Below are 72,089 nucleotides of genomic sequence, written 5' to 3'. Positions count from 1 at the left end.
CTTTCTCTTCCTAAACCTCTTCCTCTACATCTTCCTTTCCCAAATTCTTCTCCTCTCCTCTCCTCTTTCCTCTCCCTAATCCTTCTCTCCTCCTTCCTCTTCCTAACCCTCCTCCTCTACTGCTTTCTTTCCCTTATTCCTCTCCTCTCCTCTTTCCTCTCCCTAATCCTCCTCCTCTCCTCCTTCCTTTCCCTAATTCTTCTCCTTTCCATCTTCCTCTCCCTAATCCTCCTCCTCTCTTCCTTGCTCTCCTTAGTCCTCCTCCTCTCCTTCCTCCTTCTCCTTCCTTCCCTAATATCCTTCTTTACCCTATTTCTTTTCTATTTGATCCCCTCTTTCTCTTCTCCCTTCTCACTTTCTATTTGTTGATGGAAAACTATGTAACGGTTCTTCTGGAAAAAAAATAAAGCATTGTGAAGATGTAATAGCCAACAGCAGCCAATCAAAAGCCAACTCTCCCCAATACTATTTTGTGAACAGATGAAAACTATAATCTCATTGGAACTTGCTGGTTGATGTTAAGTGTCAATCTTTGTATTGCTGTATGAAATAAGCCCCATGGTTTGCCCATTGTGCTTAAAAGAATGAATCATTGAAATACATCACACTGATTTTGTGGAAAGAAAACATTAATTCCCCTCTCCTGTGGGTGCCAGCCAAGCTCTTGGTAACCCCCCCCCCCCAACCCCCACCACCCGTGCAAGCTGTCTGATCCTCATTCTGTATGAGACAGGAATCATACTGAGGACACCTGGCAGCATAAAGGGTAAAGGGGGGTGTAGGTGGGCCACAGAATAATGGGGGTCTGTTGCACGGCCAAGACAAGTCTTTACAGGCAGCCAAGGTCTACAATGAGAAGTGGGAGGGGAGGGTGAGTTGTGGAGTGACAGTTGCACACAGAGTTGCTATAGTGGAGCCTGTTACACTGAATATTCACTACACACTTCTCACTGCCAGCAGATATAATATAGACATATTGCCTGTTCAACTTGTGTGTGTTTATAGGCTTTTGGGAGGGGGTAAATCAGAAAAATTAAGGTATTCTATTCTACTGCTGATCATTGGGCCCCTCTGTAGAGGACCAGACTCTTAAAGGATGATTAAAAAGTGAACCTGTATGTAACTTTACAAGTCTGCATGAAATAATTTCTGACATGTCACAATAAACAGGAACAATATAATTTTTCATGGAGGCACCACCTTTTATCAATAAAAGCCTTCTTTCAAATCCAGTCAGTGACAGTGCCAAGGCTGAGATAATGTAATCAATCTGCTGCAGACAGAAGGAAGCATTTCCTCACTCTCTTTTCCATCAGTGATCAGACAGCAACATTTTGACTTTATAGCAAGCCACAAGATGAGAGGCTGCAGCGGGGGCCGATTTGTTTCAGACATTTAAGAACACAGCCAAGAACTCCACAGAATTTACAGGATTGTGTCATCTTTGAGAAAGCATCTCATTCAAGAAAGTAGATGGTCACTCTTGTTGATGCATGAAAATTGCAAATGCCAATGCGCCGCGTAGTGCACGTATGTGTATGTAAACATAAATTGCACCGTACGTGAGATATCGTCACGGCCATCAGGGTCTAGGGCCATCATTTATGGTGGAAACTAAAAACCTGTAAAGGCTTTTAAATGACTACTGGGAAATATGGATACCATACTTTGCACAAATTCACATGTAGTGGTACCCCCGCAGGAGTCACTTTGATATTGGTTTGCCCAGGCCTCCCACTGAATAATCCACAGCCAGTTGCAGTGTATTTTAACAACCAGGTGCACACACTTCCGTTCATTATCTTCAATGACCAGTCAAGGGGATTTGTTTTTGTATGGGGAATTTAGATAGAAGGGATTTAGTAAAATGCTCCAAATTAACTATTCACAGGTGAGGACAACTCTATCAATAGAACTGTATAGCAGATCCTCTGCAGGACAATACAGCGCCTGTATGGGATAAACAAGTCCCTTTGTAGCTGAAGGAACTCAGTGAACTTTGCCTCTTCAAGACACTAGCCAGTGTCTCCTATAGTTGGCACCCAGTAGATGACTTCTAGCACCCAGAGGGAGATCTAACAGCACGAGTCCCAGGGATCCCCTGTGGGGGGTCTGTATTCACAAGGCTCCTGAAGCACACATGGCAGCCTTCCTCAGTAGTACCAGACAGGATCCGCAGACATCCTCCCTCAGTCAGGTCTCTAAGGAACATGGGTTGCAACTTCAACGTTTCAGGCCCTCAGGTTGGCATGGCAGCCTGTGCTTGGGGAGATGCAGCAGCCCCCTTCCCACCTGGACCTCTCTCTGTAGAGGTTGACTGGACCCCGAGCCCATGTGCTCTTTAGATATAAATACAGGTACCCAGCATGCCTTGGGGCACATCCCCTTCTAATTGGCCAGACATCCATGCTCTCATCTGCCATGAGATGGTTTATTGCTATTGGATCAGTGTGAAACTCTCAAGACAGCATGAGCAGCACCTGAGCACACTGAGCAGACCTCACTAAACAATCAAAGCTCTCTTTGACCCCCAAGAAGACGTCATTTGTGACGAAATGCGTCGGTAGGCGTGCTGACGTCACCACGAGGAACCCGGAAGTCGGGCGGCAGCGTTCTTGGCAATGTTCTGTGTATAAGCGCTTTTGAATCTACATACATGTGAGTGTTTTTAACTTATTTTGGAATAAACTGTTTGTGCATACTACACCATTGTTGCTCCCCTTTCTTGCATACTCGTTGTGAGGATTGGTGTGAGGACGAGATCGAGTTTCATGGTGTTGGCGCACAGTGTCCCTTATGGTGTTGATGTATAGTGCGGCTCCCCACCATGCTATAGAGATTACGGAATTAGCTGAGATGAGGTGCCAGTCTCCCGCGTGGACCCACTGATGTTCATCCTTGCTATTTTGTCTATACTTAATGGAGATTTGGTAAGCCTTGTGTGAGCCCTTTGCATGCGGCACTTGACTTGGATGAAGGCACATTGATTTGGTGGAGGATTCCTTTCTACACCCGACACTTTCTGCCTGCTTTACTACTGCTATTTTGGCACTCATACTGTGTATATACTTACACTGTGTGATATTAACATCTACTATATTGTAGCATATTGTCTGATTTATCTTATTGTATGATTCACCATCAAGCATTTTCAATTTAGCGCAGCTCTCTTATACCTTAATCACAGCTCTCTGTTAAGCAGACAGCACATACATTTGGCTGCCTCCCTGTTAAGCAGAGACACCAAAAACTATATACACACACTCTAGCACCTACCTAGGAGGGCGCTACAAACAGGTGCATTTAGTATCTATTTATTCCACACAAGCCCCATCTTTTATATCTTACCAAAACACTAGGTATAATAATGTATTTGTTTGCACTAAAATTAATTTGAGTGAAAATATTCATTTGATAAATAGCTGTGCAAATATTGTAAATAACAAAATTGTAATAAAAAAAAAAAATTGCAACTGCCACTTTTATTCTCCAGGGTCTCTGCTTTCAGAAAGTATATAATTGTTTTGGGGTTTAAAGTAAGATTTTAACATAATTAATAAGAAAAATTGTAAAAATTGCCTGCCTAGAGAATCGGTTAAAGTATAACTAAAGTATAACTAAAGGCAAACCTTTTTTCTTTCAGCATTGGATAGAGTGTTGATGGCTTAGAACACACATCCGTTTTTTTTTTTGTTTTTTTTTTGCTGTGTGTGTCCCTGTTAGGAAGATTCATCCTCTCTATTCTACTGTTTACCAATATCATTAAAAATGAAAGTAAAATGCATATCTGTTATCTTTATGTGTTCTATCTCACAACGTGTATTGTTGATTGTTGCTTACTGTAACTTTCTGTAAGTTTCTTTTAAAAATTTTCAATAAAAATATATTTAAAAAAAAAAAAAAATGAAAGTAAAAAAAATCCCAAATTTTGGGTTGTTCCCAGAAAAGTAAGAGGGGAAATCTTCCATTGAGGGCACTAGTTCTGGTGACCTGGGGGTCCCCAAGGAATTCCCCTAATTTTTAGGGAATTTGTCTTACTTCCTGTTTGGTTATGGGACAGGAAGTGAAGGGAACTCTCCGCATCGGGACACAGATGGCAAAAAAAATAAAAAAATTGACAGTGGTTAAAAGCCTCCCTTGCTCTTTCCAAAATGAAAAAAAAGTTTTGCATATAGTTCTTTAAGGCAGAGGTGGACACTAAACTTTTATTTTTAGGGTCTCACAGATGACCTTTTGCACCTCTAAAATTGTCAGGACGACAAGGATGGAAAGGAGCTGTAAGTTAAATAAAAGAAACCTATAATATGTATATTGCCATTGTTGATCTCCTTTTAAATATTTTCCTTGCTGTCATGACAATCCTTGGTGTTCAGTACTTTTTGGGTATCTGACCTGGATCAACTACACTGGTTCCTACAGGATAAGAAAGTTGAAAAAGGCTGGCCTAGATTACAGAGCCATTTATTGAAGATCTCTTTGGTGGAAGATATGGACAACATAGCTCTATATAGAAGATATTTGGGAGTAACAAGGTGGAACAAAAGAATGTTCCATCAAAATGCCAAATTGTGGTTTTAACAAATATTTACGTCCCATGACAAATCCATTAACAAATGTTGCTTGCAATGGAAATAGGTAGTTCTGTACAATTCTGAAAACAGTAGATATGTCTTCATTTCATAGTAAGCCCCCTTGTCTAAAAAGGTGCCTGTCAGGACAGGGTTCACTTGCTCTCTATGGTTCGTTGTGAAAAGAGAAAGATTGGCATCCCACATTTGTGATGTGTCTTCTCCCAGCACATCTGCAGAGGCAGCGCTCTCCTCGGCACACATGACCACCACCATATGGGTCTCTCTGAGAAGCTTCAGAAGACACTGCAGAGAGAACGAAGAGCAGAATATCTCCGGGGACATTGGAAATCACCTTCATCCTTCCCACCAGCTGTTCTAAGGTGGCCTCTCCTGCTCCACAATGAAGACCATCATGTGAAATCTCCCTTTGTTTGAGGAAATATTTGGATCTACGACCTAAATTGGAGCACGCATCAGATGCTCCCATTATCTGTCTGAGACAGGAAATCTCCCTTTGTTTGAGGGAATATTTGGATCTACATCCTAGGTTGGAGCAGGCATCAGAGGCCCCCTATTATCTGCCATGGACACATCTGCCTGGTGGAGGATAAAGGGAGTTCTGTTTTGCTCATTGATGGATCTAACTCCTTCTTGACCTCCTTGACAGTTACAATACGTGATAACTATCCCACTTTTCTGCAGAACTCACCCTTTCTTTAATTCAGGTTTCTTCTGCAAAGTGGTGATGAATAAACTGATTCAGGCAAAGAACATTGCCATTCATTATTCTTGCCGGCCACAAGCCTGTAGTCTTTCACAGATCTGTAGTACATCACAGACAGCAAATTTTTATGACATTTGAAATCCTAATTTCATAAAATCATAAAAGTCATAATCAATGCGTTATAACAGACAAAAAAGTTGTACAATTTAATACATCCAGAAATATTCATGCAAAGGGTCTGGGTGAGTGGTTCCATCTGGTAAATGACCAAACCGATTGCAGCACTGGGGTCCTTGGCTTAATTTCCAATCGGCATAGTGCCTGCATAGAGTTTGCCTGTTCTACCTGTGCTATTTAGGCATAGCACCCTCTTAGAATAAGTTGCCATGCACACAAGTTGTGAGGGTCAGGCAGCAACCACAGGGTGCATTGGTTGCGGTCACAGCGAGAGGAGGTCTAGCTCTTAAAGAGGCAGAGGGGCTTTTAATGAATCCAGAAGCTGAGGTCCTCCAGTTCGTCCAGTGAGGAGGAGGAAGGAATCATTGATGTGGGGTCACCCAGTTTTGAGCGCCGAGTCGGATCTCTGGAAGAGGGAATTAGTGCCTGCATAGAGTTTGCCTGTTCTACCTGTGCTATTTAGGCATAGCACCCTCTTAGAATAAGTTGCTGGAGAGATTCATGTAAATTTACCTTTCTTGGGCTCCTCTGTAAACATTGGAGCAGTGCGTGAATATTTTTGGCTGTTCTGTCTTCCCGCTCAACTACTTCTCTCTGCCTTCTAGTGAATTCTAGAACGCAGTGGGCTGAAAGAGGCAAATCTGGACCTGAATAATTATGCTGCTTCATCTAAACCCTGGAAGGCAAGAGTGCTCAGTATGTTGCTGAGAAGGGCATAAATAGTCTAAGGCCTGGAGTAGCAGTGTTATTGTTCAGGAGACGAAGATCCCTGCCTGAAGGGCTGCTGCCCTTCTGGGCAGAATAGCTGCAGCTTGCAGGAGTTCATCGAGGTCCCAGCACAGTGGTAGCTGGAGGGCCTATCTTCTGGAATCAACAAGGTCCCAGCTCAGTGAGAGCTGGGTAGCATATTTTCTGAAAGCAGTTGGTGCTAAGTTAAGGAGCCTCACTGAGGATCTGGCCTGGAGATTCACAGGAGAAGTGTCTGGCCGATATTGGACAGGAGGTACCCAAGTATCCAGGGACACAGTGAGTAGAGGCCTAGAAGTAGGATCCTAGTGACTGTCTTCTGTTTTAACTTCTTGAGTGACTATGAAATGGAATTTTCCTTGCTGGGAGTCCAAAGACCGCTTGTGCTTCTAGTCTCTGCCAAGAGGGGGGGTTTCCCTTAAGAGAGTAGACAGAATAGAGAGCGTCCTCTAATTACTTTGTGCATTTAATTTGGAGTATCCCAAAGCCGAACCTGCACCCCAACCAAGTTCAACAAGCATTAAAGCATAAAAAGACACTCCTTGTCTGGTCTTTAGTGTGGAGTAGTGAGGCTACCTGAGTGGTTGTGTGCCTGACTGCCTGAGCACCCAAACAGAAAGAGAACTCAAGGGGACCCGCAAAGGTTTCCTTCAACACTTCAAAGACAAGCTGAAAGGTTAATTGGTTACTTTATAAAATTGGCCCTAGTATAATATTCTACTGAGTGCGCCCTTGATGACTACCTTACAACAGCATATAACAGAGCTTTAAACCCCAAGGAAGAAAATTGCTATAAAAATATTTATAAAAATTATATTTTGCCATGTACAAATCCACGAGGAGCCTTTGGTTGGTGTTCAGGAGTTTTTTATTGCTACATCGCAGGCAGAGATTCCCAGATCACTAACCAAAGGGAAAGAAGGATTCATGTATAGCTCCCAAGCCCTGCTACAGACTCTGCTTCTCTTTCCAGTCACCAGAGTTGTATAAAGTACTTGAAACCCATACTTGAGTAAAAGTACAAGTGCTCGATCAAAAAGTGACTTGAGTAGAAGTGGAAGTGCTCGATCAAAAAGTGACTTGAGTAGAAGTACTAAAGTATTCAACATTTTTTGTACTTAAAGCGGAGTTCCACCCTGGATTTTTTTTTTTTTTTTTTAATACCCCCGGGACAGTCAGGGCTAGTGCATTCCACAATGGCTAGCCTCTGATCTGTCCCGGGTTGCACTTACCTGTTAGGACAAATACTTACCTTGCAAACGTCTTGTCCAGCGCTGCCATCTCAGATGTGGGCAGCTTGAAGCCAGCGAGATCCCCTTCGGCGTCTTCTTCCGCCTTCTTTGGTCCCACGATGCTCTACGCCGGCCCCGACGTCACTTCCGGGTCGCGCGCGTCATCCCTCTACAGCTTCTGGGCATGCCCAGAAGCTGTTTAGAAGGGGATGACGCGCGCGACCCGGAACTGACGTCGGGGCCGGTGCAGGCGCAATGATTCCTGGGAGCTATGACGTTCAGCTCCCAGGAATCATTGCAGAGCCAGGAAGTGACGACGGGCCGCGGCCGAGGAAGGAGGAAGAAGGAAGTAAGGTAAGTATTTTTTCTTCGCTACGAGGTAAGTAAAAAAAAAAAAAATATGCGATTATCCATTTCTTTTTCAGGTGACCCGGAGCGAGAAGATGGAGGTAAGTATAAAAATAGGGTGGAACTCCACTTTAAGTATTGCAAGTAGTTTTTTTTAAAAATGTTGCTACTCAAGTACTGAAAGTAAAAGTACCAGTAGTTTTGAAAAAAAAATTGCTACTCAAGTACTGAAAGTAAAAGTACAAGTACTGTGTTATGTAGTTATTAAAGAAAGAAGTCAAAAGTTTGAACATCATATTGTTTTTTATTATTTCAAATGCAGCTTTTATTTATACATACAGTAGCATTTATTTTCGTATGCGTATACACATGTTTTGAGCTTCATGAAACCTGCCATCTACTGTTCTGGCAGTGGTAATTTTTATAATTGTAACGAGTAACTATGCAGCACAAAAAAAAAAAAATATCGGAGTAGAAGTATTGAAATCATCGAAAAAATGTAGTGAAGTAAAAGTGGAAGTAGGAGAAAACAATTCTACTCTAGGAAAGTACAGATACCGCCTTTCGGTACTTAAGTACAGTAGTGAAGTAGTTCTACTTAGTTACTATACATCTCTGCCAGTCACTGGTGCTGGACCTGGTATCTCCTGGATACAAACTATTGCAGAACTGCACACTGCTTTATCCAGCCAACTTTTGTGTACAGACATCTAACACTAATTTTGGCTATACATTCGTAAACTGGCCATACACTAGTAGATTTTCAAACAAACTAATGTACATGCAATGACTTGATGAATGTTGTTCAAAAGTACTGCAAAATTTCATTTGGTTTTGGAATGAATAGACTTTCTTGAACAAATCCCTATACACTGTTAGAAATTCATTCATTCAGGAAAAAGATGCCATCCTATTCCTTTGAATTTTCGTCACTACGGTCAAAATTTTAATGTAGATTTGACCTCACTAGAGAATCGAACAAATTGTTCTGTAGCCCCCTCCTAGGTAGGTGCTAGAAGAGAGTATAGTTTTTGGATCTTTTTGCTTACTAGATTGATTGCCAGGTAAATTTAGAGTGCTCTTTACCCGAGAGCAGGGTGGCTTAATATGGTCTGCTCATGGTGCTCAGGTACATCTCAGCTTGTCTGAATGTCTCACACTGGTCCAATAGTGAGGCATATTGGACAGTGGGAGGAAACCTGACAAGAGAGGGCACAGCCATTGTTACAATCCTGGCTAATGGCAGAGGAAAGTGCCTTGTTGCATGCTGGGTCACTATAGAAAAATGCCAGGGGTAAATGTGCTTGGAGACTTCGGCTGAAGAGCGGGGTTCCGGAGGGAGGGGGCGCCTTTCTCTGTAGAAGCCACCATGCGGCCTTGGGTAGTTGACCTGAGGGCCTAAAAGTAAGAGAGAAGCTGAACCCAGAGTATCCCACTATTCCCTTCTCCCATCCACAGTCCCTGGACTGTTTATTGAGTAACGAGCAAACGGTAGTAAGGAGGGATAGGTGAAAAACCCCCAGAACTGTCTGCAGGTAATCAGAGGGAGGCCTAAGAAGTCAACACACAGCAAGCCCTACAGGAACAGTGCTACATTTGGGGGTGCTGTAGATTTACGTCAGTGGTTGCTACCGGCAACGGCCGGATAGATACCCAAGAAACTCCATGTTTTCTTATGTAAAGTGCTGGAGTGTCAGCAAAGAAAGGATGTGTTGTACTGTGAAAGAAAGAAATGTCTGCTTCACAGTGATCAGTGCAAGTGTGCTTTCAAGTTATGGTCAAGGAAGCAGTAACCTGGGTTGCAGGGATTGGTAGGTCAGGGGTTGTGTCAGTACACGTGCTGTAACAGCAGGACAGTTTCCATCAACAGAGAGGGAGTTGGGTTGACATGTGAACGGAAAAGTTTAACCAGAGATCAAGTAAAGGCAGAAGAGGCAGATGTAGGTGTGTCTGTGGCAGGGAACACAATCTGCATCACAGTACCATTCGTGCAGGCTGAGCAGTGTTATGGCAACAGCAAAGGGGTTACTGTACCGCATGGGAGAGAGCGTGCCAAAGAGTCTGCCTTGCAGAAGGAGCCACCACCAGAGAGTCAGCTAGTCTGGGGACGTGGGCGGAGTCGCTGTCCGCGGGCCAAACCTGAATGGAGGAAGGGAGCCAAGACATCACTTCTGCCATCGGGTGTAGCTGAGGAGGAGACACGTGTGTGGAGTAGCAAGATGGGGGATGCCGAAGTGAGCCGGAGCGCAGAGGCTATAACACACGTTGGCGGAGAGCCTGCAGAATAGACTGAGACTCCGATTGATGCCCAAGAGAAGTCTGGCTTTGTGCAGCAGAGGGGACACGGAGCATCTTCGACTGGTATGTGGCAGATGCCTGAATGTATCCGTGTGGCTGCGAGTGTGTGGCAAATGTGGGCACTGCAGTGACATGTTGCTTAGGTTGGCGCAGAGTGATTGTCAGCCCAGAAGACTATATGTAAACTGGGAGAAAGGGATCATTTCTGAACTGCTAACACCAGTAGTGGCTATTCCTTTTGGAAGAGGAAATGGAGTGCTGAGAACACCGCTGGGGTCAGGACCAGTGGTGCAGACCCGCACAACCATCTGACAAACCAGGGAGACCCACATTTCAGAGGTGCAATGCACACAAGTTGTGAGGGTCAGGCAGCAACCACAGGGTGCATTGGTTGCGGTCACAGCGAGAGGAGGTCTAGCTCTTAAAGAGGCAGAGGGGCTTTTAATGAATCCAGAAGCTGAGGTCCTCCAGTTCGTCCAGTGAGGAGGAGGAAGGAATCATTGATGTGGGGTCACCCAGTTTTGAGCGCCGAGTCGCATCTCTGGAAGAGGGAATTGGTGAATGGGGATCAGATGTGGAGACTGAGTGGGACTGGGGAACTAAGGGAAGAAGAAGTCCTCCAAGTTCCAGTTCACTTAGTGAGGAGACAGAGGCAGCGGTCATTCGCATGAGGTGTGCGAGGAATCTCGGGTTCTGTGAGGCCTATGCCACAAGGGTCCCAGACTTATCCCCACCCCGCACCTAAGCTCGGGCCCAAGCACAGAATGACTGTTATTCCAAACTGATCTCTAAAGTGGAGACCCTGTATGCCCACCTGGGGGGAAGATAGGCAGAAACTTCCCAGGTTCTCTATTTTCCAAAGGCTCATTCAGAGACAGGTGGCCATGAAATATGGATGCAATTATCCATATGCTCCACAGCAGATAATGGAGGAGATTGAAAGTGGGAAGCCTGGTTTGAGGAAGCAGTCTGGCACTTCCTCTATGTCCCCAAGCCACACCGGAACCCATCCAGGCCTCAGGTATGAGACACCTTCCATTGAACTGGAGAATTAGAACTGGAATCTGGGGCGGTCCGTACATATTGACCGAGTGGAAGTCAACCGCCCAGATAAGACAGGCCAAGCTTGGGCCCTTAGTATCGTGAGTCCTGAAGGCAAGATCATGCAAATCCCTCATCCAGATCACTACTATTGAGGTATGTCAAGTTCTTGGTCAAGTTCAAAGACTGTTGTTGTCAAGAGACTTGTTAGCCCAAAGATATATCACAATGACATGTTACTATCAGGGTTAAAGGCCCTTTCCCAAATCCTCTTCCCTTCTATCCTTGCAAACAAAGTAGGGGATCACTGAAACTGCTTTTGTTTCATCACCTGGGAGAAAAGAACTTCTGCCACAGAGGACTTCTCCTGTTAAAGCCAGGGGCTGTTACCTGGAGGGGTAAACCCCTAGTTCACAGAGACATTTTGTCAAAGACACTTTGTGAAGATCCTTTGGGCCATGGGCCATTACCGTTGTTATAGCAATACTTCATTAACCACTTAAGCCCCGGAGGATTTGGCTGCTAAACGACCAGAGGGTATTTTGCGATTCGGCACTGCGTGACCTTAACGGACAATTGCGCGGTCGTGCGACGCTGTACCGAAACGAATTTGGCGTCCTTTTTTTCCCACAAACAGAGCTTTCTTTTGGCGGTATTTGATCACCTGTGCGATTTTTTGATCACGCGCTATAAACAAAAAAAGAGCGTAAATTTTGCAAAAATAGCAATATTTTTCCCTTTTTTTTATATGAAATTCCCCCAAAAAAAAATGTAAAAATCAAAATTTTTTAATATTTTTGGCCAATTTGTTTTATGCTACCTATGTTTGGTAAAAAAAATCGCAAAAAGCGTATTTTGATTGGTTTGCGCAAAAGTTATTGCGTTTACTAACAAAGGGAAAGATTTTTGTCATTTTTGTTGTTTTTTTTTTTAACGCGTAATGGCGGCGATCTGCGATTTTTTTTGCGGTACTGCGACATTGCGGCGGACAGATCGGACCCTTGACTGACATTTTTGACACTTTTGGGGTTACCAGTGACATTTCTACAGTAATCAGTGCTATATATATGCACTGTTACTGTAAAAATACACTGGTAGTGAAGGGGTTAACTTTATTTGAGAGGGAGGGGCTGTGTGTGTCCCTAGGGGCGTGATTCTAACTGTGATTGGCTGTGGCTTCAACTGTATGCAGAGTGATCAACGGATCTACATAGTAGATCCATGTGATCATCTCTCATACAGAGAGGAGAATGACAGGCAGCTTGTTTACACAAGCTGCCTGACTTTCTCCCTCTCCCCCGCCGATCGCAGAGTGGCCGGCGGCGATCGGGTCCGCCGGTCACACGCGCGGGGGGGTCCGTGACCACGCGGGAGCGGGAGCGCGCCTCCGGCGGCGCGCGCTCGCTCCCTAGACCCTCACAAGCTAGTGACGTAGCCCTATGTCACTTTGCCTGTGAGGGGCTGACCGCCCACGTAGATAGTCGTGCGGCGGTCGGCAAGTGGTTAAAGACACTTTGCGAAGATATTTAATCTAAGGACACTTTGCGAAGATTGCTTCGGGCCAGTGGGCCAGTGTTATGTTGAAGGAAAATGTGTGCGAGTTGCTACCTTATGAGAAAAAAGTAGTGGCTCATTGTCTCTTCAGAGAAGGGGGTGCCAGAGAGAAAGGGTTTACTTGAAGAGTTGTTACAGACACTCACAAGTAGGCCAGCTATTGCTAAGGCTACAGCAATAACAGCATGCCGCCAGGAGAAGATGTGTTGCCTTGGTGCTGCAGAGGAAAGGACACTGTGAGCATCAATTGGATGGACTACGCACCTCTTCATCCTCACTTGTGGGTTTGGCTAGAATAGGAAAGAGTCAGTACCCTGGTGATTGAAAGGGACTTTGCCTATTGCTAGTCATGTGGTTCCGGAATGGAACAAGTACAGAGTATATTTAAAAAATAAATAAAAATCAATAAATCTGATGAAAAAATGTATAAACACTGCTAAAAATCACAAGATAAAGTCTAAATTAACCGCTTAACAACCGCCCGCCGCAGCTCCTGAACGAACCGCCGTAGGTATACGTCGGTTGTGCGCCTGCATCTAGGGGGCCAGCGCCCCACCACCACGCTCCCGCCCCGCTCGTCAGCGGGGAAGCCGATGCACGGGGCAGGTGGCTCCGATTGCCGCTTGGCACCCGCGATCGTTCCCCGCTGAGAGTGTAGGACGGTCAGCTGTTGTGAACACAGCTGACCGTTCTTCTCCCGTTCTTCTCCCTTGAATGATCATAGCGCTCGTGTGATCCTTCTATATATGATCACAGGTCTCTATGATCATTCCACAAGCCACCTCCCCCCACAGTTAGAAACACGCCCCTAGGTACACATTTAACCCCTTGATCACTTACTGTGTTAACTCCTTCCCTGTCAGTGTCATCATTATTACAGTAAAAGTGCATATCTTTAGCACTGATTACTGTAGTAATGTTTGGGTATGCGATTCCTTAAGGAGTTTATAGTTCAGTTTTAGCCATAATCCCTAAATATCTTTGAAGAAAGAGGTTTGGTGCCTCAAGTCAAGGTTTGTGGGACTTTAAAGGGGCTAATATACACAAAAGTATTCTAAGTATAAATATAGTATTTATTTCAAAATAACATAAAAGAAATTATCATACATTTCTGGTTTAGCAGAACATATGTTACATGTGATGTATGGGCTAAGAACCCATAGGTGAGAGTGAAGAAGAATAGTATGAAAAAAGTGACATGGTGGAAATGTGACATTAGTCTCTCTCTTGTGGTCCAAACGTCTATGGTTGGCGTTGGATCTTTGTTTGAGAGAGTATTTGGATTCCTACGCGTTTCGGCGGGGGGCCTTTGTCAAGGAAAAATGTCAACCATCTCTGCAAGATATGTGAAATGGTAGTAAGGGTATTTAGTTTTTTGACCATCCTGAGACATTTGTTTCATGGTAGGTCATGTGATACATACTTAGATAAAGAATTGCCTGGGCCTGCTTGTGGTCCTCCGGTCCTCATATGAATCAACAGGATATAGCTACTGGGATGTATAAGGTGGCGGTATTAGTATACGTTTGTATGTTTATAGTACATGTGCCAGTGGTATTGGTTATGTACTTACTGGTTAAGTATATTCTCTAGACCAGTTGAGGGAAGAAGGTATTGGATCAACCCGTATTAGGTCAGGTCTGTATATGGAAGGGAGTATTTGGTTAAATATTTAAGAACAATATTTACTTTTATATGTTCCATATTGTTTTAGTACTTACTTTGTGACATAGAATTATATAAGCAATATTTGTTCCAGCATTTGTCCACTAGGTGGCGTGTTGTCCCGACTGGTCTTGTAATGCTATACAGTTCCAGTGGTCTCCACTGTGGGGTGCTGGTCCAACTGTTCCTGTTCTAAATATAGTGAACAGGAAAAGTCTTGTCAAAAGTGTATTCCAGTATAAAGATACCATCAGTGCATCTTTTGCACTATGGTATACTTACAGTTTGTCCTTTGGTTAAGGGGGAAGAAGGGTGGAAGGTCCGAGTAGCGTGGTCCGAGCGTCCTCACCGTCCCTCAGCTCGAGGGAAGTGACGCCCTGTTTGAGATTCCCGGCCTTTTATATCGTTCGCGCATGCGCAATAGGCGCATGCTTGTGTAACAGAAGATCTTTGCCGGATGACGCGTCGCGGGTGCGCGCGCATCCTGTCTTCAATCTGAACGGTACATTTCATGCGGCCGCCGACACAGGAGGCGGAGTTTGGGTCCCAATTCAGGGTCCTATTGGCAGAGGATGATAGAAGGTCTGCTTAACTCCTTGTTCCCCGGTCTTGATCACCGGGGTTACCTGTGCCGGATGAGGTTTATTTGGGGGAGAGAACAAGCAGGCTTTTAAATTTTCAGGCGATGTATAGCAATTAGTGAATTGATTTATTCTAAATAACGTGCCATTTGGAAGCCAGTTTTAGGCTTTTTTGAAAACATCCAAACGGGGGAACGCCATTTAGGTTATATATAATAAAAATAAGTATAGATAAAAATAAAAAAATAAAAAATAGGTTATTTATTTTATTTATTTTGAGCAGCAATTAGTATAGAGCTGTTCATGTGTGATATGGATGAAACATGAAGTTCTTGATTTTGGTCAGGGAATGTTCGATCCCAGCAGGGTGTTTTTAGATGTAATATCGGAAAGTTCCGAAAGGGGATAGTGTTTTTCAAGGTAGGTTGTCCTCCATGTGTGGAGGGGGGTTTTTTTGAAAAATAAATATCTGACGTTAGGTCTTTTGTTACTGTGCCTCAATCTGTTTTCCCAGATACAAAGCCCTCCAAGAAGGGGCGGTAGCTGACATTTTCATTCAGGCCCGGTGGGTGGGCTGCATTTAGTTTCTTTATCCAGCGAAGTTCCATCTGGAGGAGCACTTTATTCCAATCCCCCCCTCTGGGGGGGATATGAATCCTGTCCAGTATGGAGAATTGGACTTTGGGCATATGGTTTTTGTGATGATTGGCCACATGGCGGCCTAATGGTAAATAAAAGTTGCTTATGGACATACTTTGTAAGTGCTGGTTAACTCTTTCGGCATAAGAGTTAGCCCACCCACCGGGCCTGAATGAAAATGTCAGCTACCGCCCCTTCTTGGAGGGCTTTGTATCTGGGAAAACAGATTGAGGCACAGTAACAAAAGACCTAACGTCAGATATTTATTTTTCAAAAAAAACCCCCTCCACACATGGAGGACAACCTACCTTGAAAAACACTATCCCCTTTCGGAACTTTCCGATATTACATCTAAAAACACCCTGCTGGGATCGAACATTCCCTGACCAAAATCAAGAACTTCATGTTTCATCCATATCACACATGAACAGCTCTATACTAATTGCTGCTCAAAATAAATAAAATAAATAACCTATTTTTTATTTTTTTATTTTTATCTATACTTATTTTTATTATATATAACCTAAATGGCGTTCCCCCGTTTGGATGTTTTCAAAAAAGCCTAAAACTGGCTTCCAAATGGCACGTTATTTAGAATAAATCAATTCACTAATTGCTATACATCGCCTGAAAATTTAAAAGCCTGCTTGTTCTCTCCCCCAAATAAACCTCATCCGGCACAGGTAACCCCGGTGATCAAGACCGGGGAACAAGGAGTTAAGCAGACCTTCTATCATCCTCTGCCAATAGGACCCTGAATTGGGACCCAAACTCCGCCTCCTGTGTCGGCGGCCGCATGAAATGTACCGTTCAGATTGAAGACAGGATGCGCGCGCACCCGCGACGCGTCATCCGGCAAAGATCTTCTGTTACACAAGCATGCGCCTATTGCGCATGCGCGAACGATATAAAAGGCCGGGAATCTCAAACAGGGCGTCACTTCCCTCGAGCTGAGGGACGGTGAGGACGCTCGGACCACGCTACTCGGACCTTCCACCCTTCTTCCCCCTTAACCAAAGGACAAACTGTAAGTATACCATAGTGCAAAAGATGCACTGATGGTATCTTTATACTGGAATACACTTTTGACAAGACTTTTCCTGTTCACTATATTTAGAACAGGAACAGTTGGACCAGCACCCCACAGTGGAGACCACTGGAACTGTATAGCATTACAAGACCAGTCGGGACAACACGCCACCTAGTGGACAAATGCTGGAACAAATATTGCTTATATAATTCTATGTCACAAAGTAAGTACTAAAACAATATGGAACATATAAAAGTAAATATTGTTCTTAAATATTTAACCAAATACTCCCTTCCATATACAGACCTGACCTAATACGGGTTGATCCAATACCTTCTTCCCTCAACTGGTCTAGAGAATATACTTAACCAGTAAGTACATAACCAATACCACTGGCACATGTACTATAAACATACAAACGTATACTAATACCGCCACCTTATACATCCCAGTAGCTATATCCTGTTGATTCATATGAGGACCGGAGGACCACAAGCAGGCCCAGGCAATTCTTTATCTAAGTATGTATCACATGACCTACCATGAAACAAATGTCTCAGGATGGTCAAAAAACTAAATACCCTTACTACCATTTCACATATCTTGCAGAGATGGTTGACATTTTTCCTTGACAAAGGCCCCCCGCCGAAACGCGTAGGAATCCAAATACTCTCTCAAACAAAGATCCAACGCCAACCATAGACGTTTGGACCACAAGAGAGAGACTAATGTCACATTTCCACCATGTCACTTTTTTCATACTATTCTTCTTCACTCTCACCTATGGGTTCTTAGCCCATACATCACATGTAACATATGTTCTGCTAAACCAGAAATGTATGATAATTTCTTTTATGTTATTTTGAAATAAATACTATATTTATACTTAGAATACTTTTGTGTATATTAGCCCCTTTAAAGTCCCACAAACCTTGACTTGAGGCACCAAACCTCTTTCTTCAAATTTACTGTAGTAATGTAACTGGTCCCCCCAAAAGTGTCAAAAATGTCAGTCAGGGGTCCGATCTGTCCGCTGCAATGTCACAGCCCTGCAAAAAATCACAGATCGCCGCCATTACTTGTAAAAAAAAAACAAAACATAAAAATGACATAAATCTTTGCCGTAGATAGAAGAAGACGCGATAACTTTTGCGCAAACCAATCAAAATACGCTTATTGCAATTTTTTTTACCAAAAATATGTAGCAGAAAACAAATTGGCCTAAAATGTTAAAAAATTTAGATTTTTACATTTTTTTTGGGAATGTTATATAGCAGAATGTGAAAAATATTGTTTTTTTTCAGAACTGTCGCTCTTCTTTTGTATAAAGCGCAAAAAATAAAAATCGCACAGGTGATCAAATACCACCAAAAGAAAGCTCTAATTGTGGGAAAAAAAGGACATCAATTTTATTTAGGTACAGCATCGCACGACCGCAAAATTGTCTGTTAAAGTAATGCAGTGCCGAATCACAAAATATGGCTTGGTCATTAGGGGGCAAATCCTTCCGGTCCAGAAGTGGTTAATATCACATAAATAAATAAATACATTTTAAAGTCCAGATAATCCCAATGGTACAAAGTGCAAAAAAGGTGCAAAAAAATGTCCATAATTCTCAATCCGTGCAGATAGATGCAATAGTGTAATGGCGCTCCCCCAATAGGACCGCATTCACCGGATGGAAGTACCCCTGCAGGGGTCGAAAGTATACAGCCAAAAACCAAGGTCAGATGTTCCCAACCAGCATGGCACCGATCAACCCAGATGGAAATTCATATAAATAAAGGGTAACTCTTCTCCAGCGATTTTAGGGAGTAATCCTGTGGACAGTCTTTAATGTAATGACCTTTGTTAAAGCAGAGATGGCACAGGTAGTTTGGAGGGGGCTGCTTGCTGAGTTTTCTGTTTTCAGTGGAGGGTCAGATTTCTGAGAAGTGTTCTGTTAAAGAGCTCAGCCCATCCACAATGTTATTCAAGGAGCCAAAAGGAGATACACTCTTGTAAAGGCTGCTACCCAATGCCTGCACTCTTGGATTTCAAAGGTTGCAATACTGGGGGTGTACAGTACCATATTGGTTGGAAACATCTGACCTTGGTTATTGGCTGTATACTTTAGACCCCTGCAGGGGTACATCCATCTGGTGAGTGCGATCCTATTGGGGGAGCACCATTACACTATTGCACCTATCTGCACGGATTAACTTTGAGAATTACAGACAATTATTTGCACATTTTTTGGACTTTGCACATTTGGGGATATCTGGACTTTACAATGTATTTATTTATTTATTTATTTATTTATGTGATAATAATTTAGAATTGATCTTGTGATTTTTAGCACTGTTTATATATTTTTTTCATCAGATTTATTGATTTCTATTTATTTATTTCTATTTATGATTTTCTACACATGATGAATTGACTTTCAGCACTACGGATCATTTTTGTACTTTTGCATTTTTGCACATTGAGACTACATTTATTTATTTGATATTGATCTAATACTGGTTTTGTATCTATTTATTATCATCAGGTTTCAATTAATTGATACTTATTTATTTTTATGATTTTTTGAGGCACATTTGAGCACATTTTTATTTACACACATCACATACAAAATGTATTATTTTTTATTTTTCTGTTCCTTTTGCACATATGTCAAATTGTCTTTAGGCAGCGCCACCATACATTTTTTCTTTTTATATTGGTATACCCCCTAGGGGTATTTGAGGTAGGCAGCAGCCTTTATAGTCCTCACATATCCTAGCATGGAATTCACATAAATTAATTTGATCGCAGAGTATATTTAATCAGTCAGAATGGTAGGTTGTTCGGTTTGTCTATTACAGGAACACAACTGGACAACGTGTTAAGAGTTGCCCTCAGGGGGCTGGTTGCATCAGCTATCTCTACATAAATGCTGGTGGCCAGGTTGCCTCTGCAGAGAGGACAGTCTCACTGTAAGTATATGGAATGTTTATTTGCTATATGCTTGTGTTTTCTTTGCAGGCCTTCAAGGAGTCTTCATACCTCTGTAGAGGTTGTCCATGGCCCATTTTTGTATATGTGTAAAAATGTTATTTGTAGTATAGTTAGTGAGAGTGTTGACCCATTCGGGTGTAGCACCGTCCGAGGTAGGTGCTAGAAAAGAGTATAGTTTTTGGGTCTTTCTGCTTACCAAGAAGATTGCCAATAAATGTTAAAGTGCTCTCTGCCTACCAGAGAGCAGGGTCGATTGATATGGTTTGCTCATGGTGCTCAGGTGCAGCTTAGCTCATCTGAATGTTTCACACTGGTCCAATAGGGAGGCATATTGGACAGTAGGAGGAAACCTGACAAGTGAGGTCACAGGCATTGTTACAGCCATGGCTTTTAGCAGAGGAAAATGCCTAGTTTCATGCTGGATGACTGTATAAATGCCAGGGGCACATTTGCTCAAGGTCTCCAGGAAATCAGAGGGAGGCCAAAGAAGTCAACACACAGCAAGCCCTACGGGGACAGTGCTACAGTTCTTCAACTGAAAAACTTCTAACAAAAATCTACTTGTGTATGGCCAGCTTTAGATTTCTCTTACATTAGCCTTATTCAACCAGGGTGCCTTGAGGTTTCTTCAAGAGTGCCTTGACAAAAATCTTAAAAATTGCCTCAAAATTGTATACAAGCCAGCAGGTGGATGAAGCCTGCCTTTTAGTTACACAAAGCCTCAGGTTTTCATTGTGCATCATTATGACCTTCTAGCCGTCGGTGTCCCAACAACTAATGACCCTCCCCTGCCTCTCTTAGTCAGCACTGGTGTCATATTAGCTGAGTGATGGAGAAAAACTGAGGGAGAAGAGAAAAATGTACTAGTCAGTACCAGTGTGCAAAAGTGTATTTGAATTGGAAGAATAAATCTCCTCTGATGTTGTGTGTCCTACGTGTGTGTATGTTGAGGCTTTATGTAAAACTATTCAAATCGTTTTTTACATTTTAGAATGGGCTGCCTCGAGACTGTCCATAATTTTAAAGGGTGCCTTGACTGAAAAAAGGTTGAGAAACACTGTCTTAGATTATCAAAACAGCATGGGTGGATGAAACAGCACCTATGGCTGTTAGAATACCCAACAGTGGCTGCAGCTGACAGGCTTCATTACTATGAACCATTTGATAATTTGGACTCTAATTTGTGCCTCAAAATGGTAAACCACACAATTAAAAAATTATCAAAAATTAGATATTGTTATTATTAAAAAATACCACCAATGTGTTGATCATTTTAAAACCAGTATACAAAATGTATCATTACAGAGGTCATTGCATCAGTTATCGTGTGACAACATAGAAGCCAGTTGATGTCAAGGTCAATACATTTTTTTTTTTTTTAAACTGTCTGTTTTCCTGCTTTGCATCTTTCCCAAAGATGAATAGAATAGAATATATTATTACTAGTTTTGAGCATTTTTTATTTGTATGTCTCATGACTGTTTTTGGAAAATGTGTTTAAATTATGTTTTTGCATTTATAGCTTGCCAACATCTGTCTTAATAAATTGAAATTAATTAAAGTAATTTTTGTCCTGAGGAAGTGGGGAATCCAGCGAAACATGTTGACCTCGACATCAACCGGCTTCTATGCTTGTCACATGATAACTGTTTGATGCAAGGACCTCTGTAATGATAAGTTTTGTATACTGGTTTTAAAATGATCAACACATTGGTGGTATTTTTAATATGGTGGAAAAAAGCTTTGATCATTTTTTAATTGTGTGGTTTACCATTTTTAGGTACAAATTAGAGTCCTTTTATTATATGGTTGGTTGTAATATATACTTAAAGGATGGTGCACCAAATGGCAAAGAACGAATTGTTGCACTCCCCCAGTATATCTTTTTCTAGCTGACAGGCTTCAGTCACTGTTCGACCGACAACTTTCTGACTGGCTTTTCTGAGCGAAGGTACTTGGGCAGAGTAGGGGTCTGAATTTGGGTGGGTTCATCAGGAAATGGATGAAATTTGCTTTGTGTATGGCTAACACTCCACCCAAGACATCGTCTGATGTTCTCACCCCCTGCTGTGAATTAGTTGTAGAGCGAGGGCATTAGTCAACTACAGCAGGCTCTGCTTTTAAATGAGGTTAGCTACCACTGAATGCACAGTGGGTTCCCTGCAACTTCTATGCTTATATTGAAGGTGGATAGCACAGAATCTCATGATTTCTCACGGTTTCAGCCATTCCTAGAAGCACCGTGAAAGGTCTGCTGAATGTGACAACAATGGTTTATGGAGTTCACTGACTGACTTCACTCATCTGAAGTTTCCATTTCCACTGCAGTCTCTCTCCTGGTGTTCCAGTTCATCTCTCCCCCTCTAGCGATACTTTAACTACTTTACTTTGTGCGGATGTTTCACGATGTGCTGCGTATAATTGTCACTGGGGCCCTTTTTCAAGCGCTCCCGGTAAGGCGGCTGTCCTCCGTGATGGATTCGGGTTGTTATGTGGCGTTTGTCCCTGGGAATTCCACAAGCAATACACCGCACTGCTTACTTATGCAGCCTATAACGCATACATTATTTTATTTTTATTGACTATTAAAAGTGGACTCTGGACTGCGACAAATCTATATATTTCTGGGGCTCCCGTGTTTTACACCTGAACTCCGTCATCATAGTTTTTCACTTTGTGCCCACGGGGAGCTAAATCCCCCCCTTTCCGTAAAAATGTTCCCACCTGATGGAAAGCCGCATCGCTTTGTATATGACCTGCAAATAAGCATTAAGAGAACTGCGACTTTGTGTCTGGAGAATGGAACAACTTCAGCTGAATAGATGGCTCGGAGCTGGAGCAGCGGGGTATGCCGCTAATTAATTGCCTTTAATATAAGCGTATTGTTCTGCTCTGATCTCCCTTTAATTAGCCGTTATTGATTTAATGGTTACGTTTCAGTAAACAAAGCACAAAACAATCTTTCGAGAACTGATTACAGGAACTTAGCAAACAAAAAATGGAATTAGAATTAAAAAAAATAAAAAAATTATTAAAAAACGGAATGAGTTCTTGCGTCATATTACACAGCCATTTACTAAACAGATGAGTTATTCTATACAGTATAACAAGAGGCAACACTAACCACATGCTATTAGCTATGGGAGGTTTGTTTTTTTTTTTTGTTTCAAAAGGAACACTATTACCCAGGTAATTAAAACGAAGTAAATGCAAGATTTGTATGGTACAAAAAAGTTGTATTTAACATATTTGCATGTTGGGCAGCACAGTGGCTAAGTGGTTAGTATTTCTGCCCTGCAGCACTGGGATCCTTTGTTCAAATCCTGGCCAGAACACTTTCTGCATAGGGTTTGAATGGGTTTGCTTCTACACTCCAAAAACATGCCTGTATATGTAAGATAGGGACCTTAGATTGTAAGCTCTTTCAGGGCAGGAACTGATGTGAAATTACAGTATGTAAAAGGACTGCATAAATTATTGGTGCTTTATAAATGCCTATAACAGTGATGGCGAACCTTGACACCCCAGGTGTTTTGGAACTACATTTCCCATTATGCTCAACTATACTGCAGAGTGCATGAGCATCATGGGAGATGTAGTTCCAGAACATCTGGGGTGCCAAGGTTCACCATCACTGGCCTATAATAATGTCCAATAAAATACCCTAACCACTGATCTAAAGTGTTTTTCCTAAACCGCTAATCTTACAAAGGCCCTATCTTTCCCTCCAGGCAGCACAATTTTCCTTAAAGGCTGCTGTAAAATAATAAGAACACCTCTGCTTTTTCTATAGCTGGAGTAGAGCTGTTAAATATGTACAAAAGGAGACAAGTGGCATATATATGTATATTGTGGACTTCAATGCAAGAGTGGCCAATCGGGAGCCTAGATTGGACATCACTGGTGATGATTTAGTAAGGATTAGGTCATGCTGGCTGAAGTGTAAACACATTTTAGTGTGCTTTGGCACTAACACCTGCTTATTTTTTATTTATTTATTTATTTTTTTATTTATTTATTTTAAAGCCTATAGTGTATGAAACACACTCAGACTAAGGCCCCTTTCACACGAACGATCCAATCAGATCCGCCTGTCAGTTTTTTAGGCGGATCTGATTGGATCCTCCATGCATCCCTATGGGGCAGCGGATGTCAGCGAAAACATGTCTGCTGACACCCGCTGCCATCCGCATCCCATCCTGTCCGTAAAATCCAGATGGATGGAAACCCTATATTCCATCCGTCCAGGGGGTGTGATCGGATGGGATCGGATGAGAGCGGACAGGCGGTCCGCTCTCATCTGATTCCCCCATAGAGAGCAGCGGGGCTCTGACACCTCCCTCTCCACACACAGTGCAGAGATGGCGCTGTCATTCGCCGGCTCAGCGGGAATCGGCGGATCGATCCCCGCTGAGCAGAGAACCGTCCACACCGGACAGCGGACCGTGTGAAAGGAGCCTAACACCTGGTGCAAAAAAAAGTGCACGCACAAAAAGTGAGAACACAAAAAAGTGCACAGGGTGTGCAACTGGTCCACCTCTGAAGAGGACGGACCCTGACCCTAATCCCCCTGGAGCACGAGACTCCAGACGGGGACTGAGGTACTCACCGTTCCACCTGGCTAAAACCAGGCAGACCCTGTTCTCTAGGACTGCCGAAACAGCCCACCCAAAGTACTAGGTGGGGCTCCCCCGAAGGGAGACCCCATGAGAGAGGGCTTCTATATCATCTTATTCGCCAACCTTCCCTACTCTCATTATCTTTCTCCAGACAGAGTTTTCATGTTAAGTGTTGGTGAAACATTTACACTTAAATCTGTATTAGTCTGGCCGCGATGTGAAATATGTAAGCCTTATAGAAGCCTCTTTCATCTGTCACAGATCTGTGAATTGTGGTGATATCTCTCATAAACTATTTGTGCCTTTGTTTGGGAAAGGCTCAAAAATCAGCTTTGTGCTGTTGGAGACCGTTTCCAAGTTTGTAACTCTGGATGAGCCAGGGGCGATATAAATAAATTTTCGCCGGCGTTCCCATGTCATTCTTGGACAATGCCGCTCGGGGAATGCTCAGCTTGTCCGAAAAGACAAACTATTCCAGATTTCCCAGTCCTGCAATCAGACAATTCCCCGAGGATTTCATCGCCTGTTACTTTTTATTTTATTGTACAAGCTTCATGGCTGCAGGGCTCATACTTTAACTTTTTTTTTTCTCTTTAGCAAGACATATAGACCTCCTTTACACAGACGTACCTATCCCTATCTCTGTGTCAAGGACCACCTTCAGCCGTCCAGGATGCACAGGTGTTCTGAAAACAATGACAGGCTGCACAGACCTACATGCATAGGAGTGCGCACCCTGTGTGGCGCAGATTCACCCTGTTTGAACCCCTGATATTTCAGCAAAGCCCCCTAGCGGCTTCTACAATGTTTATAAAAAAATAATAAAAATAATAAAATTGTAAAATATAATAAAAAATAAAAACGACTGACACCATCCACTGCCCTCACACCACTCTCTGCCCTACTGACAGCGTCCACTGCTCTACTGACACCATCAGTTTATATACACATGTATGTGTTTGAGCTTTGAGGTGCACACCCTAATGCAATAGGGTGTGCGCACCTATGCCTACATGGTCATCTGCGGGTCCGATGGAGTTTTATTCTCCCCGGACCCTCTGTTTGGACATGTCTGGACAGTGCTGATTGGCTCTGTGCTGATCTCATGCACTCTCCCAAGAAAAAAAAAACTCTCTAGCAATGCATACCAAACTGAGCATCTGCAGCCTGTCCCCTGGCTCTGTAAATATTAGGTTATTTTTAAGGGACAGTGAAAGAAGAGGAGAACCAGAGAGACAGGAGAAAACAGCCTTTATACACAACGCAAAGGAATAACCCCTTGGGTTCCACTGGAATTAGACAAGCATGGTTTACTGCATATACAGACTGATTTTACTGTTGTGGATTTAGTAACACTTTAAGGCCTGACTAGTAGCTCAGGACTTTAAGTTTTGAGCCCTGCTAGTAGGATCTGTGTTCAGTACTTCCAGATTAGATTAGTGGCAGCCCGTCCATTAGGGGCACAGGGACGTGGCCCCCCTATCCATGTGTCCGACCCCTGTTGGAGACCGTTTCCAAGATCGTAACTCTGGATGAGCCGGGGGCGATATACATTTTCGCTAAAATATATTTTAGCAAGACATATAGACCTCCTTTACACAGAAGTACCAATCCATATCTCTGTGTCAAGGACCACCTTCAGCCATCCAGGATGCACTGGTGTTCTGTACAGGGGCCATGCAGGCAGCTTGTTGAAACCAATGACAGGCTGCACAGACCTCCATGGTCATCTGCGGGACTGATGTGAATCTACAGTATATGTAAAGTGCTGCATAAATTGATGACGCTATATAAGTACCTGTAAGAAATAAATAAATTGGGAAGAATTACCTCCTTTCAGACAGCTAAAAAGCAGTGGCAGCCCGTCCATTAGGGGCGCAGGGGCGCCGCCTCCCATCCAAGCGTCCGGACCCATGGATTCCAATAAGGGATTTGTTATTTTTTTTAAGCACGTGATAAGAGCCAGAGGCTCTAATAGGCTTCAAAAAAGGGTGGGCTTGGGGAGCAGTGAGCCCACCCAGTTGTATGGTAATAGGGAGTAAATATTTGCTATTGTCGCACTGATTCTGCTCCAAGACAATCAGGAAGGGGGTTGTGAGACCCCTTTCCCAATTGGCCAAAAAGAGAAGCGATCTTACTGGCCACTGGCCAGTAAGAGGGAGGAGACACACGGCAGGCGGCTCAGCCATCCAGCACTTCCCGGCTCAGACAGGAGGAGGTAAGGAGGCAGGCCGGCCGGCTGGCTGTATGGGGGGGGCCCCGAATTACCCCCCCTGAATTACCGAATTACCCCGAATTGGTTTGGCGCCCCCCCCCCTAAATTACTAAGCACCAGCCGCCACTGCTATAAAGGTCAGTAGGAACTTATCTGAGAGGCAGAAATTGCTAATTTCTCCAGGAACCCTGGTTGAGAAACTCTGGTTTAAATTATCAACAACAAGCATATTTATAAAGCTCTAAATGTGACATTCACAAAACATTCACTGTAGGTAAATTTATATGTAGATAAATATATACAGTATGTGTATTAAATTACAGTGACTAATTCACCTGCAGTGAATGTTTAAGTAAAGCCACATTCACAGATTTATAGATATGCTCCCAAAATGTATTTTATTATTTTCTTTTTCAACTTTTTTGTGTATTTGATTATTTTTTGTTTGCTGTCACTTTAAAATTTTTATTCCCTTTTCTGCCATCAGTTTATTTTTTCCTATGAAAAAAACAAAAACAATAGGCTAAATAGGTGCCTGTTCCTCAAGAGCTTGTTAGGGTTAATTTACACTTCTCTGTTCTGGCACACATTAAATGCATTAGCACAGTGTGGTGCCATTTATTTGCACTTTGACACACTAAGGCAGTGCACCTTTGATGAACTTGAAATGCAGGGCACCACAACACGCAGTAACCTGCTACCATGCATTGTGGTGCACTGCGTCAGCCACAATGCTTCATGTCATCTTTTTTTTTTCTGGTGCTCTGGCAGCCCATTCCCTTTATTAACTGCTTGCCGATCGTATAACTTACATATACGGCGGCAAGGCGGGTCTGCTGTGCAAGATCACGTTCAGTACCTAGTATGTGATCCTGCACTTCTGGGTCTGGGGCCTGCGATCTGACACAGCGGGAGCTGGTCAGCCAGTTCGGCAGACTCGATGTCCGCCGGCACCCGCCGATGCTTCAGTACACAGGCTGAAAGGCGGTCTGCCTATGTAATTAAGGCAGATCACCATTCTATTAGTACAGAAGGCATGGATCCTGTGTCTCTGCTAACAGGGGAACCGATCCATGCCTTCCCCTAGTACAGTAGAAAAGCACTGCTCAGGCACACATTTACCCCTTTAATTGCCCCTGATGTTAAGCCCTTCCTAGCCGATGTCATTAGTACAGTGACAGTGCATATTTTTTAGCAAGGATCAAGTGTCAGATAGTGTCTAGACTGTCTGCCGCAATATCACAGCCCCGCTATAAGTCGCTGATCACCGCCATTACTAGTAAAAAAGAAATAAATAAAACAAAAAATATCCCATAGTTTGTAGACGCGATAACTTTTGCGCAAACCAATCAATATACGTCTATTGGGATTTTTTTTACCAAAAATATGTAGCAGAATACATATTGGCCTAAATTGATAAAGAAATTTGAATTTTTTTTTTACTTTTCTTTTGGTATGTTTTATAGCAGAAAGTAAACAATATTCTTTTTTTTTTTCTAAATTGTCAGTCTTTTTTTGTTTCTAACGCAAAAAATAAAAACCGCGGAGATAGTCAAATAACACCAAAAAAAAGCTCTATTTGTGAGAAAAAATTAGCATACATTTTATTTAGGTACAGTGTCGCACAACTGCACAATTGTCAGTTAAATTAATGTAGTGCCGTATCACAAAAAATGTCCTGATCATGAAGGGGGGTAAATCTTCCGGAGGTCAGGTTTATACTGTCTTACTGCAATGCCTATTAAATTGTAGCACAATGTGTGTTGACTTGCTAAAACAGAAAATTGGGAATGAGCCATTAAAGCCAATGCACCTTTAACCACTTCCCCCGAATCGACGTACCAGTAAGTCGGCTCGGAGTAGTAGTTGTACTGGGATGATGCCTCATCCCATCCCGGGCATCATCCCGGTTGTGTTCTTTAGAGCCGGCTGTCGGCTTTCAGAAGATAACAGCCGATGCGGCTCGGGAGCCGCTCAGCCGTTATCCCAGCGAGCCGGATGGTACATCCCCCCCCCCCCCCCCGCCGCCTTCCGTGGCTCTGCCAGGGTCTTCTGTCCCACCGGGAGACCTGAGCAACCAGCCGGCACGTCCGGCAGCTGGTTGGAGTTCCGAACAAAGCCGCATTCGGCTTTGATCGGGTCTCCAATGTATTAACCCGGAAGTGGCGTCATGATGCCACTTCCGGTTTACTCCGCAGCTAACGGCGTCAAATTTAAAAAACTGTCAGTATGCAAAAATGTTGATTTCGGCATTTTGAATACTTTGTAGTGCAGTGGAGAGGTCTGGGGTCTTTTAGACTTTTTTTTGGCATTTTGAATACTTTGTAGTGCAGTGGAGGGGTCTGGGGTTTTTTAGACTTTTTTTTGGCATTTTGAATACTTTGTAGTGCAGTGGAGGGGTCTGGGGTTTTTTAGACTTTTTTTTGGCATTTTGAATACTTTGTAGTGCAGTGGAGGGGTCTGGGGTCTTTTAGAACCTCCAATCCCTCCATAAAGAGTACCTGTCACTGCCTATTACTGTCACAAGGGATGTTTACATTCTGTGTGACAGCAATAAAAGTGATAAGATTTTTATTTTTTTTTTTAAAGTGCTAAAAATAAAAAAGTAAATAGAATAAATAGGAAAAATACTGATTTTAACTTGTTAACAACATGTGTCAAAAATAGGCTTGGTCCTTAAGTGGTTAAAAACTGCCAGGTTCAGGTTGGAAAATAAAAAAAACTCTCAGTGTCACTTATCCCTACTCAGGATGTGTTGTGGATAGTGAGACAGCATAAAAGCCAGAAAACTAGTATTTTCAGAAAGGGTCAAACAATTTGTCTCATATAAAAAAAAAAAAAAATTAAAGGAACACTACACTATGGGTTGAGGATACACAGACCTAGAGATGGTTTAACAAAGTGGAGCTAAAGGCAGAACTTTTTTTTTTTTTTTGTGGAAAGCGTAAGGGAGGATCATATGCCCTGTTGTTTTTATATTTTTATCTGTGTTCCATTGGGTTGATTTTCTGTTATTTCCTATACCATAGCCACAGCAGGAAATGAGGGGGAATGCCTTCAAAGTGAGGAAAATCCATGGTTGTCAGCAGGGTCACCAGAACTAGTGTTCTCATTGGAAGATTTCTCCTCTAATCCTGATCTGGAAATGACTCAAAACGTGGAATTTTCTTTCACTTTCAGTCTTGGTGATAATGGTCACCAGGACAAATATACAGTATGTAATATTATCAGAGCCTTAGATGGGTATAGCCTACTGTTTGTCTGCCTCCTCTTTCATTTGAACTGGCACTGATGTCAGATTTCAGCTGGTGTGATACAGTACGTTAATATAAAGAAGATTAATAAAAAAACAAAAATGGATGATATTTTGGTTCTTCTTTAATTCATCTCCGTTGAGACAGTTCCTCTGTCCTGTTCCCACAATTAAAACATTGCGTGACTGCTTTGCCGGGCGTGACAAATTGTCGCCATCACATGTTGTGGCAGAGATGATAAAGGAACAAGGCGTCAACATTCAGCTAAAGTACATTAGGAAACGAGCCCAGAAATGACATTAGATTCACTCTGGAAATAACACAGGGAGTTTGTTACAATGAAAACATTTCGGATATTACAGTCATATGGCGGAGTTACGCCACTCCGTTACGGACGCCGCCTCTTTGTTACATGACACATAAGTGAGCCTTTGTTTTTTGTGGCCGGAAGATATTTATATTTTAGTTGCCTGATTGTCTCATGACAAAGGGAAGATCACTTTTGTTTTGCAAAAATGTGACAAAATGGTACTGAATCAGAAACAGATAAAATGTTAAGTGGTTGTAAACCCTCACATATACCCAATAAAGTGTCTGGCTTCAGAGAATACAAAGAGATGAAACAAATCCTCTTACATAAGTTGTACATGTTTATCTACAGACTTCTCTCCTCCACAGCCTTCTAAGAGCCGGTTCAAACTACTCCGACTTGTCAGGCGACTTGGTCGCCTGACAAATAGCTCCCAATGCTGTGCAATGGAACCGTTCTAATTGAGTCGCTCCGACTTAGAAAAAGGTTCCTGCACTATTTTTTGGTGAAGTCAGAGCAACTTGCATTGAATACTATTATGAGAAGTCTTTTGCAAGCCGTGATGAAGTCGCGCTGCACGGGCGACTTCAAAGTCGCCCAAAGTCGGGGCGACTTTGAGTCGGATTAGTGTGAACCGGCTCTAAAGCACTCATTTTACTCATCTCATGTCACACACTATACAGCATAGAGGAGAGAGCAGAGTGTAATCTGCAACCTGAGTGGAGGGAAACACACCTCCCGCTACACATAAGGAAACATGCACAGCCAAGGCTGTCAATCACCTGCTATCTGCTAAGGGGTGTCTGATTCTTCAGCTATCTGCATGAATTGCTGACAGTGCCGACATCAGAGAGCAAACAGAAAGCACACTAGGTGCATTGGATCAAGGCAAGTACATGCTATAGAAGGCTATGCTTTGCTTCTTTTTCACTTCAGAGGTTTGCAACCACTCTAAATTTAGGTGAATAGGTAGGTTTATTCATATATCATCCTCTTACACCTCATGGATCTAGTGGCTTTTGTGGAAAGGTCTTAAAGGCCTATAGCATAAAATCCCTGGGGGCAGCTCTGCATAACTTATGTTTATGAAAGCTGAGTGAAACCATAAGAGATAAGAAAAAGGTTAAGGCTCCATTCACATATAGGCGTCTCGGATCGCGGACAGAATTGCCGCGATTCTGCCCACGATCCCAAACCACTGCAAGTCACGGGATGCCCATGCGATTCCTGTGACTTGTAATGGCACCCCAAACACGGCACGATTTTTCAGGGATTGTCGCCCGACGAATGGCAGTAAAATCACGCAAACAGAATTGCGGGACGCCTGTTGCCCAAAAGAAGTTCTTGTAATTTGCATTGGGTTGGGATCGCGGGCAGAATCCAAGACGCCTATATGTGAATGGAGCCTAACAGTGTGATGTGCCAGGATCACTAAGGCCGGCCATACACGGAGCACATTTCTTTCCTGCAACCACAGGTTGCAGGAAAGAAATTTGCTTGATTCCCCTATCATCACAGACAGTGTTGATGAGGGAATCCCTCCTGCCAAGCCATTGCCTTCTCCAGGGGAAGCAGTCCCTGCTGGGGTGATTATTGCTAGTGGCTATAGCAGCAAGAGGAATCATTTCCTCAGTCCCCTCTCCTCAGTGATCAGAATACAAATATGTAACTTTGTAGCAAGTCATAGGGTGAAAAGGCTGAAGTAGAGGCTGATCTGTGTCAGACATTTGTGAACACATCCAGGAACTCTGCAGAATTTAGAGGATAGCGCAGGGGCGCAACTACAAGGGCAGCAGGGGGTGCAATTGCAACCGGCCCCATGCTCCAGGGGGTCTGCGCGGCTCCCCTGTACACCTGGATAGGAGGGGCAGTGGGGGCAGCATGTAGAGAAATCACTGTCCTCCTTTTTCCTCCTGTAGCTGCAGGAGGAAAATGGAGGAGATTGGTTTTTCTGTATGCTGCCCCCGCCACTCCTCCTATGCAGTTCACTTGTGTTCTGCTGTCTTTGCAGGACTTGTGAAAGGGTCCCGCTGCGGGACCGTAACAAAGGGCCCTGCAACGAGAGTAAAGGGTCCAAAGATCAGTGGGAAGAGCCCCAGGCTTGAAGGGAAGGGCCCTGGCCAGGGGTCCGGGGGCCCTTCATGGTTTCTTGCACCCGGGCCCTGAAGGTTCTAGTTACGCCTCTGGGATAGTGTTACTTCTTCCTCTTCACTCCTGGGAGTGAATGGTGACCCTGTATGATGCTTGAAGAAGGTGCCGTCCTCCTGGAGAGAAAAGCAGACGAAGGCATTGTCAGAGGGAGTACTGTGATCTCTGTGAGAGGTAATACATACCTGGAAGTGTTACATGGAGACATTACTGAGCATGCTGCACTTAACGTAAAGAAATACATCTGATGATAGGTCCACTTTACTGCTACAGAGCACAACGGGACCCTGAAGAATTAAGACAGGGAGACATAAAACTACACAAAGTACGACTGAGGTCCGGCTAAGATATAGTTCCCTCTCCCTTAATCCTTTTTAAACCGGTAAAATGTGACTGCAGGTATCTCGCGTGCGGCTTAAACCGTTTCACTGTCACAATTTTTTTCTTAACGTGCAAACTTAATTAGACTTCCAGAGAAGCTGCAGGTAGATTCACTTCCCTTAAACTTTACCTCCCCCCCCCTTTCAGTGTTTTATTTGGGCTGTAAAAAGCTTTGAGATCTTTACGAGAGATGGCGCATAAAAACGGCCTCCTTATAAACATGATTTAAATATTCTCAGGCATTACCCGGTGATTATTATTGAATAAGGCACAGTGCATAAAAAGGTTATCTGCGACGGCGGCTCAGGTTGCAGCAATACGCCGTAATGAATTGTTCAATAGACTCCGAGCGCCGTTCGTCTCTGCCGCCGCGGCTCCAGGGATGTCTCAGATGCAAACGCTAACAAGGCCGCCATAAAAAACAGCCAACAATAAACAACCCGGGAGAATTTCCTTCCTTAGATATTACGCAGGGAACGTGTAATTCATCCTGTAAGAGTTGATTTAACGGCACAAAAGAGGCAGAATTGATCATTCTCGTCATTGTTCTAAAGTGCTGCTAAATCAATTATTGGCGGAGGGGATAAAATGCTGCCAGAATATCTTTTCTGTGGAGGAACTTTTTTCTTGTGACCACGGAAAACAAAGCCTTCTTTGTTCCCCTTTGAGGGTAAATGTGATTTTCATATCTGCAGCCGAAATTGGATAACCTCTTGCTTAACAGCATTCTGTGTCACCGATCTTCGTCTAACGTTACCCCTAAAACAAAATTTCTGTTCTGCAGTTTAAACAAAGCTGTTGGCCACTTAAAACGCTTATGATGTAGTTTTAAAGAGAATCAGTAACTGTATTATTTTAAGACGTATAGCTTGCAGTGGTAGGAACATTCAGCTGAACTTGTTCTGCAATGGTTTTTAGCTTCTCCAAGCCATGTCTTCAGTTCTAATAAGTGTCAGAAAGAGACTCCAGTATTAAACATATCCACACAGGTAGCACAGACCGATCATCATGGAAGGTGTCAATGCAGATTTTGATTGTCCAAGAACAGGACAGAAGTGTGAAGGTTGTAGAACCACCCTTTTCTAGGTACAGTGCCTTGCGAAAGTATTCGGCCCCCTTGAACTTTACGACCTTTTGCCACACTTCAGGCTTCAAACATAAAGATATAAAACTGTAATGTTTTGTGAAGAATCAACAACAAGTGGGACACAATCATGAAGTGGAACAAAATGTATTGGATATTTCAAACTTTGTTAACAAATAAAAAACTAAAAAATGGGGCGTGCAAAATTATTCAGCCCCTTTACTTTCAGTGCAGCAAACTCTCTCCAGAAGTTCAGTGAGGATCTCTGAATGATCCAATGTTGACCTAAATGACTAATGATGATAAATAGAATCCACCTGTGTGTAATCAAGTCTCCGTATAAATGCACCTGCACTGTGATAGTCTCAGAGGTCCGTTTAAAGCGCAGAGAGCATCATGAAGAACAAGGAACACACCAGGCAGGTCCGAGATACTGTTGTGGAGAAGTTTAAAGCTGGATTTGGATACAAAAAGATTTCTCAAGCTTTAAATATCCCAAGGAGCACTGTGCAAGCGATAATATTGAAATGGAAGGAGTATCAGACCACTGCAAATCTACAAAGACCTGGCCGTCCCTCTAAACTTTCAGCTCATACAAGGAGAAGACTGATCAGAGATGCAGCCAAGAGGCCCATGATCACTCTGGATGAACTGCAGAGATCTACAGCTTAGGTGGGAGACTCTGTCCATAGGACAATAATCAGTTGTATACTGCACAAATCTGGCCTTTATGGAAGAGTGGCAAGAAGAAAGCCATTTCTTAAAGATATCCATAAAAAGTGTAGTTTAAAGTTGCCACAAGCTACGTGGGAGACACACCAAACATGTGGAAAAAGGTGCTCTGGTCAGATGAAACCAAAATCAAACTTTTTGGCAACAATGCAAAACGTTATGTTTGGCGTAAAAGCAACGCAGCTCATCACCCTGAACACACCATCCCCACTGTCAAACATGGTGGTGGCAGCATCATGGTTTGGGCCTGTTTTTCTTCAGCAGGGACAGGGAAGATGGTTAAAATTGATAGGAAGATGGATGGAGCCAAATACAGGACCATTCTGGAAGAAAACCTGATGGAGTCTGCAAAAGACCTGAGACTGGGACGGAAATTTGTCTTCCAACAAGACAATGATCCAAAACATAAAGCAAAATCTACAATGGAATGGTTCACAAATAAACATATCCAGGTGTAAGAATGGCCAAGTCAAAGTGCAGACCTGAATCCAATCGAGAATCTGTGGAAAGAACTGAAAACTGCTGTTCACAAACTCTCTCCATCCAACCTCACTGAGCTCGAGCTGTTTTGCAAGGAGGAATGGGCAAAAATTTCAGTTTCTCGATGTGCAAAACTGATAGAGACATACCCCAAGAGACTTACAGCTGTAATCACAGCAAAAGTTGGCGCTACAAAGTATTAACTTAAGGGGGCTGAATAATTTTGCACGCCCAATTTTTCAGTTATATATTTGTTAAAAAAGTGAAATATCCAATAAATTTCGTTCCACTTCATGATTGTGTCCCACTTGTTGTTGATTCTTCACAAAAAATTACAGTTTTATATCTTTATGTTTGAAGCCTGAAATGTGGCAAAAGATTGAAAAGTTCAAGGGGGCCGAATACTTTCACAATGCACTGTACATATTGCCATTCTTGGTTCCAGGATTGTTGCCAATTAGCCAGGGTAGAGATGTTAAAATGGCATTATATGTGGAAAACAGTGTTGAAGACCCCACTCCTGTCCAGGAATAGTTGTTCCAGTTTGATCTAGATGGACCCTTTTAATGCCGCTAGCAAACCAATTGCCATCTCTTGTCCCACAGACCAGTGTTTATCAATCTTTTTTTTAGTTACGGCACCCTTTAAAATTTGGCACAATCTCGAGGCACCCCATTATAAAATGTAAAAAACAGAGCTAATAGTTTTTATAATACAGCAACTTCCACACACATAGGACACCAAACCTTAGAAATTATTTTATTTTACAAAGCACACTAGTACTGGCTTAGGCCGGCCATATACAGTTTAAATCTCAGCCAGTTTAGCAGGAACCGGCCGAGATTCGAACCATCAACTTGGGCTGAATGCACCAAGTTGATTGATCGATCAGCTTGGGTACAACCAGCCTGTCGGATTTGCTTACGATAATTGCAGGTTGCTGCTATAGCCGCTAGCGATAATCACTGTCTTCTCCCAGTGGGGATGGCTTCCCCTGCCCCCCCCCCCCCCCCTTGCTGGGAATGGAAAATTACCTGGCAGAAGGGATTCCTGCATGAACACTGCCTGTGTTGATGGGCAAATCTAGCAAATTTATTTTCTGCAACCCGCGGTTGCAGGAAAGAAATTACTTTCATGTATGGCTGGTGTTCTGCTGAAAACTCCAACTTGCCGAGAACTCCCATGACGTTACTTCTGGTGAGTGTACACCAGGAATAGTTGGATATTTCGACCAGTTGGTGTTTTCACAGAACACCGGCAGCCTTTACCTTCCTGTACAAGCTATAATGAGTGGACATTCTTAGTCTGTCCACTAGTTGTCCCGCCTTGGAGGCGGCCATGTTTTTGGTTCTTAGCAGGCGGACAAACAATGTGCACTCATTATAGCATTTACAGGAGTGTGTAGGCTTCGGCCTGTTCTGTGTAAACACCAAGTTGTCGAAATCTCCAAATATTCATGATGTACAGTCACCAGAAGTGCCGTGATTGGAGTTCTCAGTAAATTGAAGTTTTCGGTAGAACACCTGCCTTACTTTCCAGCTTTTCTCTTCTTCCTCAGTTTCTCTTCCTCCCTCAGCTAATATGATTCCAGTGCTGACAGAGAGGGGTAGCGGAGGGGCAAACAAAGATGCCAATGCCTGACATCCTTCCTATCAGCCAATGACATTATTGGTTGTTAGGTTGCCAGGAGCTGGACAACACAGTGCCCAAGGTTGTAATGATGCACAACAAAAACTTTGTGAAACAAAAAGGCATGCTTGATCCACTCGCTGGTTTGAACACAATTTTTAGGCATTTTGCCCAAACACCCCTGAGGAAGCCAGAAGTAACCCCAAGGTGCCACAGCACCCTAGTTGAAAATGGCTGCTATAGAGACTTCCTAATGCTAATTTGCACAAAGCAATGGTCACTGGAAACATTTTATACATAGCTTTAAGCCTCCATGCACACAGGACGTTTTTTTCTCCTCCCTTGGGAATCCTTTGCTCCATAGGAGGAAAACCCAGCTTAAAAAACACACCCAAAGCCAGTTCTGCCACGTTTGGTTGTTCATTCAATCCACTGGCCAGAAATCTATTGGAATGAATGAACGGTCAAGCTCTAAATGCGCCTAGCGTTTTGGCACATTCTACATTTTTTCTTTTAAAACGTTCCCCTCCTGAGCGTGCAGGTGTTTTTTTTCTGCCTGCAAATGCTCCTGCCTCTAAACACCTGTAAATGCCTATGTGTGCGAAGACACATTGGGGTTGATTTAATAAAGGAAAATAGATGGCACACTTTGCAAGTGCAGTTGCTCCAGAGCTTAGTAAATGAGGTAAAGCTTAACTTTACAAAGAATAGTAAATGAACCCCAAAGGCTAACATAGTGGGGCATACAGTAAAGTGACCGGTTAAAAAATAAATACATTCAAAAGCCTGTAAAAGTGCAGTTTTTGACGCCCAGTGTGCATGAGCCCTTAAAGAGGTTGTAAACTTTTTTTTTTACAAGCTGAAAGAGAAACACATAATGAGCTAGTATGCATCGCATACTAGCTCATTATGAAATATTTACCTTAGAACGAGCCCCCGCCGTGCCGTCCGCTCACCTCTATGACGGGCGACATGTCCAGTCGCCCGTCTTCCGGGATTGCGGCATCCGGCCATCTGATTGGCCGGAGCCGCGGTGACGTCACTCCCGCGCAAGTGCGCGGGAGCCGACGGTCACAGCACGGGGCTTTGAAGGAACGGCACCGGCGGCCGTTCCTTCAGAGCGCATGCGCCAGTGACGTCACTGGCTGCATGTAAGGTAAATATCTCCTAAACGGTACATGTTTAGGAGATATTTACAGTACCTATAGGTAAGCCTTATCATAGGCTTACCTATAGGTACAAGTGTCAGAGGAGGGTTTACTTCCTCTTTAAAGAAAATCTGTTAGGCCCCTTTTACACGAGCGCCTCCATTTCTCAGACTTCGCTTTTGCTCCACTGATCCCTGCGAGGCAGGCAGATGACAGACGGATGACACAGTCCCACTCTCCTCTATGGGGAAATCAGGGGAAAATGGACCGCCAGTCTGTTTTTATCCGATCTGCCAGATGGATGTAAAATAGGACCACCATCCATCTGGATTTTGCAAACAGATGGGATTGGATAACGCTGGTTGTCAGCGGATGTGTCCGCTGACATCCGCCACTCCATAGGGTGTGTCCGCCGACATTGGCCACTCCATAGGGAAGAGTGCAAGGTCCGATCAGGTCCACCTAAAAAACTGACAGGCAAACCTGATCTGACAGCCCGTGTGAAAGGGGCTTAAGGGTCCTTTCACACGAGCGATCCAATCAGATCTACCTGTCTTTTAGGTGCATCTGATCGGATCCCCCATGCATCCCTATGGGGCAGTGAATGTCAGCAGAGACACGTCCGCTGACACCCGCTGCCATCCGCATCCGATCCTGTCCGTGAAATCCGGACAGATGGAAACCCTATTTTCCATCCGTCCAGGGGATGGGATCGGATGGGATCGGATGAGGCCAGACAGGCGGTCCGCTCTCATCCGATTCCCCCATAAAGATGCATGGGGCTCTGACACCTTCCTCTCCGCACACAGAGCAGAGAGGAAGCTGTCACCTTCCTGTTCAGCGGGGATCTGTGTATTGATCCCCTGCTGAAGCAGCACGGATCCACCTACGGAGGCGGACCGTGTGAAAGTGCCCTAACTGAATTATTTTTAGAAATACTGTATTTATAAAAGTATAGATAATAGCAGTTGCTCATATTCAACTGGACTTGTTCTGTAAAGTTGTTCTTGTTCTCCAAGGCACTTCTTCAGTTCCAGTAAATGTCACGAAGATAACCCAGCATTTTCTTCCCCACAGTCAGCACAGACAATTTAATATGATCACCATGGAAGGTGGTAAGGCAGATGTTGATTGTCCAAGAACAGGATAGAAGGTGTGAAAATTGTGGAACCACCCTATTGACATTACATGATGTCATCCTTGGTACCATCTACCAACATTGTGGCAGCACTTGGATTTGTACTCTTAAGCCTACTACACTCTGCTAGTCTTTTGTTGTTCAACCCAGCGGGCTGAACGAAAAAATACTGACAGCTCAGGCTGGAACAATTCACTGTTAGTACAGTGATATCCCCTGCTGTTCTATTGTGTTCTGACATAAGGAAGAACACTCCTGTCAGCCACTGGCTGAGAGTGCTGATCAGGAGTCGGCTGGCAGTGCTTTTTCGGTCATGCCCCTCCAACAGAAGCCGGCTAATGGGCCAAATGACGGCTGGTTTCTATAGGAGCAGCCGATGCCGCCTGACATTCGACCCATGTGTACGGGGTGTAAGGTACACCTGTCAGTCACTTTACAAGACTCCATGATTAAATTCCTGACATATCACAATACACAGCAACAATATAATTTTCTTTCGATAAACTCCCCCTTTTATCATTAGAAAGCCATTGTTGAACTCCAGTGAACTCCTTGAACTGATGTCATCAGTCTGTTGCAGTCAGGAGAAGTCATTTCCTCAGTCTCCTCCCATCCATCGATCAGACTATACATTGCAACTTTGTAGTAAGTCACAAGGTGAGTGGCTGCAGCAGCGGCTGATCTGTGTGAGACATTTGTGAATACACCCGAGAACTGCCCAGGTACCAGGTTTGCCTGAAAGATGGTGCCATCCTTCTGAAGAGAAAAGCAGATGAAGGTATCACCATCGGGGGGAGTACTGTGAACTCTATGAGAGGTAATAAATACCTGGAACTGTTACTGAGAATGCTGCACTTCACGTGAAATATTATCAGAAGACAGGTCCACTTTAAAATAAATTCATATTTGCACACATCATTAAAGGCCATAAACAGGTAAATATTATAACTCCCTAGCTGGGTGACTACAAGTCCCAGTATGCTCTGCTAGAATAGCGATAACCCTAAATCCGCACTTGCTAAGACTTTTAGTGCTTCTACAAGCACGGTCTTCCAGCCCTCAGCAGCATCGGCCAGTGCAGAACACACTATACTAATTCAAGACCTATAGCATTCAATTATTTATTCACTTTTAATTAAAACCGATCGGCGCTGTGTAAGTGGCTGCCAGCAGAATGAACACAACAGGCAGTAATTCTGACACGGCGCATTCTCTGGAGAAATTAATGTACATTTCAGGCCTCCTATAGCCAATGCCGCCTTTTACTTAAGATAAAAAAATAATAATAATTGCGGCGGGTAAAGGAGCTCGGCGTCACTGGAGAGAAAAGAATCTATTTATTATGGCGCCGTGACTGCACCGACCTTTGTTTTACGTCTAATATTCGCAGCGGATGATAATTGATGACGAGGGGTGTGTGACCAAACTGGTTAATACAACAATCATCACATTAATATTAACAGAAGAATCTGGGATTTGTTACGTTGTTACATTCAGATTTTTATTTAATTTTTCCTGAGACACAATGGAAAAATATATTAAACGGATCTGAGATTGAAGCGCCAATCCAACAGTTAATCATCCACATACAAATTTATTCCAATGTAAGACCAGATAGAAGATTTTATAACAGATCCAACACATTGTGGCGACCAGAAATCGCCCCTCCCCCACAGAGGTGCTCTAAAAGAATATATTATTGGAGGAGCTCAGCTATGAGAAAAGATTAGAGGAACTGAATTTATTCTCTCTTGAGAAGAGGAGGGAATATGATCAACTTGTATAAATACATAAGGGGTCCATATAGTGAACTTGGTGTTGAGTTATTCACTTTAAAGCGGAGTTCCAGCCTAACCGCACACTCACCTGTCCCACGGTCCAGCAATGTGCCGTCTTCTCCCTCTCTGCTCCGCGGCGCCGGCATCACTGATGTGGGCACCCGGCTGTGACAGTTTGCGGCTTCACAGCCGGGTACGCACTGTGCATGCGCGAGTTGCGCTATGCGTCGTGATTGGCCGGCAATCTTCTGAGACCTCTGACATGTCACAGAAGATTGCAGAGAGGGAGGGAGAGAGGAGAACTTCCGCTCAGGGCGCCGCGGCGCTCCGAGCGGAAGTGGGAGCGGGTACATGTCAAAACTAGGTACCCGCTCCCCCCCCCAAAAATGACTTGCCAAATGTGGCATGTCAGGGGGTTAGGACTATTTAAAGCAGAAGTTCCACTTTTGGGTGGAACTCCGCTTTAAGGTCAACACAGAGGACAATTGGGCAAGCTTTACGTCTAGAGGAAAACAGATTTCGTCTTCAAATACGGAAAAGTTTCTTCACCGTAAGAGCTGTGAAAATGTGGAATAGACTCCAGCGATGGTTCTGGCCACCTCCCTAGATTGCTTTAAAAAAGGCCCGGATTCTTTCCTGGGTGGACTTAATATAACTGGGTACTAATATTTATAGGTAAAGTTGATCCAGGGAATATCTGATTGCCTCTTGGGTGTTTAGGAAGGAATATTTTCCCCTGCTGTAGCAAATTGGATCATGCTTTGCTGAGGTTTTTTCACCTTCCTCTGGATCAACTGCGAGTATAGGATTATGTATATGGGATTGTATGGTTGGGTTTTAAATACTGTTTTTTTTTTTTATATTGGTTGAGCCAGATGGACTCGTGTGTTATTTCAACCTGACTAACTATGTTACTATGTAATTATTATATTACTAGACATTAAGCCCCTTAAATTAACGGGCGCTAGAACATATGTGGTCAAACATTTGTAAAAACAGACTTGTTCCAGTACAAAAAAAAGTGGACAACCATGCAGTTGATTTCTATCTTATCGTATTTATTCTTTAGAAATGTTAAAGAAGAATAATGTGAAAAATGTCACTTTTCTAATTTTTTTTTTTTGATGTAGTAAACAAAAGCAATCAAGATACGGTAAATGGTGCAAACCTTTTCAAACAATTGTAAATATACAAAATCAGTAGAGTTTTTTTTTTTAATATTTGTTCTTGTTTTTTTTTTGGGGGGGGGGGGGTTATGTTGAATTTCTAACATCATTTTCCTGTTCTTCAATATATCTATTTTCTATTCTTTGTCTTTTGGTCTTTGTAATGTTTAACTCATCTTGCTGAGTTGAACACTCTTCTTCTGAATTGTATATATGTATCTGTTTGGTTTAGTCCTATAGCCTCTGTCAGCTCTGCGTCCCTGTTGCCCTAGCAACGTCGGGGACATGCACAGAGCTGACTGAGGGGCTCTCGCTTATCCCTTTTTTTTTTCTAACAACGCGAGAGCCGCATGACGTAGCCAGCTCTGCGCATAGCGTCCCTGTTGCTCTAGCAACATCAGGGACACGCGCAGAGCTGACCGAGCGGCTCTCGCGTGCGAGCGCGCACCCGCCGCGTGCCTACGCACACCCGCTGCTTCAACATTTTCGGCTGCCGCCCGAAGTCTCTGCGCTCCAAGTCCCAACGGCTGTCCGTGGGGCACATGCGCAGTAGCGCAATCCCACGGACACAGGGACTGGACGCAGAGACACTTGCACTTTATATATTAGATTAGATAAGTCTTAGGGTTTCCATCCGTCCAGATTTGACGGATCGGATCAGGTCGGATGTCAGCGGACATGTCTCCGCTGCCATCCGATGCCCCATAGGAATGCATGGGGGGACCGTTCAGATCCGCCAAAAAAACGGACAGGCGGATCGGAACGGTCCACCTGTGTGAAAGGGGCCTTATATTAGACATAAAGGGGTTGATTTACTAAAACTGGAGAGTGCAAAATTTGGTGCAGCTCCACATTTTTTAATCTTGATTTTCCACTCACTAATATTAGTGATTTTATTTACTATTTTAAAAATTAGATTTGTGTCTAAATTATTTTGTAAACCCTGATGAAGTAGGCGATTTCTGGCTTCCAAGAAGTCTCTAAAAAGATGGATTTATTTAGAACCAGCAGAGGGTCAGAGACGACAACTGATGCAACAAATACACTTGGCAAAACAAAAACAAACTGCTTATACAGTGGCGTCACTAGGGTTGGTGTCACCCGGTGCGGTAACTCATGGTGTCACCCCAACCCCTTTTAATAATGTGTTTTTTTTTAACTAATGTAACTCGTAAATCATAGCTCCCATATAACACTAAGCCCCGGTTCACACTTCTGCGTGTGCGGGGTTCGCATGTAATGTCGGAGCGCACTGCTCCGACATTACATGCGATCAGCTGTGCGGTGCGAGTTTAGCCATACAGTTTGTATGGCTAAATTCGCATCGCACCCGCAGCAAACACGCACAGGAGGCATTTTTGCTGCCGCATCAGGATCGGATCGCACAGCGGTTCACACTTGTGCGATCCGATCCTGTGCGAACTGCACGATCGCACTGCGATATGCGATCAAACTGGGGGTGTCGTTAAGATTACATTGACACCCCCAGCGTATCGCATATGGCAGTGTGAACTGCCGGGGGTGCGTGTGCGATGTGGGTAAAGGCTGCGAATTCGCAGCCTTCCCGCATCGCATATATGTGAACCGAGCCTTAATGTAATGGCAATAGCGACATTAATAACTAGGAGAATTAAAATGACCTTTAAATTACAATATCATGCATCCTCCATGCATCTCTATGGGGCAGCGGATGTCATCGGAGACACCTCCGCTGACACCCGCTGCCATCCGCATCCGATCCTGTGCGTGAAATCTGGATGGATGGAAACCCTATTTTTCCATCCGTTCAGGGATTGGATCGGATGATTGCAGAGAGGCGGTCCACTCTCATCCGATCCCTCATAGAGAGCAGCGAGAGCTGTGACACCTCCCTCTCCGCTCTGCAAGCGGAGACGGAGCCGTCATCCGCCGGCTCAGCGGGGATCGGCGGATCGATCCTCGCTGATCAGCACGGATCCGCCTTTTTGCAGTGGAGACAGTGCTGAACTGGAAAGCTTCTCCAACAGAGGAGGAGCAACAAGCATTTTGGGGGAGACCAGGGATGAAGGAGCACTGCAGTGCAACTGGCTGCATTGGCAGCTGTGCTCTGTGAAAGTGAAACTGCTCTTGATGAGAAAGGACTGCAGGCTGCAGCCACTACATGGATGGGACTTGACTACATTGCTGGATGGAGTGGAGAGAGCTGTGTGCAGAGCAGCAGAGCCCACTGAAAATCTGTCTTTGGTGGGCCAAGTCCAGGCTGGACTTCTGGGGAGTGGAGACCATTGCCAAAAGTAGGGCTGCAGCCTGCATGCAGAGAGAAGAGTTTGCGGTTACTGAGTCTGTCACTGTGCTAGCCAGCCTGTGCATAATGCAGCATTAATAAGGGACAGACAAATTGCACCAGTGCCACCAGATCAATTATTTGCACTAAGTTCACTTCACATCACCCGGCCTGGCCGCCCGCACATGACTACTCACCTCCTCTCCCTAGTCCCCGCGACTGGCTCCGCCCCCGCCCGCTCTGCCTGAATGTGAGAGCAGGGAGTGAGGGAGGGGAGGCTCAGGGCGCGCGGCCCGGCCCAGAGGAGGCGGAGCAAAGAAGTCCAGCCTAGGCACTGGCTGGCAGCAGACTGAGTGACACTGACACACTCACTGTCTGTCTGACACAGTACGTCTATGCGGCGGCGGCGGCGCAGCGGCGATGCCGGCCCGGCGGCCCGCACAGTAAGAGACAAGAGAGGCAGAGCGGTGTCACCCTCCACCCGGCGGACACCCGGGTGCGGCCCGCCCCCCCCGCACCCGGCTCGTGACGCCTCTGGCTTATAACTGAATTAAGGGTGTGCTGGGACTTGTAGTTCCATGCGGCTGTGATTATCTTTGCAAAATAGGTATACACACTGAAGTTTACAAAATTCCAACTTAATTATCTATCTCCACTTTGCTAGGTAAACAGTCTACTTCTTTATAACTAAAGGCAAAACCTTTTTTTTTAGTTTTGGATAGAGTGGAGAGGGATTAGACTGCTTGTCAGTTTTAATTGCGGTCTGTGCCCCTGTTAATATTCACCCTCTCTATTTGTCCTGGTTACCATTACCATTGAAAGTGAAAGTAAAAGAAAATCCCACATGTAGCAATATTTCCAGGCATTGGGCCTGATGTGGGTCTGCCATGGTTACCGTTAACACCAACAGCACTTTTAAGCTGATTGCCAAAGTGTGAGATCTGAGACAATGAACAGTCCGGCATCTTTGGTTTGTTTTGTTTATTTTATATTGGGGCTGGGAGAAGGGAATGAGTGGGATACTCCTCTGGCTCAACTAGGTACAATTTGGGACACTGCCTTGACGCTGGCTGAATGCCGGTCAACGCCCGTTGGCGCTTGAAAATCTGATTTGCTGTCTGTGAATTTGAATCCGACTTCTGACACTTCCTCACAGCTCAAAACTCCTTTAAAGTGCTCCCTGTGGTCTTCACTGACTGAGGTAGCCTCCTGTACTGCTGCTGCTGCAACACTCAACTCTGTGTACCTTGCACTGCACACTCTGTACTGTACACACTGTACTTCAGGGCCCAACCACTGGCACCCCCGTTTACTCTTCAGGGTTAAACTCCGGCACCCCCTTTACTGTTTACACTGCACTGGCTAGCTAACTCCTGGATCCCTCTGACCTTCTTCGGAGTGGTCCACTCTGCTAGGCAGACCCCCAGGATCCTTACTGCAGCTCAGCTCAGCCCTGTATCCCCTCAGGCAAGCCGTCTGGGATAACCGATTCTTCCTGACAGGAGGAGAGACAGCCCTCCTGGGACTCTGCTTCCCGCCAAAGACCTTGCGTCATGTGCTCCCCCCAAATTTATACCCCCTCCCAGAATGCTGCAACAAGCATGGGTGTGCCATTGGCCGGGTTTCCTCCACGAGCCCTCATTGGGACACAGTGGGGATTCTCCCCAGTCTCAACAGCCACACCTGGGAACCATGACAACCTAGCCGAATGTATCAATATTTACAGGCCTTGAGCCTGATGTGGGTCTGCCATTGTTACCGGTGACACCTCCAACACATTTAAGTTGTGAACCCAAGTGTGAGAATTGAGACATTGACCACTCCGGCAACTTTGATTGGTTTTGTTTCTTGTATGTTGGGGATGGGAGAAGGAAATGAGTGGGCTACTCCTCTGGCTCAACTAGGTTAACTGGGACTTTATACAAAAATGCCCATTGACGCTGTCTTGACGCCAGCTGAATGTTGACCAGCGCTTCCTGACATTTGGAGATACTACTTTGCTGAACTAGTGCTGGAACCTCGACTTTAACTTGTTTGTTAACTCAGAAGATCCAGGACTGTAGAACACTTGACTCCTGACACTCAATTTAGCTCAAAAGTCACTGAACAGCTCCCTTCAACCCTTCACTAACTGAGGGAGCTCCTTGTCACTGCTGGTGCCACTGAAACTCTTGACAAACACTAAACATTGTACACATTAGCTCTTCAGGGCCCAACTCTTGGCGCCCCCTCTAACACTTCAGGGTCCCCTGACTAGGTACCCCCTCTAACACTTAAGGGTCCTCTGACTAGGTACCCCCTCTAACACTTCAGGGTCCTCTGACTAGGCACCCCCTTTACAGCTAGCTGACTCCTGGATCCCTGGAACCTTCTCTGGATTGGTCCCCTCTACACTTGGCAGACCCCTAGGGGCAGTTCACAGTACTCACGACCTTGGCAGGCTTTCCTATAACTGAACCCCTCTTCCTCCACTGGTCCTCGGCACACCAGATCCCCTCTGCAGCTCAACTTATCATTCTCTGGATTCCCAGGCCGCCACCCGAGACACCCAATCCTTCTGATAGGAGGAGAGACAGCCGTACTCTCTCTCCTGGGACTCTACTTCCCACCAAAGATGCTGCGTCATGCGTTCCCCTCAAACATATACCCACTCCCAGAATTCTCTGCCACAGAATCTGCCTTCTGGGGTAGATACAGGCCTGAATGTGTCTCTGATTGGATTTCCTCCACTGCCCAATGCAAATCCTCTCATGGAGCCAGTGGGGAGATTCACCTCTCAGCAGACACACCTGGGAGACATGACAGCCCAGCTGCAATTATGGCCCTGCTGTTAGGCAGACAAGGCCCACTATATTTTACCTAGCACCTAACTTGGAGGGTGCCACCCACATTTTGGGTTGTACCCAGAAAAGGAAAATCTTCCAATGGGGACTCTAGTTCTGGTGACCTGGGGGTCCCCATAAAATTCTCTTTATTTGCCGAGATTTCCTTTCACTTCCTGTTTGGCTATGGGACAGGAAGTGAAGGGAAATCTCTGCAATGGAACACAGATGGCAAAAAAGAAAAAAATCTGCCAGGAGTTATTCTATAAAAAATGAAAAAAAAAAAAAAAAAAGTTTTACCAATAGTTCCACCTTAAGGCTTTGTTCATAGGTGTGGCTAGGGGGAAGTAAAACAAGGCAGTTGAGCTGTGGTTTTACCGTCCCCCAACTGCCTGCCTGAACGGGGCCATGTAGCATTACATTAAAAAAATTTAATAAAAGAAAAAGGTAAATTACTTATTATAGCTGTGACATTTTTGGAGGAGCAAGGAACTCCGGTAAAAAATAAAAATACACCTGAGGGAGTCAGAGATCTTAACATGCTTGTGACCGCTTGGAGGAGTTCTGCAGTTGAGATCCTCTAACAGACTATCCCTTTGAAGTAGACTGGTCATCAAAGTGCGCTCGCATGTACTGGATTGTCTTGTACCATAGTACCATGCAATCTGGTACAGTGCATTTTTGAAAAGTAGTGCAAGTAATACTTTTGGTGCGATCCAGTGCGATTTCAGCCCATTCAAATGAATGGGCTGAAAATCACACCACACTGAATGGCCCAAAAACCCAAACTGCGTTCCTATACGATTCAGGTGTGAATCGGCCCTAAGTTCCAAGCAATACTGCTTGAAGCTTAAAGAAAGGGGTACACCCCATAAGCTTGTCCTGACATTTTGGATGTCAGTGCAAATAAAAAAGGTTTCACGGGCAATACTCAACTGTTCTTGTTATAAGTGCACTAATACGGCTACAATCATCACTAGCCACATAAACAAGTCTTTATGACACAATGCCATTCCTGAAAAATAGCATTTACTCTGTGACTTTGCACCCCAGCCTGGCATGAAATAATACAATATTAATTATATTTCTAGAGAAGTGGGGAGTGGGTGACACAAGGGCTCCCAGAGCATCTATTTCAGAGGATTTTGCCATCCGTGGCATCGCACTCGTGACTCAAAGATTGAAAGCGCTCATGTATAACAAGGAATAACAGACTACTCTATTAGGCTGCGCGCGGGGGATTTGTGTAATGCTCATTTTAAATATTTCCAACAGAATTAGGGTCGTCGTGTCACACAGTGCCCTGTGGGACTCCGGAGCGGGGAAAACGTTGCATGAGGGGAAAGGCTGCAGATTATAATCGATACGAGTGCCTATATAGGGATGTTACTATGCCCAGGATGCACACCATGCAGTTAATTACATCAATATATTTCCATCATCCTCTCGCAAGCTATCCTGGAACAAAGAACAATTATAATTTAAGAAAAGCAAACCTGCTAGACATACAGCAGGTGATGCTGTTCTCAGGCCCCTGTCCAGGGGGGCCCACCATAACTGTGTAATGAGGTGCTGGCAAGGTGCAGGGGTCTTGCAGGGGTCTGATCTTTCTAAAGTTGGAGGGAAGGCCGGAAGGAACAGGGGTGGCCTGCAGTTTTGCAGGGGTTTGATCTTTCTAAAGTTGGAGGGAAGGTCGGAAGGAACAGGGGTGGCCTGCAGTTGTTGGAATTAAAAAGTTAAATTGTGTGTCTGAAAGTGAAATTGCGTGTCTAAAATGTATGTGTGAGCACTGAGGGTTTTTTTTAGGAACAACATCCAACTTAATTACGTATCTTACATCTACAGAGACCTTACTATTCACTTTTACCAAATCTCTTCACCATGTTTGGCTATATTTAATGCTAATGGGGCAAGGCCAGTGGCTGACACCCACCATGACGTAGCTGCCATGAGTTTTGATGCACAAAAATGGTGAAAGGATGGTTTCATTCTGACATCCATTGTGGTGTACAAAACACATTAACATGCATGAAAATGCCAAACTTTAGTGGCATGGTAGCGCATTGCAACAAAGCAGTGAAGAGTCCCGGAAACACACTACAATGAGAAGGTAGGTGCTAAGCCAATCTAACAGATAAGAGAGGCAGAAGAGTTGGTGGAGTACTGAGCCCCAATTTAAGAGTAGATCTCAGTTGTAGAACAAAGGATGCTCTCTAGCAACTGGTAGGCCAAATAGGGTCTTTGGAATGTCAACCTCAAAGGCTGTTAGGTTGGAAACCTGAACATGTGCTTCTCTGTATGCTCAGCAACCAGCATTCTACTCTAGTCCAGTGTATAAATAAAGTTTTTCATCACCACAAGCCCTGACAAAAGGGAAAGATGAGCCTCAAAACACGTTGGAAACTTCTGTGACTTATTAAGATCTACTAGACTTACAAAAAAAATCCAGTGGTGCTCTCGCGTTTCTACTATATTCACCAATAGATGTAGAGGGGGGAAAGTTATGGCAAACTTCTCTGTAAAAGCTCAAGTTCCAGGTCACATGTCCCGAAGCTGGTTGGAGCCATGGCAGCTGGATTTCAATGTCTTCAGTCTTCAGTTGCCATTAGCGCTGACATGGGGAGATGCCATTGGTTATATGACCCAACAAGCAGCTGCCTTCAGGCTTCAGGGCCCAGAACAAGAGCACTGCAGAAGTAATGCAAGCTTCTGCAGATTTGAAGAAAGTATATGGTAACTGACCCAGCCTGGGCAATCTGCTAAAGAGAACCTAACTTTACAGTTTTAGTATTGTTACATAGCACCCAACTTCATCTTAGTGTGGGACAGTGCGAAGCTGAGATACCTCGGAGGACCCTCTTTTTGGCCTATGGCACATGTAGGGGATACAAACTAGTTGGTACACAACTTGCACCTTTTTGTAAAGGAAACTCATTATTTTATTACTTATTTTCAAAAAGAGGGAAAATCTTTTTAAGTTTTCAAGCTGGCTATATTACAGGTGTAGCACTGTCCCCATAGGGCTTGCTGTATGACTTGTTGGGCCTCCTCTGATTACCAGCGCACAGTCACTTAGGGTACAGTTCACACATCCCTCCTTACTCCCGATTGCTCGTCACTCATTAGAGTCCAGAGGTATTGTTTTTTTAGTGTTTATTTTGGAACTTGGATGCAAGAAGGGAATAGTGGGATACTCCATTTGTAACTATTCACAATGGATAAGGACAACTCTCACTTTGCCTCACCAGGTTGCTTGTGGAAGCAGCTGCACTGCATAATCCATACTGCCATGTGTATGGAAAGGGGTAAGTCTCCTTGCTCTTTCTCTCCAGCAATAGACTTGGGGAACTATATTCTCTTCGGAACACTCACTAGCATCCTCTTTACTGACACCTGTCCCATGACTCTTCTAGCTGCAGGGGTGACCCCCCTCAGGTCAGGCCCGTTGACTCGGATCTGTACTCATTGTACTGCAGAATCAGATACAGAGGCCCAACATCCAAGGCGTTCTAAAGGCATAAATTACACATTTCATTTCCTGAGTACCTATCACATTTTTGAAGGTCCTGGAGCACCAGGACAATAGAATTACCCACAAAATTACCCAATTTTGGAAATAAAACACCCCAATGTATATTCTATGAGGCATAAAGAGTCTTTTGAACACGTCATTTTTTTCCACACGTTTTTGGAAAATGTGGAAAGAATATTAAAACATTTTTTTTTCACACAAACTTGTCAATTTATAAGATATTTCTAACACATAACATGTCCTGAGTACCTATCACATTTTTGAAGGCCCTGTGACAGATGCTGATCACTGGGATGTGGCAGGTGTTTACTGGGACAGATGTGGTGGATCACGGACAGATGTGGCAGATGTTGACTGGGATAGACGTGGTAGATCATGGACAGATGTGGCAGATCATGGACAGATGTGGCAGATGATCATAGACAGATGTGGCAGATGATCATAGACAGATGTGGCAGATGTTTACAGACAGATGTGGCAGATGATGTGTATGCCAGATGATCACACTGGCAGATGCGGCAGATGATGTGTGCTAGATGATAATGGCCAGATGTGGCAGATGACCACGGACAGATGTGGATGATGATCAAGGACAGATGTGGCAGATGATTACAGGCAGATGTGGCAGATGATGTGCGCCAGATGATCACGGACAGATGCAGCAGATTATCGCAGACAGATGTGGAAGATCATCATGGACAGATGTGGCAGATTATTACAGACAGATGTGGCAGATGATCACAGACAGATGCGCCAGATGATCACGGTCAGATGTGCCAGATGTTCACTGTAACAGATTACTTTACTAGGACAGATGTGTGACAGGTGTTTTCACTGTGTTGGGGACACTGTTTTGGGGACACTAGCTGAGTGATCAGTGAGTAAAAAGCAGTAAAACAGCTCACTGATCCCCGGCTGGCAGCACAGATCTGCTCTCCTTCTCCTCACTGTGAGGAGAAGCAGAGCCAATCACTTTTACAATAGCTGTGTTGACATCACATGATGGCTGTGATTGGACACAGCCATCATGTGATCAGGAGGGCCAATCACAGAGCCCTCCTGCTGAGTGGTGTTGCACTGTGTCCTGGGGACACAGGCACACTGAGATCGCGCAGCTGCATGTGCACGCGGCCACGTGATCTCCCTCCTTCTGAAGGAATCTCCCACCCGGCTGTTTATATGCATTGGCCGGGTGGGAGGAGGTTAAATAGAAAGTCTCTGTGAACTAGGGGGTTTGCCCCCTCCAGGTAGCAGCCCCTGGCTTTAACAGGAGAAGCTCTTTGTGGCAAAAGTTCTTTCTCCCAGGTGAAGAAACGAACAGTTTTGCTGAATCCCATCTTCTTTTGCAAGGATAGAAGGGAAGGGGATTCGGGAAAAGGTCCTCCAGTCCTAATAGAAACTTTAATGTGGGGTCCCCCCTGAGGCACACCAGCCCCTTTATAACTCTTTCCAGTCATCCCATCACACTCTTTAGGCTAACTAGCCCCTTGGTAACTCGACTTCTTCAATAAGGACAAGAACTCAGCACATCTAAGTAATAGTACTCAGGATGAGGTATGCGGACGATCTTGCCCTCAGGATCGCAGATACTGATGGCCCAGGCATGGCCTTTTCCATCGGGGGGATACTTCCACCCGGTCAATGTAGATGGACCGCCCCAGATTCCAATTTGCCTTGACAGATAGGAAGATGTCCCAAAATTGAGGCTTGGATTTGTTGCGGTGTAGTTTGGTAACATATAGAAAACTTGAGACAGCTTTTTCACACCAAGCCCCTCTCTTTTTCTCGATCTCCTCCATTATCTCCCAGGGAGCATACAGATAATCGTACCCATATTCCATGGCCACATTCTTCTGACTAAGGCGTTGAAAGCGGGAGAACCTTGGAAGTTTTGCCTGTGTCCTCTCCCAGGTGGGGTGTAGGGTCTCCACTCTCTTGATCAGACTGGAATAGGCGTTGTTCTGGGCCCGAGCCCGGGCATAGTTATGAGGTGAGGACAGATCTGGGACCCTAGTGGCGTAGGCCTCACTGAACCCCAAATTCCTCCCGCACTGCATGCAGACGACAGCTGCCTCAGTCTCCTCACTGTGCTAACTGGGACTCGTAGAACTTCTTTTCTCCTCAGTTCCCCAGTCCCACTGAGTCTCAAATTCTGACTTCCAGTCATCGATTCCCTCTTCCAAGGACTCACAACGATGCCGGAAACTGGGTGACCCAACATCAATGACCCCAGCCTCCTCACGGGACGCACTGAAAGACTTTAACCCTTGGTTTCATTGATTCCACTCTGCCTCTGTAAGAGCTAGACTGCCAATTGTTGCGACGGTTGCTGATGCATCTTCTAGCCGCTGCTCTGGCCTCACAACTTGCATGCACTGAACATCTGCTATGTGGGTCTCCCTGGTTTTGCAGACAGTAGTGCGGATTTGCATCACTGGTCCCGGCCCCAGTGGTACTTTCAGCACTCTCCATCCTCTTCCAACAGGGATCGCCACTCTAGGTGTCAGCAGTTCCAGAGTGGTTCCTGTCTCCCAGCTTACAGTCTTCTGGGCTGGCAATCACTTTGTCTGTGACAACATATCACCGCAGTGATCACACTGACTCCACGCCTGCAGCCGCATGGACACATTCAGGCATCTGCTACATGCCAGTCCTAGATGCTCCGTGGAAGGGTCAGACTTCCTTTGGGCACTAGTACCCCGGTGTTCCACAGGGTCAAATTTGGCAATTTGGCAAGTCTGCTCAGCAGGTACTCCGCCAACATGTGGAATAGCCCCTGCACTCCAGCTCACACGGCCATCCGCCATCTTGCTCCTCCACACAAATGTCTGCTCCTCAGCTATGCCTGATGGCCGAAGTGACGTCTCAGCTCCCTTTCTCCACTCAAATTGACAGCAACTCCGCCCACGGCCCCAGACTAGCTGACTCTTCGATGGTGGCTCCTCTTGCAAGGCAGATCTCTTGTGCACACGCTTTCCCATGCGGTGCAGTAACCCCTTTGCCGCTGCCATAACTCTGCCCAGCCTGCTCCATTGGTACTGCAATGCAGATTGTGTTCCCTGCCACACATACACATACATCTGCCTCTTCTATCTGTACTTGAGCTTCAGTTGCATTTCTCCATTCACAAGCCAACCAAACTCTCTTACTGCTGTTAGAAATTGTCCCACTATAAAAGGCTGCACGGCAAACATTTTCTTTCAGAGTACATGCACAGACACAACCCCTGATACGCCGATCCCCGTGTCCTGGGTCACTGCTTGCTTGACCATAACTTGAAAGCACACTTGCACTGATTATTATAAAGCAGACAAAATTTTCTCCTACAATACAGCACATCCTTTCTCCATCGGCACTCCATCCTTTCTCCATCGGCACTCAAGACATAATGTTTCTTTTGTAATTGTCCAGTCGTTGCCGATAGCAACCACTGCCGTGACCTTGAGTATTTTTCTTGAGAAGACATAGCAACACTTGGGCAAATATTCTGCCGTTGCCAGTAGCATCTGCTGTTGTAACTCAGAGGAAATCCTGGACGACACACCCAAATGTAGCATTGTCCCTGTAGGGCTTGCTGTTTGATGACTTGTTAGGCCTCCTCTGATTACCAGCACACAGTAACTTAGGTTACAGTTCACACATCCCTCCTTACTCCCGATGGCTCGTCACTCAATAAACTCAAAAACCAATAATTAAGGGGTATTGCTTTTTTAGTGTTTATTTTGGAACTTGGATAGGAGAAGGGAATAGTGGGATACTCCAACTGTAACTATTCACAATGGATAAGGACAACTCTCACTTTGCCTCACCAGACTGCTTGTGGAAGCAGCTGCACTGCTTAATCCATACTGCCATGTGAATGGAAAGGGGTAAGTCTCCTTGCTCTTTCTCTCCAGCAATAGACTTGGTGAACTATATTCTCTTCGGGACACTCACTAGCATCCTCTTTACTGACACCTGTCCCATGACTCTTCTAACTGCAGGGGTGGCCCGCCTCAGGTCAGGCCCCTTGACACGGATCTGTACTCATTGTACTGCAGAATCAGATCCTCCAGTGTCCCCCCTCTCAGGCAGCTTCACAGGACCTCTGGGTTCAGTTCCTCACTACCACTCTTCAGGCCCTCAGGTCGACTACCTGAGGCCACATGGCACCTCTACAGAGGAGGGGGCAGCTGCCCCCTCCCTCCGGGACTCTGCTATCCCAATGAAAGACCCTGAGCCCATGTGCTTTTGGCATTTATACAGTATCCCAGCATGTAAGGAGGCACTTCCCTCTGTCAAATCACCAGGGCTGTATTAAACAACTATGCACTCATATTTCAGGTTTCCTCCCACTGTCCAACATGCCTCCCTTTTGGACCAGTGTGAAACACTCTGCAGACAGAACGTGTTGCACCTGAGCACATTGAGCAGACCTCACTAACAGACCCAGCTCTCTGGTAGGCAGAGAACAATATAGATTTAACTGCAATCCCTCTGGTAAGCAGACAGGATTCAAAACTATAATTTCTCTCTCTAGCACGTACCTAGGAGGGTGTTACACAGGGATGGCAGCAGAAAATGTAATTTGGACCAGTTGCAACCGCTTAAGATATTTCTGGTCTTTGGAAACTTCTAGATAACAAACTTGACATGAATACTTATGAATGTCTTTTAAAACTCCTTAAAGAAATTTCTCTCCGGAACTCATTAAGTGGATCCTGTTGCCTCTCCTCCATCAAACGCACAGCACCGCATATAATGCTACCATGAAAGCAAATAGCAGAGTGTGCTGAAGTTAAAAAAAAAAAAAGAAGAAATGCGACTGCAGCAGAGTGAGTCTTCCTGGCAGGACTCCTCTCTTTCGGCCGCGCTCTGATTCCGCAGCTCGTTCTCAGCGTGATACCACAGAGAGGAGGTCAGCCAGCTCGAACTTTTCTCACAGTTATTGTCCCCTGCTGGGACACGGGACGACTTTCTCCTCCATCGCTTCTCCCAGACACAAAAGCCACTGCACAATGAGCCAAAAACCCAGCCATTGTTTCCCCAACACGGGAGAGCGGCAAAAAATTCCTGGCTCTTCCGAAGAACCGGCAGAAATATGTTCTTAGCAAAAGGCAATACGTCCGCTGTCAGTCAGAAGGCGGAAGCAGATAATTGGAAAATTGCAACAGACGGCGTGTTACTCCCTTGCTCGGTACGAGGGCAGCTCGTACGCCAGCGACAAAAAGCTCGGTGTGTGACAGGTGCGCACCCCCCTCCCCGCTCTGCAGATTGGATCCAGCAAAAAAGTTAAACGAGCTGGCTGGTCGGTGACCTGGCACAGCTTGTGAGGCGACGCTGGCTGTTGGGGGTTAAAGCCGGTTCACAGCGAAACGTCTTGTTTGCGGCGCAGACACATGGTCACCATACGGCGAGACTTTTGTGATATAACGAGTGAAGGGAAAAGTGTGTGGGAAGGAGAAAGTGAGAAGATGATCTAGAAAGCGACGTGTGAATGTGACGGAATGGTGGAAAATAATTGCTGAGCGCAATAAATGAACGTAAAGTGCTAATTGTGGAAAGACTATTCTGGGGGTTGGAGCTGCAGAGATAAGTGGATCAGCATCAGAGCCATGGAGGATACTGAGGCAGCGAGGGCCCATTTGTGTTTGATGTTTTTAGTATGCTGCATTGCGCTCAGATCCACAAGTCTTTTTTTATTAATGTTTTTATTAGTGTTTTCGCAATTTCAAATGTTTTATAAAAATGTTGCTTGCTGCAGTTTTAGCAGGAGAGTAAAATACGACAACACCTGTTATATATGCGTTACTAAGCATAAAGCTGCATAAAAAGTCTCCTCTACCTTGTAAACCTTATACAGAAAACACATTAAAAAACAGAAAAAGGAGATACAGTAGCTGTCAGTGGTGACTTGTTTTTGAAAAGACTTCATGGCTGTCATGCTTGTCCTTATCTAGTATTACCAACTGGCAGTTAGGCAAGATGAGAGTTCAGGCATTTAACTAGCCGCATGCTTGTAAGCAGGTGCCTACTGTAGGGGTGCACACTACCTTATGTTGTGAGCTTGCACAGTTTTCTTAAAAGTGTGTTATAGTGAATTTGAGTCTATTAGGCTGCCCAGAAGTTAGGAAGGGGTTAAAGTGGCACTTTACTCTCCCAATCAACTGTAGCACCCTCCTAGTTAGGTGCTAGAGAGAGAGTATAGCTTTGAATCCTTTCTGCTTACCAGAGGGATTGCAGGTAAATCAATATTGTTCTCTGCCTATCACAGAACAGGACCTGCTAGTGAGGTCTGCTCAATGTGCTCAAGTGCAACTCATTCTGTCTGCAGAGTGTTTCACACTGGTCCAATAGGGAGGCATATTGGACAGTGGGAGAAAACCTGACAAATGAGTGCACAGGCATTTGATACAGCCCTGGTGATTTGGCAGAGGAAAATGCATGCTGGGATACTGTATAAGTGCCAGGAGCACATGTGCTCGGGGTCTTTCGTCTGGATAACGGAGTCCCAGGGGGAGGGGCGGCTGCCTCCTCCTCTTTTGAGGTGTCATGCGGTCTCAGGTAGTCAACCTGAGGGCCTGGAGAGTGGTAGTGAGGAACTGAACCCAGAGGTTCTGTGACGCTGACTGAGAGGAGAGACACTGGAGGATCTGATTCTGCAGTACAGTGAGTATAGATCTGTGTCAAGGGGCCTGACCTGGGGGAGGTCACCCCTGCAGCTAGAAGAGTCAGTAGATGGGTGTCAGTAAAGAGGATGCTAGAGAGTATCCTGAAGATAAAGTAGATCACCAAGTCTATTGCTGGAGAAAGAGCAAGGAGACTTAACCCTTTCCATATGTGTGGCAGTATGGTTTAGGCAGAGAGACTGCTTCCACAAGCAACCTGTTGAGGCCAAGTGAGAGTTGTCCTTATCAAATGAATATTGTTCCAGTCAGAGTATGCCACTATTCCCTTCTCCCACCCAAGTTCAACAATAAATACTAAAAACCAACACCCCTGGACTGTTTATTGAGCAACGCCATTGGGAGTAAGGATGAATGTGTGAGGTGTACCATAAGTGACTGTTTGCTGGTAATCAGAGGTGACCCAACAATTCATTATACAGCAGGCCCTACGGGGACAGTGCTACAAAATATTTGAATATTTTTACTTTATGCTGCTAATATTAATAATAGATAGGAAAGTAAATCATATTTATTTGTTATATGCTATTTTTTCTTACATTTCTTTAGTTACTTCCTGGTCTTTAGTTCCTAGGCAAATTATGTCATATAGCCCAGGAGTCTTCAGGAGGGGAGAAGAGGAGGGGTTTTAATGAGCTAAGCACTTATGCATACTTGAGTTAAGGGCAGATGGATTCCAGGAAGTAAATGCTACATGAATCATTTGCCCTTACTCAAGATGGTCACGGATAGAAATGCAAGGGGGGAAGGGTGTTTTTCAAGTGATTTCTCAATAATATTAAGCATGTAGACGTGGATGGTTGGGGGAGATTACTTTAAATATAAAAAATGAATTAAATAGAGTTATTGGTTTGTGGTGCTCAGATGCAGTGTAGATCCTTCTTAAGGCTGCCAACTCCCAGGTATTCATGGCTCTGCCCCCTTGTGATTGGCTATAATAATAAGAGGAGACAACCTAACTCGGTCCTTTAGCATGGGAAATTTGTAGAGGAATACTGCACTTAATAATGCTGTTCTGAACATGTGGCCCCCTTTAATGGGTACCCATTCGAGGCAGGGGTGTAACTACAGGGGTTGCAGAGATTGCAATTGCAACCGGGCCCCATGCTCCAGGGGGCCTGTGTGGCTCCCCTGTACACCTGGATAGGAGGGGCGGCGGGGGAAGCATGTAGAGAAATCACTGTCCTCCTTTTTCCTCCTGTAGCTGCAGGAGGAAAATGGAGGAGATTGGTTCCTCTGTATGCTTCCCCCGCCACTCCTATCAAGTTCACTTGTGTTCTGCTGTCTCTGGGCCCCTGTGTGCTCCCCTGCTCCCCCACCCCCACTGTGCTCCCTCCCCTCTCCTGCCGGCTGCTGCAGGGGATGTGTCACAATAGAGAACCAGGAAGGGGTCGGTAAATATGTAATTTACCAGCTCCTTCCTTTTCTGAATGGACAGAGTCATAGTCAGTGACATTGTAAAAAAATAAAATAAAATTATAAAAAACAATAAAATTTAAAAACCAAAAAATAAAAGCTACTGACACCAGAGGGTACACTTCAAGGATTCCAAAGGTCACACTTGCAACCAGGCCCTGGCATTCCACCACCGTGGGGAGGCCCCAAGATGGCGGAAAGGGGGCCCACTGCAGACTTTGTTAAAGGATCCTGCTGCAGGACCATAATAAAGGGCACCGCAACGAGAGTAAAGGGCCCCAGGATCAGTGGGAAGAGCCCCAGGCTGGTCCCGGGGGGCCCTTCATGGTTTCTTGCAGCGGGGCCCTGAAGGTTCTAGTTACACCTCTGAGTCGAGGTAAAGCAAGCTGACTTTTTTCAGCTATGAGCTGGGCAGCCTGAGTTAGGAGGAGTGGGAATGATATTCCAAGAGACTGTTATGTGGCTGTAAAACTTCTAGATTTATGTACTCAAAGAGAATGCCTGGTCTGAAGTTTTTGGGGAAAGGGGTGCATGTAAGGAGTACAAAGGAGCAGGGCTTGTAACAGGGGTGAAGAGGAGTTCAGGAGAGAGCATTACAAGGGTTAACAAGTGGTGGAGCCTAAAAGTAAAGCTATGTAGCCATTGCCATGAGTACCAGTAGGAGTGTTGGGTACTAAAGCTGCCAGCTGCCAACGTATGGAGAGCATGTTGCTTAATTCTAGTGAGAACTCTCAAGTGGTCCCTGGTAGTGAGGTGACATGATGGCGGGGCTGGAAGAGTGGGATGCAGGCTCTGTGGTATACAGTTCAAAAGTGTGAATCACAGGGGGGTGCATCATACACAAGGAGTTAGTTGTGCTGGTTGCTTGCTCACTTTTAAGCTAGGAGTACTGCTTTAATGCTGAGTGCACATGACTGCAGTCCCCGCCTGCTCATCCATTAGGCGATCACTCAGAACGAAACTCAATGGATTTATCGGTTGGGAACTTTGAGCCCATTGGGGTTAAATATAGAGTTAGATCTAAATTGTTTCTTATCCAGATGGTAAAAAATACATATTTTTATTTATTCAAAAATATTTTATTTATGTTTATTTCATATTTTTTGCATTCATTTTTGATTTATTTTTATTTTAATATTTTTCTATTTTTTAATTTTATTTCTTTTTTATGTAAGTTTTTTTATTTACTCTAAATTTCTATTTTCAATTTTATTTTATTTTTATTTTCACTTCTATTTTCATTTTCCACTTTTTATTATTATTTTTATTTTTCAATTTTCATTTTTCATTTTCATTTTTATTTTATTATTTTTCTAAATTTATTTTTTTATTTATGTTTTATTTTATTTTTATTCACATTTTTTATTTTTATTTTCATTTGTATTTATTTATTTTTATAAAATATTTTTTTCATTTATATATTTTTTCTTTAATCATTTTTGTACTATTTCATATATCTTAGTTGTTTGATAGAATAGTGAATTGATTTTATAGATACTTTTGCATAATCAAGTGTTTTTGAATAATAGTACAGTTCATGAGATAAACTATATTGCAATGTATTCAGGAAGTGATGGTATTTGGGTATAGGAAGTGGAGCAAGCATAGCTACTCTAATTATTGTTTTCTGATTGGCCAATTAAGGAGGGAGGTATTATCTCCATAAATTAGTCCATTGGTGAACCGGAAATTATGTTCTTGATGATGCTCTGGAAGAAGGGCAAAATGCATTGACGTATTTCCGGTCCTGTCAAACCAACGACTTCACTTCCGCCCTCCGTCTAACGCACACTGAGTAGCAGTGAACCCGGAAGAGCCTCATGATTGACTATGCCCGTTTTTACCTTTAGTTTTGTGAGTTTTTTTGCATTTTGCGCAAATAAACATTCATTTTACAGTACTTCACTATGAGCACTATTTAGATTTATTGAGCCTGGAGGATATTAAAGCCGTCCCCAAGAGTATTATTGGTGAGATCTGATCTAGACACCAGGAGGCCTGATATCCACAACACCAGATACAGGTTTGGTTGACCCCCCAGACTGAAAAGCTGTGGGTCCATTCTCTCTGGTGAGTGAGGATATGAGAGGGGAGTGTGGCACACTTCACAGCATGTTTACTGTACATGAAGCACTTCAGCACCTTATTAATGGAGTTTGGAGCACCTGAGCACTTTATATGAGAACTTTTGAAAGACTTTGTATATGTTTTTTTTTTTATACATAATTAATTTTTTGGAGCACATTATGTTTATATGTTTTATTGGCAAGCGCTGTATTATTATAATTTAATTTTTTTAGGTGTAATAGCACTGGGTGGACAGCAGCTGCAGATATTTTGGAATCACACATACATAAGGCGAGTATATATGTTTTCAAGCTCACCCATATGCTTGTTTTCAGTAAGGTAGTAAAGCTATGGACCAGGATCACAATCATCATAGCCACAATGGAGTCCTCGTGCACTGGCAGCACTCTCAGCTGTAGCACAGATGTTCTCAGCAATAGTACCATAATGTTCCTCCATCCCGATTGCCTCCCTGCAATAGCTCCACAATCGCACATAACAACAACAGTTCACAGGCAATCCTGTCCTGCCATTCACCACCGACAACGGCTACACTTTTCCCACTTTGCAGGGTAACTTCCTGCTTTTCGAAGTTCAGAAAAGAGGCAGCAGCAGCATTTGTAATCCAGGTACTCTGCCAAACTTTACTAATTATTCTCCAATTAGTGATACTTTGATTGTAGCAATAGTATCACAGGTGGCGTGAAGGTTTCCTCATTCACTTAATGGTTAAAAGCGTACTGTTCTCACAAAGTGTGCAAAACATTACAGGCTGCAGCTTTTCCGGTTGTTGGAAGTAACAGCCACTTGCATCCAGGGATCCCCATGATGAGCCCCTACATGTAGCACAGACCTTCCTCCTTGTCCCACTGTTTAACTCAGGTTCTGATCCAAATTTAGTGCAAAGCAGCCAGTCACAATTTATTTTCAGCCATATTCACCTAATTTCTCGCAACCAGGCACACTTGTGCGGTGCAGGACACCACATGTGATTCGGATAGGAATCGCACCGTATTCCTATTCAAATCACATGTGATTCATTGCAGTGCGATTTGAACCCATCCATTTTGTATGGACCCAATTAGGACTGCACTGCATGAAAAAAGGTTCAGGCATTTTTTTTTTTGCCGCACCGCCACCGCATTTTGTGACCTGTTTTGGGTTGTCATTAATTTAACACTGCCACCAGCGGCAGATTAAATGAATGGAGGGTGATTTCAATGTGGTGCAGGAAACGCTCAGGATTTGCTGCGTTTCCAGCACCACACATATGTGAACTGGGGCTAAGTCTTTTGCGCATTGAGCAGACAGATAATGTAATTTTGTGTTTTTTTTTTTTTATTGTTTGAAGAACTGGGACAGGAATTAGGGTGAGCCTTGGGATACCCAGAACTAACAAACTTTACTGAGGACACTATCTAGCAAACTGTTAACTTTTATAGAATAGTCTTCTATGTAGAAAAATGCGAACACTTCAGCACAGGGGGAATCCCACAGTGGAACCCTGTTGAACAGGTCTCGAACAGTCCCTCCAACAAAAAAGGGGCACAATGGCAACAGTCTCTCTCTCTCTCTCAGGATTTTTCTCAGGCCCACTCACTGTGTCACTGGCTACTTGGATGCTTCCTTCCAGTATCAGCAAACACTGAAACATGAACCTCCCGACCAGATCTTCCCAGGACATTGCCTTAGCTGTTTCTGAGACTTGTGAATGATCCTTCAGTTGCCTCCTGAGCCAGAACCACACAGAACCTCCTGCAGACTCTTGAAAGCCTGGGAAGGTTTAACAGCACTTCCAGCTTGGGTCACTCTCCAGCTGGCAAATTACCCTGATATTCCATGTTCCATCCAGACCTTATACACACCTCTCAGCCCCTTGCTGAACACTCTCCTTAGCAGGAATTGGTTGAGGCTGTATATATGATCAGCTCAAGCTCTACCGCCTCCACCCACTATGTTCCAAGCACTTTCTGGAAAGGCAGGGGGTAGGGTGACCACTTTTCCAGACTGCCATTCAGGGACACCCCCCCCCTCCCCCCGACAACACCCCCGCCCAAAAAAGAAAAGATGATTTTTTTATACTTTTTTTTGCCAATTAGTTAAAACAGGTTGTTTACAATGTGCACCTGCTTTAACTAAGTCCTCTTCTGTCTCCTGGGATGATTGAGGCGTGGACATCCCAGGACACAGTGGGGCCTCGGCCTAGGCCAGATTTGGAAAAGTTTAAGGTAAATATTCCTGTCAAATTTCTATTGTGACTTGGACAGCAGGACCAGAATTGAGGGGACCCGTTGTCACCATGACAAAAATGCACAGATGGTTAAAATAAACATTTTACTAGAAGAAAAAAAAAAAAACCAGTTGTGTCCCCACTGGAGGTTTTTCTATCACTTCCTATCGTAAGTAGCCATTGGAGGTAATCCAACATGGCAGCAATGATTGCACAGGAACTCTTGGGGCTTAAAAATTGTACAAGCGGGTCACTACAGAGGTTCTTGTTAACAAATCTTTTTGCCATGCGTCCCTTATAAATGCAGACATCGCATCCAAGAAGTGTGATTTACCTCATACATATTTACAGGCGGATGTCACCCTGGAAAGCAGCGCCTTTGATTTACCGTTATACTTCAGCTGATAAGAAAGTTATGCGCACAGAGGCGGCAGGCATTCCAGCCAGTTCCACTTCCTGATTGTGTCCCACTTGTTGTTGATTCTTCACAAAAAATTACAGTTTTATAATTTATATGTTTGAAGCCTGAAATGTGGCAAAGGGTTGCAAAGTTCAAGGGGGCCGAATACTTTTGCAAGGCACTGTAAGATACCATTCAAAGCTTCTTAATCTGCTGCATCAGCCCTGGGTGCCTCCATGCATTTTTACATAAAAAAGGAAAGAAGTGTGAAACATATATCCTTATAATACATTTATTATAAAATACAGATGTACTCTCGCTTGTTTAGGGTGTTACCAGTGCGCTGCACTGTAACTCACATGCAATAAAATGAAATGTACAAGATCGTCAGTAAACATTCCTCTCGCCAGTGTAATTACCACGCAATTTTTCCAAAGAGCGTTGTGATGTCATCAAACCCCTCCCCTACGCGTTACACCACAGGGTCACGTGGCTTCCTCAGGGGGATAGGAGCCATTGTGGGAGCCATTAAGGAGTCACTTACAGAGACACTTACACAGTTTGATTGTTATATTTTATATATTTTTTATTCTCTATTCTTTTTTAACACACATATTGACTTTATACATATGGAACTGAGCATTTATTGACTATTCATTTAATGTACAGAATATTTTTTTTTATACTTATATAGGTCTTTGGATATATATTTAATGCAAATGGTGAAGGGCGCCACGCATTTACTTTTTTTTTTTTTTGTATATAGCTATGTATATGAAAGTGTGTGGTGTGCGAGCTATTCACTTTAAATATTCGCTGATATACTCACTCAGTGATATGATCACCATAGTTGCTCGCAAGGATTTATTTTATTCAGTAATTATGTGTAAATTAAAGCACAATGACAACCAGAATCTCACAGGATAAATCTGGTAGTTCGTATTCAGCCTCTGTTTCAGTTCAGCCTATTACTGGGTGACAAATCATTTCCAGTAACTTTTATCCCTGCACGCTTCTTTTTGCCCAGTAGAACCATCTCAACATGTCTGCAGTTCAGGGTATGATTCATGTCACACCAAAACTTTTGTAGCAAAGTAGCTTATTTACTAAGCTACAAATCACTGGTGTGCCATAGTCATTAACAGCCTCATTGAATAAGACAGTGTTTCTCAAGCTTTTTCAGTCAAGGTACCCTTTAAAAATTATGGACAATCTCGAGGTATGCTTTAACCACTTTACCACCGGAAGATTTTGCTGTCTTACGTCCAGGCCAGTTTTTGCGATTCGGCGCTGTGCGACTTTAACTGACAATTGCGCGGTCGTGCGACGCCGTACCCAAACGAAATTTACGTCCTTTTTTTCCCACAAATAGAGCTTTCTTTTGGTGATATTTGATCACCTGTGCGATTTTTACTTTTTGCGCTATAAACAAAAAAAGAGCATTTATTTTGAAAAAATAACAATATTTTTAAAAAGTTTTTATATGAAATTCCCCCCCAAAAAAATGTAAAAATCAAATTTTTTTTAAATTTTTAGCCAATTTGTTTTCTGCTACATATGTTTGGTAAAAAAAATACGATAAGCGTATTTTGATTGGTTTGCGCAAAAGTTATTGCGTTTACTAACTAAGGGAAAGATTTCTGTCATTTTTGGTGTTTTTTTTTTTAACGAGTAATGGCGGCGATCTGCGATTTTTTTTGCGGGACTGCGACATTGCGGCGGACAGATCGGACCCTTGACTGACATTTTTGACACTTTTGGGGGTACCAGTGACATTACTGCAGTAATCAGTGCTATATATATGCACCGTTACTGTAAAAATGACACTGGCAGCGAAGGGGTTAATTTTATTGGAGAGGGAGGGGTTAATGTATGCCTGGTGCTTACTGACGTGTGTGGGGGGAGGTGACTGAGTGACAGAAGGACAGATCGGATGTTCAGCTATGCTGAACACTCCGATCTGTCAGTCCCTGTCACTTAGGAGATCCGCCCGCTCTGTTTACACAGGCGGGCTGATCTCCTCACTCGATTCCCCGACGATCGGGGCAGAGCAGCGGCGATCGCCGCCGCTCCTCCCCTGGCCCGACTCCCGCTGTGAATGAAAACAGCGGGAGCGCGCCTCCGGCGGAGCGCGAGCGCCGCCTACAGGGGGAGGAGTCCAGTGACGTAGATCTACGTCGCTAGATGGGAACGAGCCACTGTGCCGCAGTAGCAGCACAGTGGCTGGGGGTAAAGTGGTTAAGGCTGGGTTCACACATATGCAAATTAGATGCAGGTTTCCCCGCATCCAATTTCCATGACAGAAGAGTGTGACCGACTCTCAACTGAGCCAATTCGCACAGCTCAGGGACTGCCACTGTGCGGATTTAAAAAGGGTCCTGTGCGTCTTTGGTTATGATTCAGGTGCGAATTCAGACAAAAATTTGCACCTGAAACGGTGAACAAGGATGCACCGGACTCCCTGCTGTGAACTTAGTTACATAGTTAGTCAGGTTGAAAAAAGACACAAGTTCATCTGGCTCAACCAATAAAAAACAAAAAACGGTAATAAAAAACAAAAAACAGAACTCCGACCAAAGCATATGTGAACCCAGCCTGAAAATTATGGATAGTCTCGAGACACCCCATTCTAAAATGTAACAGCTATTCTAATAGTTTTACGTATTTCAGCAACATCCACACGTTCAAGTAGGACACCAAACATTAGAGGTGATTTATTCTTCCAAAGCAAATACACTTTTTGCAAACTGGTACTGACTAGTATTCCAATGTTTCTCTTCTCCCTCAGTTTTTCTCCATCACTCGGCTAATGTAACCCCAATGCTGATGGAGAGGGGCAGGGGAGGGTCAAACAAGAATGCAATGCAGGCGACTGACATCCTCCTTATCAACTGATGATGCCATTGGGCGATAGGACCCTAGCAGCTAGAAGGTTGTAATGGTGCTCAATAAAAACCTGTAACTAAAAAGGCAGTCTTCATCCACACGCTGGGTTGTATACAATTTGTTTGGCAATTTTCAGGCATTTTGCCAAGGCACCCCTGAAGAAACCTCGAAGCACATCAGGGTGCCTAGGCACCCTGGTTGAAAAAGTCTCCCACCTAGGATCTGATCTCGTGGTGAGGTGAGGAGCACCCCCCTGTGATTTCAGTCTTGCCGTCAAGACCAGTGAAGTTGGGGAGGATATGGGGGCATCATGCAGCCTTGACATTGCAGAGCCAAAAATACTGTGCATCTATCTGCCCCTATCTGGAGCATTGCATCATTCGTTTCCATGGTACAGGGGGGCCAATCAGGATGCATGCACTGCGTCATTCATCGCTAAGGTGCAGGTAGCCACCTCGCCTGCATCATGAAAATGGATGTTGATCCAAAGCAGGCATTCAGAAGAGAATGTCCAGACCTGTTCCGCCTTCCACCCTTTGCCATGATGCCACAGGTATGGGGAATATTTGTAGGCAGGACTATGGACTTTTTTGGTGGGAGGCTCTAATGTACAGGTGGGGGAACACTAATATGAGGGGGGACTATGATGTGAAGGCGGTTACTCTAATGTGAAGAGTCAACTTTAATGTGAAGAGGGATGTAAAGGGGACTCTGGTGTTAATGGGAGACTCTGATGTGAAGGCAATGACTCTGATGTGATTTGAGGACTCTGATATGATGGGGGGGGGTTCTAATGTGTAGATGAGGCTCTGTTGTGAAGGTGACTCTGATGTTATGGGGAACACTGATGTGGTGGGGTGGGCTCTATTGTGGAGGGAGCTCTGATGCAATTGGGGGGGGTGGGGCTGTAAAGTGATGGTCTGGACTCTAGTGTAAAGGGGGTGCTCTGATGTTATCAGAGGATGGTAAATGTGAAAGGAGAACTCTGATGTAAAGGTGGATCCCTGGTGTGAAGGGGAGACTCTGATGTGAAGAGGAACTTTAATGTGAGAGGGGGACTTTGGTGTGAAGTGCAGACTTTAGGTAAAGGGGGGGGGGGGGCTCTGATGTGATGGGGTGACCCTAATGGGACAAAACCTGACACCTGACCAGCGTGACAGACACACAGCCAGAGCCAGTTGGCAGAGTTGGAGTGACAGTAAACAGGGAGAGCTAGCTAAAGAAGGTAGAATAAAGTTGGGCTGATGGTATGTCTCCTGACTTTTATCTACTAAACCCCCAAATAAGACAAGCTAGATCCGGTCCTGCTCCCAATCATTTTACTTGGAGGAACACTTGAACTATTGTATCAGATCACAGAAAACCTCTGATTAGAATAATACTACCTACAGTTTCTGACACATCAGTGTGAAAACTAAACTGTAGAACATTTTATATAAAAGAATAAGGGCGGGTCCCCACCAGAACGCACCATGTTCAAAATGCACTGCAGTTGCGATCTGCAGCGGGTATCACTATTAAGTTAATGACACCCCAAATGCAGGTCACGAATGCAGTGCGTATGCCCGCATCAGATTGTGTGGTACAGAAGTACCATGCGGTTGCAATGAGTTTCCAAAAGTAGTGCATGCACCACTTTGCTGCGTTGTGGTGCAATTTCAGCCCATTCAATATCATTTTTTAATATTTGTAAAAAAAAATGTCCTTCATAACTGCCTGAATATAAGTTTTGTGTGAATGGGAACAAAAGAGAATGTTGTCAGGCTATTTTCTTTCCCTTTCAAATGTTATTCATTCATAAAAAGTAGAATTAATCATGAAAATACCGCATTAGGGCTACTAGAAGGAGCTGACGAGCATAGGAAATAAAAAACGTATTTTCTATGATCGTTAGCGCCATCTAGTGGCCATAATGTAGTATTTTTCTGGCTCACTCTATTCTGAATGAATGAATAACATTTAACCTGGAGTGGAGAGAAAATAGTCTAGTGACATTTGGTTTTGCCCGCATTAGAACAGAACAAATGTACAGGCAGTTTAGCAAGATGAACAGCTTTGCAATTATTTTAATAAATATAACCCCATTGGTTGTGGTAACACACATGCGTTGTAGTGCCCTGCAGTGTCAGTGTCTTGGCCTCTACTATACTAGTGCATTGGGACACCTAAAGTGACGATTCTTTCATACTGTAATGCATTGGTGTTTATGGACCCGTAGGCGTCAATTTACACCTATATGCTCTTGTTATGGCACACTGATGCATGCTGTGTTGCATGGATCCTTACATTATCTATTAGCCCTACATGGTCTCATCTTCTGCATTTCCCATCCATGCCATGCAATCTGCATAAATTCCCCACTCCCAGGTGTGGGCACAGTTGATTCATTAGTACCTATAAATTGCCATTCGGGCTCATTCACACAACTGATTACTTCTGTGTGCTGTACAGTATCATGTTTTGCCGGTATGGGGACACACAGGGCAGTTTGGGGACTCACACCTGCATGGATATCACATTGGGACATAGCGGCTTAGTCACAAACAGCATTTAAGCTCAACATCAGGAAAAAGTAATAGTCCCCTACAGTGCGGACACTGTTTTAATGTTTAGGGGACAGTAAAAGCTCTTTTCTTACTGGATCCTCCTTTCCCCAGCAGATGGCGCTCCCACATGTTCCAGATGTGGACTGTCCCTCAAGGTCCTCATGTCCAGTGTAGGGTTATGATTCCTACATGGATCTTGATGAAGTCAGAGGCATAGATGTCAAGAAAGTTGGTGACAGAGGTGCCTCTAATCTGAGTAACCCCAAGCAAGCAAATGTTTCCAGATTCGCCCAGAAGGTTATGAAAAAAGGCTTGTCTGCTGGATAATACAATATGCAGAATGGAGAAGGTCTTACCTAACCAGCTGTACAAACTGTACCCTGAATAAATTATTTTGATGCTTTTAAATGGCAAAATGTTATATTTCTTACTATTGCAGCTTTTTTTATATTTATTTGTTTTGTAATTTGTATATATTCTGAAAAAATGTATTTAAATGGTACATAGAACCTACAGGAGACAGACAAAGCCCTGTGCTGGAGGTGCCAAGAGAGGGCGCTGTGAAAACAAATGAAGTTCAAGAAAAGCTTCCCCAATTGTCACTTTTTTATTTATTTTTTTATAATCACATTTTTAAGTTTATATACAAAAAAATATATATAGGCTACAAACAGTGCAACAATAATATTCAGAATTATGTTCACAAAGAATAAACGTGAAAAAAACACCACTGAACAATTCCAATACAATTTGATCACATTGTATGCAAAAACTGTAAATATCCAGGTCTTCCATTGATTCCCACACCATCGTCAGAACTGGTGTAAGTGGAAAGGGGGAGAGTACCAAAGCAATGTACAGTGGGGAAAACTATTATTTGATCCCCTGCAGATTTTGAAAGGTCACTTACAAAGAAATGAAGCATATATCATTTTTATCATAGTTGTATTTTAAATGATAGGAACAGAACATGAACCAAAAAAACAGAAAAAACACATAAAACAAATGCTATAAATTAGGTTGCAGTTCAGTGAGTGAAATAAGTATTTGATCCTCAAGCAAAACATGACTTAGTACACGGTGGAGAAACCCTTGTTGGCAAGGGTTTCTTGTAGTTGGTTACCAGGTTTGCACACATCTCAGGAGAGATTTTGGTCCACTCTTCTTTACAGATCTTCTCTGAATCCATAAGGTTTCTTGGCTGTCTCTTGGCAACACGAAGTTTCAGCTCCCTCCATAAATTTTCTATAGGATTAAGGTCTGGAGACTGGCTAGGCCACGCCATGACCATAATGTGCCATGACCATAATGTGCTTCTTCTTGAGCCACTCCTCGGCAGTATGTTTTGGGTCATTGTCATGCTGGAAGACCCATCCACGACCCATCTTCATTGTTGGCTGAGGGAAGAAGGTTCTCATCCAAGATTTTACAATACATGGCCCCATCTATTGGCCACTCAATGCAGCAAATGTACCTTTAGCAGAGAAACAGCTTCAAAGAATAATGTTTCCACCTCTGTGCTTGACTGTACGGATGGTGTTTTTAGGGTCATAGTCAGCATTTTTCTTCCTCCAAACACAGTGAGTCGAGTTAATGCCAAAGAGCTCAATTTTGGTCTCATCTGACCACAGCCCTTTCTCCCAATCCTTCTCTGAATCATTTAGATGTTCATTTTCATGACTGTACATGTGCTTTCTTGAGGAGGGGGACTCGCCATGTTTGGAGGAAGAAAAATGCTGACTATGACCCTAAAGCCTCGTACACACGCACCGATTGTTGGCCGTAAATTTTCAGCCAACGTCCGATCGGCCGATTGTCAGCTTGTTAGTATGATGCTTCCGACAACCGACTGCAACTTTTCGGCCGAACAAAATCTGGTGTACATGCTATAAAATTTTTGTTGGCCGATTGTTCGTCAGTCAGTACAGATTTCGGCAGACAAAAATCAGATGAGCAAGACTGGGCATGCTCAGAGAAGAAAAAACACACGGAAAGTAAACCAGCACATGACATCACTTCTGCAGTTGGTTGTTGTTGGCCGACAAAATTCGTGTGCAGTCTAGAGCACATTTCAACCAACACAACAACACTGGACAAAAGACGGCCGACCCGTCGGCCAACAATCGGTGCGTGTGTACGAGGCTTAAGAACACATTCCTACAGTCAAGCACGGAGGTGGAAAAATTATGCTTTGGGGTTGTTTCTCTATGTCAAGTTTTAAAGTAGACTTAAGGTATACGTAAATCAAATCTCTAAAATCTCATGTAGATTGTATTCTCACCTTTGCGCTGCCGTAAGGTGCAAGAAAACCCATATTTGAACCCATGTTACCATTGCCCGTGCTCATTCATGATATACATAAATTGTGGCATGTTGTTGTTCCTTCTGAATGTCACTGCAATTCACATATGTGGATGCTTTGTATGTTGTGGTGTACTGCTATGTAAAAAAAAAAAAAAATGCATGTACTTTCTTTTTACCCTAGCTGAGATGTGCTGTGATCCTTAACAAAATAAATGGGATAACTTAACCCAACGTACTTCAATGCATTAAAATGCTTTCTTTACACACACAAATGTGTGAATGGGCCCTTAGGCTTTAACTTTCCAAAGTAATTTTTGATGTTTTTCAGGGCCAGTGTCAACAGGATTTTGTTCATGTCAGAACTGCTTCTCTCCCTATAGTCATGAAAAAAACAACTTGAAGCAGGTAAAATGCTCCTCTCAATGAATGTTGAGTAATCTCAGCATCACAAACATATGTCAAATCTGCAGCTTTTATTATAAATAGTTCTTGATGACCTGGTCCTTATCCAATCACTTTCTGTTATAGGGTGACGACGGTCTGTCACTGTCTCCCTATCGTGCTTGTGCATTGTCACTCTGTGTGAATTGGGTGTGATGTTATGAGGTCTGATGGCTTCAAACTGAGTGGGAAGAAGGGGAAATCATGTTGACTCAGTTCTATCCTCATTTCTCCAAAATGCGTAAGTCTGCTACAAAATGTTTAAATTTAAATCTGATGCTTGTGCTGCAACAAAGGACAATATTTAAAGCAACAGACCAGAATAAACACTCCCATACAAGAACTCAAGCAGACCAAGTTGAGTGAACAATCTTGGCTAGGGTCTGCTCAGCCTGTTAATGCACCCAATTGTAAATGGCTAAATGGCTGTCATAAACAATGCCTAGTAAAGGCTTGAAAGCTGACTTTTAACACAGACTATTGTAAAATGATTGGAGGAACTGAAGTTAGCGACCTATGCAAACATATAGGCAAGCTGCATATATAGTTTTATACAATTCCCATAATAGTAGTAGTAGTAGTAATAGTAGTAGTAGTAGTAGTAGTAGTAGTTGAGGTTGAATAAAAACAATAGTCCATCCAGTTCAACCTGTGTCATACCCCTAAATGTTTTATCCTTGAGATGTATGTCCAAGAGTCTTTTAAAAGTAGCCATACTCCCCGCAGTTATTACCATTTGTGGCAGAGAATTCCACAGTCTTGTAGCCCTTACTGTAAAGAACCCCCTGCATAGCCTAAGGTTAAATCTCTTCTCCTCTAATAGCATTGGCCTCGTGTCCTCATGCA

This window comes from Pelophylax lessonae, assembly GCF_965119305.1.
Source record: "Pelophylax lessonae genome assembly, chromosome: 4".
Classification (NCBI taxonomy): domain Eukaryota; kingdom Metazoa; phylum Chordata; class Amphibia; order Anura; family Ranidae; genus Pelophylax; species Pelophylax lessonae.
This window is presented reverse-complemented; position numbering follows the sequence as displayed.